The sequence below is a fragment of the Stenella coeruleoalba genome (assembly GCF_951394435.1).
Source record: "Stenella coeruleoalba genome assembly, chromosome: 16".
Taxonomy (NCBI): Eukaryota; Metazoa; Chordata; class Mammalia; order Artiodactyla; family Delphinidae; genus Stenella; species Stenella coeruleoalba.
Window position 1 is genome coordinate 14,245,115 of NC_137162.1, and position 72,089 is coordinate 14,317,203.

At 36.1% G+C, this 72,089-nt stretch overlaps 1 protein-coding gene across 6 annotated transcripts; it reads right to left on the reverse strand.

The window, feature by feature from the left end:
- Window positions 1-3,208: 3,208 nt before the first annotated feature.
- On the reverse strand, window positions 3,209-49,440 carry CCDC172 (coiled-coil domain containing 172). Of its 6 annotated transcripts, XR_013824237.1 has the most exons (10): window positions 49,378-49,440; window positions 48,787-48,907; window positions 48,517-48,602; window positions 31,667-31,783; window positions 30,308-30,473; window positions 17,074-17,175; window positions 16,609-16,711; window positions 8,429-8,516; window positions 7,023-7,218; window positions 3,209-3,978 (listed from the first exon to the last, which is right to left on the reverse strand). XR_013824237.1 is itself a non-coding variant. In XM_079899887.1 (9 exons), the coding sequence occupies exons 2-9, from the start codon at window positions 48,863-48,865 to the stop codon at window positions 7,177-7,179; spliced, it is 747 nt and encodes a 248-aa protein (XP_079756013.1). In that variant the 5' UTR covers window positions 48,866-48,907; window positions 49,378-49,440; the 3' UTR covers window positions 3,209-7,176. The 6 variants fall into 6 exon arrangements, 5 of the variants coding, with proteins under 5 accessions (XP_079756013.1, XP_079756010.1, XP_079756012.1 ...); XM_079899887.1 differs by having other exon boundaries at window positions 3,209-7,218; window positions 31,667-31,747; XM_079899884.1 differs by having other exon boundaries at window positions 3,209-7,218.
- Window positions 49,441-72,089: the final 22,649 nt, after the last annotated feature.

Here is a 72,089-nt window from a genome sequence, read left to right on the forward strand (position 1 = left end):
GTCCCTACTAATATAATTTATAAAATATTTTGAGAAAGAGGAAAATAACTCAAAGCAAATCCGTTTGTGTAAGAAATATGCTATATGAGTACATACTATGTGTCAGGCATTGTCTGAGGCACTGGGGAGATTGCAGTGAACAAGAGACAAAAATCCCCTACATTCTAGTTGGAACGATAGATGGTGAATATGACAGAATTCATAAATAAGTAAAATATATCAGATAAGTGCTAAGACATAAATAAAGCAGAAAAGAAAGACAGGAAGTATCAGGGAGCCTACACCAGGGCAGTAGCCATGGTATAATGAGGAGAGGTTCCAGATTCTGCATATATTTTGAAGGTACAAACAACAGGATTTGCTGATGGATTGGACACATGAAGTATTGTAAAATATTCAACTATTAGGATATTCTTGGAGTCAACAGACATTCAGTCCAATTTCCCTTCATCAACAGCACTGCACTAGGAAATACTCCAATCACTTAATTCATGAAACAACATGAATTCTGACATCATGAATTCTATAGATGTTAAATGATAAGGAGATAGGAATTTTTAAGTAAAGCTTTAAAGGAAACACATACCTGGTGATAAAGCTGATTGGCAGGTCAATTACCAAAGATCCTAAGTAGAATGACTTCACTTTATTTGATGGACCAATAATTCATGAATGAATATTTGAAGACTAAAGACAAAGACTAAATAATCAAGATTAACACACCCAGAAGTTATATAAATAATCAACAACTTAAACTAACATCAACTTTTCATGTGGTCTCAGGGTGAAAGTCTGTTACTTATATTTTTTAATTCAAAAATAAAGAAAATGTGTTGATTAACCAATAAGGCTCTTTTAAGTTTAGCAAAAGTAAAAACAGTACTGTAATGTTACTGAAATTTCACTTTTATGTCCCTTAAACTTTATATTTTCTCAAGGGTACACGTGACACTAATTTGAAAATAAGCATCAAATACATGGTATTTGAAAATTATGTATGGAGCAATTGGAAAATATAGAGAGAGAGAAATTTTAAATTTATACTTACATAAATGGGGAAGGAAGGAGGGAAGAAGGAAAGGGAGGAAGGGTCACTCTTACAATTTTATCATCTTGTTCAAGGTGGTACCAGAGAAATCCAGCAGATGGCACTCATACATTTTTCTAAATATGATGCTGAATTAAAAACAGAATTGTTTAAACTTTGTATTTCAGACAAGAAAGACCGAATAAATCACAGTTGAAAGCAAACACATTTCAAAATTTTCTATTACCATGGAGAAATAATGCTTTTAAGCTACTCTAATGCACATTCATGGCTTGCAAGCAACTTACAATTTTCACTTCCTATTCTAGCAGCTGGTGGAAAGTAAGCATTCATAATCATTACCTGCCAATCAAAAGCTTGATAATAGAAAGCTGTAAGTTGCCATTGAGAGACTCACAAACTTTTCCCATGATGGAATATGGGATCATTATTTTCTTCCAGTCTCTTTTGAATGCTTTTATTCGTTATTCTATATAGATGGGTTCTGAAATTACTACCATTTTCAACTAAGTAAACAGAGGCTCAGAAAGAGTAAGAAAATTAGGGGATATGGTAACTCAACCAAGAAAGAGAATCAAAAATAAATGAACCCAGTTTCTTTAACTGGATAATCAATAAATCCTCAATTAATAAATATGGGTTAAATGAACAAGTTAATTCAAGTCATACTTCAACGCACATTTATTGAACACTTCCTGTATGCTGACACTGTTCCAGGCTCTGCAAAAAAGTGGTGCGTAAGACAAATAATATCCCTGCTCTCATGGAACTCGTGGTTTAGTAGTGATAAATAGAAACAAACAAACAAGAAAGAGATCAGAAATCACAAACAGTATGAAGAGAATTAAACTAGAGTGTGCGATAATGTGATGATGTGAATACTTTAGACTGACTGTTTAAAGGAAGGCTTCTCCCAGGAGGTGACATTTCAGCTGACACCTGGACTACAGGAACAGACAGCCATACAAAGATCAGGAGGAGGAGCGTCCCAGGCAGAGGGAACACAGCTTCCAAAATGATCTCAAGGCCAGAGTGAGTCGGGCCTATTTGGGGAGCAGAAAGAACGGCAGTGCGGCTAGAGAGGAAAGTGCAAGGAGGAGAGTGTATGGCGTGAGTTCCAAGAGGTAGCTAGGAGCCAGGATGAATGGATGCAAGAATGGATAGAAGGAACAACAGATAGGGAAAAGAAAGAAATAAGAAGAGGGCTACTTTTACGTTAATCAGAGATTCTGTTACATGTTGATCTTTCTGGAAGTTCTCCATTAGTCCATATTCCTGCCTTATATTATTTGATATTTTAAGAAGATGCCATCCCTCAGGTTACCACCTTAAATTATCAATGACCACAGGGTAGCACTGAAAAAAAAATCTGCAGAAAATGTAAAGTAGGGTGAATACGTATTAATTTCCAGAGATACCCAGACGGTGAATTTTCAATAGTACTTGATTTGAGTCTGTTTTGTACTGATTTGCCTCTTTCTTCTCATGGAGTGTAAAGGATATTCTTAATTAATTCAAGATTCATTCACTGATTCTGATTAATCCATGTTTTCTGGTACCAAAAGAGTGATTTAAATAATTCTCAAGTTTCTCTTATCTTCTAATATTTACCTGCTGTCTAAAAGTTTATTGTAAGCATATTTTCAAAAGCAATGTATTTTTAAGATTTTTGGAACTGAAGCCCAAGCAATTAAACAGTAAATAAAGAGGGCCACTGCCCTCTGTGACCTCACACGAACCAGATCATTAATCAAAATCTCAGTTCTTCCTGAAAAAAACTGGGATATATGCTTGGTCTCCAACTAGAATCTCAATAGAGATCTTTGATTTTATTGGATAAAAATATTTTTATAAATATAACCTTCATTTTATAAATTTTAATTGGCACCAGATTTTAGAGGTGACGTTACGCTGACTCTATGATTGCTCTCATGTCACCCATGCCCAACCAGGAGCTTCTTTGTCTAAAGTCACGAAAGCTGCCCACATCATGTCATGGTGGTTTGAATTTACACCTTCTCTCAGCAATCACAAAGCCCTATCCAGAAATATTTATTAGTAATTGTATTTGTATCTATTAAACGTAGATTGAGAGGATTTTATTTTAACAAGATTTTATTTACCAACTAATTAGAATGACAATTTATTACAAGTATGACAATAATTAACCTAGAATTAACAGAATAGTACAGCTTTTCTGGTTGTAAGAAAAAAATAAAATCATTTTTCTCCCCCGCTATGGGCCTCATTTTGCACAGCTACTTATATCAGTCATTGTTATTAATTTCACATTTTTATTTACTCTTTATTTTCCTAGACATTTGAATTCTGCTGCTGTCAATTTCACAAAGGTCTTTTAAAGATAAATTCGCTATGTACCAAAAGCAGTTGTTTAAATGAGCATTCAGTTCTGACAGCTTTGCTCTTGATACTTTTCATAGCAGCAGCTAGGAGACCATTTTACCATCGGTCATGGTTTTCTTTGTTATGCTTTCTTTTTTTCCTCCAATCAAAGTAAATATGTTCTTACAAACAGCATTACCCTAAAAAATTTTCCTCATGTTTAATGAATGTGACCCTCAGTACAATGAATAACAACAAAGCAATGAAATCCCGATTTTCCCTAAGAGACAAGACAGTTATCACATTATTTCATTCATATATTAGTCAATGCTGTCTCAGTATTATTCTTTTGTCAAACGTCAAGTTAATAAGAAAATAAAGCTTCTTCACTGGTATGATGATTTTATCATTAACAGGCCAAGCAAAAACTTATTTAAACTTGAAAATACAATGTTTAGAAAGCACAAATGCAACTAATTATTCATTTCCTACCTCCAACATTTTCAAAGATAACTTCATTCTTCCCATTCTTCCATTAAAAGAAAAATTTGTTCTTAAAAACTCCAAGACCTAATCCCTGCTTCAGGCTAACGACAAAAAATATTTTTCATTTTTAGTTCACATCTTGAAAAAAATTCCCTTGACAGAAAATGCTCTGAACTAGACTCTGAAAGGCAAATGTATCTGCTTCATTTAAGTTTTTCAGGATGACAAAGGAGAGAAGAGGAGTCAAGAAGAAACATGAAAGTTGAACTAAAATAATCTGCTTCAAATACTAAAATATTTTTTAGTATAATGAACAACTTTAAATATCAAATTTCATACTATAAATAAATATTTGAATGACAGAACACCTTACCCTTCTATACCCAGCATTAAAAACTATATCATATTTATTTCTAATCATGTCACTGAACTGCTACTGTTTTCTGGACTGCAAATAAATGACATATTCATAACAATGTGACACAGTTAGGTATGATTGATTGGTATGAAATAGAAAGGGACTTTGTCCTCAACATAGATTAGAACAGGGCCTGTCTAGTGCATGCTGTCTGTATATCTGCAGCTACTGATTGCCCTTCTGGTAAAAGACTCAATAGATTTTTCTTAGCATAATTTCTACTCTACAATAAATTACCAAATCTCAATTGACTCTGTTTTAGAGTCATTTCTAGATTCCAATTCATTACAATACAATGACTTCAAACTTATCTTGGACTTTAAGAATCTCATCATGGTTTTACACGTTTCAAGAGAAAAAAGATAGGCAGACAATGTGCTCCTCAATTTTTGTTTCTTTTACAGAAGAAAACACTACTATTGATAAAACAATGAGTACTTTAGAAATCTTCCTGACTGTACACACTTTAAAACTTTTCCTTTTCTTTGCTTTTTCCTCCCATTTCAATAATTAGGCCAGGGAATAAAGAAAGGAATTTCCAGTCCAGTGGTCATGCTCTACATCCTATCATTTTGTTGCTGTCTTTCCCCTGGGCAAATAGCTCCATTAATCAGCAGGAAAAATACGCAGCAAACTATCTATACATCCTAGTATTATCCCCAGTGGAAGGCTGATAATTAGGAAGTTGCTTCTGAAAGAACTTCCATTAGAGTATAGAACTATGGTGGCATGCCAGGAACCTCAGAGATGTATCAGTGTTACTCTGGGTTAGTTAGGCTTTGGTTATAATTAAGTATAGGGAAAATTTAGTGAATTTATTTAATGAATGAGCATTAATTTAAAAATTGCCTTTTTATATAGACAAAGTCTTACTTCCAGAGTAAAGTCAGTCTGAGACACACTTTTACTTAGATAATTTCAGTTATTTTTCCTACTTAAGAGTTGTATGAATTACGAATTCTTAAAAAAACTAAAAGCAGACCTAATCTGCTGGTGTACTGACAGTGTAGGTTCGTACACTGCAATTTCTATTGATTGTTGTATTTCCTTTTTTCAGTGAACTTGTGCCTTTGATTACATTGATTCTAATAGTCCCAGTTATTTTGGTTGGTATTACACGGGCAGTGCACTGTATTACTCTACCATGCAGTGCCAAAACAATCATTCGATTGTTTGAAAAAAATAGTTTAAATCCTAAAATACGCATTTTAAGCATTTTGAAATAATGAAAATACTTTATGAACCTCCCATTTTGTCTCAAATTCAATTCATATGAATTCTGATTCATTACTGAATATTAATCTAGATATTCTATATGATGTGAAGACATGACAAGACTGTTATATCAGTAAGAGTTTATTCTGCATATATGCCATTGTGTGTTAGTTGTGCAAATAGCTGGCAGATCTCTAATTCACATTGATATTTTAGCTACAAAACCAATAATGAACAAAAATTACTGTGAAAAAGGCTTTACAGGTAAACTTAGCCTGCGTATTAATGATGTGATACACATTTAATAATAAATATTCCGAAGACTTAGAACTTAGAATGTGGTTAGATAAATGGACTAAAATAAGACAGAACTGAAGTCATGACTAATTCCAGTAACCATTTCCCACTCTGCATTTGCATATAAAACAGACTGCAATTCTCTGGTACCATTCATTGTTTTTCTTCTTAAGCAAAAGTAATTTACTCTTAAATATTTAAAGAATCAAAATAAAAATAACTTTTGAAAATACAAATTATTTAAACAGATGGCAATTGGTACACATCTCAAAGGAGAGTTTTAACTTTGCTACTTTTTAAAAAAAATAAGGATGTAAAGCAACCTATACAAAAAGCTATGCCCTAATAAGACTTGATTTGAAACAAGACTACCTTAACATTAATAGATCTAAGACATTTGTAAACATCTCATATTTGATATTAAACTAATTCAACTAGAATCATAAAAGAAAACATTTGCACTCAGAACTTTAAGTTATATCCTTAAAGTAGCTTTTGTTTCCCTCCCCCGCCTACCACACTTTAGGGCCTTGTTGAATAGTTTCAATATACTTTTTTAGGAAACAGGTGAAAATACACCTTTCTTCCTAGTTAGGACTGCTAACAGCAGAAAGAGATGTGATTTTGGAAATTTGGTGGCAATATCATGATTGATCCAAACATAAGTACACTGTTTTCAGTTGCAATATTTTAGGCCACCAGCAAAAATGAATCCTGATGGCCATAAGGAGACTATGTACCTCCCCGAGTAGATGACTTATTTCATTCTAACCAACACTGGCATTAGGAAGAAAACTGGCAGGCACAAAGTGCTGGAAAGTGGCTGCAGGTGTCCCAGACTTAAATCTGTAGACACATTTAGAGAAAAGTGGAGAAAACTGGCTTCTGTAGATGAAAGGCCTCAGAAGGCCTCTGTCAAAAGACATCTTATGATTACAGAAGGATTAAAATGAAAGTAAGCATCTTTGTTGGTGCAAATGGCACTGACAAAATTGGGTCAATAATCTGAGCTTTTCTTCCTACACTTGATTGGATCTGAGGTAGACTGCAACAAAGAATGAACAACATCAGAAAGTATAGATCAGCTTAAGGGTCGGGGGGGAATAACGAGCCTGAGAACACAGTATCTGTTTCTCCTTTTTTCTTCCTTTAGAAATAAAATCAAACCACATAAAAACCCTTAAGTTTCAGCAGGTAACAAGACCAAAAACTTACTTTTTTTAAGTGCTAATATATCAATTCTAGATATCAACAACTTTGAACATTTTAAACCTCACGTTTTCCGCAAGAAATGGGTATCATTCATGTATCTACCACAAAGATTTGATACTAAGATGCTTGATCAAATCTTAGATAGCTGATCACTTCTCTACAAGTTTTTAGTTTCCTGAAGATCTTTCTGTGCCAATGTCTGAAATGAAAACATACAATTATTCATGAGAGAAATGAAATTCTTAATAAAAGAATTACATAAAATTCATGTAAATTTAGCACAACAATAACTGGGCATTTCTAAATTTTACTATTGAAAGTTTTTCTAAATATATAAATCCTATAAAATATAAATCCTAACATACCTATTGGATAATCTTAAATAAGAAAATATTTCCAGAAAATAAATATGGAAGAAAATGTAGTGTATTAAATTAAAACTATATTTTAACATACTTTAAAGCTAGCTATATATGTCTTCTATTAAAATAGAGCATGACAAATACTGTGTTCATTTTATAAACAACCAAAGTAAGAGGTTAAAAGCAATCTGAAGTGCTCCCACACAATCTGAAAATAAGTTTCCAATAATTGAATCCAAAGTTCTGGAAATCATAAAAATTTGTAATAAGAAAGTTTTAGGATCAAATATAATCAAAGTATAATTTATGGCTATCAAAAACAAAAAGCTTTTAAGCATTATGATAGTTAAACTTCTTCAGTGCATTAATCCTCTAATAACAGTTTCAGTCAAGGGGATGTTGTGAGGTCAGGTTTGATTTTTTTTAACTTAGTTTGAAATTGTACATATTCTCTTTATATATTGATATAACTTGCCTTATGCAGCATCTAAATCTCCAAGACTCAAAACATTTCACAGATTTATATCATGACCTTAGTTTTGTTTGTTGTTGCTGTTTTGGTTTTTTTTTTATTTATTTATTTTTGGCTGCATTGGGTCTTTGTTGCTGTGCGTGGGCTTTCTCTAGTTGTGGCGAGCGGGGGCTACTCTTCCTTGCGGTGAGCGAGCTTCTCATTGCTGTGGCTTCTCTTGTTGCAGAGCATGGGCTCTAGGTGCAAGAGCTTTAGTAGTTGTGGCACGTGGGCTCAATAGTTGTGGCTCGCGGGCTCTAGAGCGGAGGCTCAGTAGTTGTGGCGCACGGGCTTAGCTGCTCTGCGGAATGGGGGAATCTTCCCAGACCAGGGCTCAAACCCGTGTCCCCTGCATTGGCAGGTGGATTCTTAACCACTGCGCCACCAGGGAAGCCCTGTTTTGTTCTTTTGTATCTAGTGCAAATCCATGTGAAGGGCACAATACTAATTCAGTGAGATGTATTCCAGTAAAACCATTCTTACCAGTAAGTAAAAAGAAGTGCTGAACAAAAGTTAAACAATCAATTATGGCTTACCAACTGCAAAAATTCTATTTCTGTCTGGAGAGCATCATAAACACTTTGCATGTCATCTTCCTTATAAAGTTCTAATTCTTTTTTAAGTCTGTTTTAAAGGAAAAATTCACTCTATTAATTAGTTCATTAGTAAACTTTTATAATAATTCTTTATTACATGAATAGTGCCAGATTTGCAGCTTCTATTATCGGAATTTCAAGTTAACACTATAGAATTTGGAAAGAAATTTTAATTCTCTATAATTCTGTAAGGAACCAGCCATTAAAATTAGTCTAGGAAAGATAACTGGAGGAACAAGAATTTGAAAGAAGAAATAAAGCTATCTCGTTTTTCAGGTAATTTGAAAACATACTTGGAAAACCCATGAATCAGTGTTAAAACCAACTCAAACAATAAAATAATTCAGTAGGGTGACAAGATACAAAATTAGCAAACAAAAATAAGTAGCCTTCATTGTCACCAGCAATAATTAACATGACTTTTTCATGGATAGGACATCATAAAAATGTTAACTATCCCCAGTTAAATGAAACTTAATTTGACCCTAATAAAAATACTAACACTTTTTTCCGCTGGTGCTAGGCGAATTTGATTCTGAAGTTCATATGAAAAAAGAAAAAGAACATTCTAGAAAAGCCCTTGAATTTTTTTTTTCCAAGAAAGCCCTGAAAAAAGAGAAAACAAAGAAAGGTGACTAGCCCTGTGAGATATTAAATCATACCATTAATCCTTTACAATTAAAAGAGTGCAGTAGTGGCATATAAATAGAGCAGTGGAACACAGAAGACAGACATAGCTTAAAAGGGACAAGTGGACATTTAGCATATGCTCAAGGAGCTTCCTCAAACCACTGTAAAAGACTGACTTTTTAATAAGCTGTGTTAGAAAAACCGGATAGCTATGTGCTATGTGGCTATAGATGGATTGTCAAAGCTAAAATTGGCTCTGTATCTCATAGCATACACCAAAATATACTCTAACTGGATCAAAGATTTAAGTGTAAAAAATGAAACTATCTAAGGACAAAGTGAAAGAATAGGGAAATTCCTTTATAAGCTGGTTGTGGCCAAGAACTTTCTCACTATGGCTCAAAATATAAATGAGTACTCAATTCAATTACATTTAAAAAATTGCATAGCAAAACACATGAGTAAAGTCAAAAGATGACAATCTGAGAGAAAATACTTGCCACATACATCACAGATAAAAGTGTAATCTCTCTAATATGTAAAGGGACTTTATAATCAAGGGGAAAAAAGACCAAAACTCTGATTAAAAAATGGGGGAAAGTCATAAACAGTCACTTCACAGAAAAAAGTATAAAAATCATCCCTAAACATTTGAAAAGTGCTTAATATCACTCGTGATAAAAATATGGTCAATTTCACTCATAATAAAGACTTGAAAATTTACTACACAGGTATATAATTTCTCATCTATCAGATTGGTAAAACTCCAAAAACTTGATAACACACTTTCTTCATAAGGTTGTGGATAAACAGCTGTACTCAGACATTGATGGGGGAATTTAAAATGGTTAAACTTCAAAGGAGGAGAATTTGGCAGTATATAACAAAACTACATTTATATTTTCCTCTTGACTTTGCCATTCCACATCAGTAATACACCCTGTAAAAACAAACAACATATGCACGAAGTTATTGTTGCATTATTATTTGTAATCACAAAATATTGTCAACAACCTGTGTCCATTCTTCTGCGATCGCCGAATAAACTATAGCACATCCATATAATGGAGTATTATACAGTATAAAAAGAATGAAGATAAAGATGAAAAGAAACACAGAAAGGATAAACCAGTAACTAGTGAAAATGGTCACCTACAGCATGAGTGAAAATGGGGTGGAATAGATATGGAAGGAAATGAAACTCATCTGGGTATATCTTTTTTATATACTTCTGACTTTTGAATCTTGATGATTATTTACATATTTGACAAATAAAATTAAATAAATAAAGTTGAGGAAAAGACCATAAAGTTTAACACAAAATAACAGTTGAGTTAAACACAAACAGAAACAAATAAACCTGTTTTTCAAATTTATAATCACAGATTAAAAAAAAAAGAATTAACTCAAGTAATTTTCAAACATAGTAGTCTATAACCCTCAGTGGGATATGTTGTAAGGCAATAAGAATTATAAAGGAATCTTAAATTTTATTTACTACTTTTATTGTTAGTGAAGGTACACTGCTAGTAATTCTAAAATTATTTTACAAGATTGTAAGAAATGGATAATTACATTGATGTTGTTAAGAACCAGAGTTTTCACTAGAAGAAAGAAGATATACATAGAAAATGGAGGGAAGAGGAAAAAAAAAACCTGTCATTTTGGATGTGAATGGAAGGGATCAGTATAAAAAAAAAATCATGATTTAAAAAAATGGTATTTTTATTTCTGTCCGTTTAAAGTATTCAGAAGCAATGACACCCAGTAGTAACGAGCACATCTAGCATGCTAATTTTAGTTTCTAAAACCAGTACCAACTAAAAGATACCAGGACTCCTTGAAATAATTGGTCCCAGGGCTGAGGTAGGTATTATAATATACAAGATGAGCCTAGAATATTCTGTTGCACAAGAAGGAAGGAAAGTGACCAAAAACTGATGGGAAAATGTCAAAAGACACAAAAATTTAGTTCAAGTGACTGCCTCCAGCCAAATCTGGGACAATTTGAGCATCAAAAATAGTGACAATAATGTATTATAACACATGAAATAAAAAAGAAATCCATGAATCCATAGAAAATCTTAAAAAGGAGAAATTAAAAGGATGGGGTAAGAGGAAGGGGAACTTCTGTCTTTTTTTCCCCCAGAATTTTACTAGCTAATAAAACACCATCAATGTGACATCTATGACTAACTTAACTGGATGACCTTTTCACTGAAGAGGCAACAGCACTGATTTACTACTTCATATAAATGCATTTAGAGTCTCTCAGTAGCAGGTGTATATTAACTTTTGTGCTGTTTCCATTGCAAACATGCTGTTCACAAATGTTCAGAAAGAAAATCCCATGCTACTGACTTTGTAGCTTCATTTCTGAAACAAACTTCCTGCTGTATTAAACAAGCATAAACATTGGTTATAAAAAGTGTAAAACCATTCTAAGAAGAAGTGTTGTAGGTAAAAAAATGCCTGAAATGTTTCAAGTTGTCTGGTATGTTACTATTGCAGTAAATAAAAAGTCATGATGAAGAACTGTATTTTGGTGACCCTGGTGTTGAGTAATAATAAAAAATAATAGGTGTTGGGAGTTTGAAGTGGTCCAGTATATACTGCTATTCTTGCCTACCTGAATTCTGCCCATCTGAGAAATAAGGAAGGTCAAGATGTCAAGTTTGCTACTAATATAGCAGTGACTGGAGAATGTGGCTTATATCTGCATGCAAAGGATTTACTAACACTGAACCCCAGAATTAGACTAATGTAACTCACACCATTAGAGACAGAATTGGATGCCACAAGCTTTCTTTCATGGAGTCCTATCACTGTAAAACTTAAGGGATAGAGGAGCAGAGTGGAATATACACTCTGAGGCAGGCCATACTCCAGAGAGATAAGGAAAAGAAAGCTGGGCTTCGGTTTATCCTTCCAAACTCACCAATCAGACTGAATCACTCCTCTCCACCATAGAATAAGAAAGAAGGAGTTCTGGGGGGGACAACAAGGCGGGTTAAACCAGTAAAGCTTTTTCTTCATGGAAGAAAAAAACCAGGAGTGGAAAGAAGAATTCCATGGGGCTATCTCAGGGGTTAATATATACCATGTCTTTGCAAATAACACTGAAAAAAGATGAGGAACTTTTATCTTCTTTGCAGTAAAAATAAAATATGTAGACTCAATCACTGGAACAAATATTTATTAAACACTAAGTACCCTGGACTATGTTAGATTCAGACACTGATAGAAAAATGAAGAAGAGGTAGAGGGAGTTCCCAGTTAAGTGGGAGAGACTGATACACATAAATATCATAGAATATGATCAATGATATGACAGAATTATAAACATATTCTCTATGGACACAGAGAAAGGAACAGTAGAGGAACGCTTTCATAATTTATTATGTTTATTCCTTCATTTATTTATTCAATACCTACTATATGCCAACCTCTGTACCAAGTATTAGACCATGAGTATACAATGGTAAACAAAGTAGACAAGATCGTTCCCCTAACTGAGCACATGATGACATAGACATAAATAAAATGAAGCACATAAATATGTAATTACAAAATGGAATCTGTGCCATCAAGGAAAAAACACAGTGTGTTATTAGGAAAAACAACAGGTTATAAAATTTAGATCACAGGGATCCTTCTCTGAGGAAGTATTTCAACTGAGATCTAAAGGATAGGGCATGTCCCACCAGGTAGGAGACAAGCAGGCAAGGGGCAAACAGATAACTTGAGGGAAAGCAAGGCATAGATAAAGGTCTTAGGTGGAAGAAAGCTCGGAGTGCTTTAAGGAGCAGAGTGAGAAGGGGACCATGGTTGAAAATAACATCAGGGAGGTGGTCATATACCATATTGTGACGAGTCTTGGACTTTCGGTTTTATTATGTTCATTATGAAGCCACTGATGATTTTAATAAGGGGGCTGACACGATTCAATTTATAATGCAATGAAGGTTGCAAGAGTGGATGACAGGAAAGCAGAGAGAGATTGTTACTGTGATCCAGGTGAGAGAGAGTAGTGGCTAGAACTAGGATGGTAGCCATGGAGAGAGAAGTGGAAGGATTCAAGAAATATTTTGGAGGTAAAAGCAACAAAACTTGGTGATGGACGGGGGTAGGGTGAGAATGATGAGATTTCTGAACACATCAAACATGCCTGCTACATTTTGGGTTTACTCAGGAAAAATTACATGTGAGCTAGGCCTTGAAGACTAAATCAGATTTTTAACTAATAGAGAAAAAAGAGAAAGATACAGAGGTGTGAAGTCCTGTGGCATATTTGGAATTCCACAAATAGTATTCTGATGTGCTAGTAGAATAGAGTATGTGATAGAAATGCAGGGAGATAGCACAGATTACGTTTTTGTTTGTTTAATCAGGACAGCATCACTTCAGATCTATTTCTACGTTTATATTAAATTCTTGGGAATTCAGAACTGGAGCTTAGGAAGGAGGCATTACTGACAAAGATTTGGAAATTATCTATGGATGATAACTAAAACTTTAGACCAGATGAGATAGCCCATGGAGAGTACAAAGTAAGAAAACAATCAATGACTAACCTTTAGGGAGCCTCTGCACTTAAAGGACAGGCAGGAGAAAAAAATGAGAAAGAAGCCTGAAAGGCATGAAATTCACATGGATAATATGAAATAAAAATGAAATCATAAGTAATTATACAATTATAATTATGTCTAATAATTATAGAGCATTTACTGTGTACCAAGCACTGTTGTAAGGGCTTTATATATATTAAGACATTTAATTTTTGCTATAGTCTTGTGAGGTAGGGCCATTATTAACCTCATTTTATAGATGTAGAGAATGAGGCATAGACAAGTTAAATTGCTTGTCCAAGGTCACTAACCTAGTAAATAGCAGAGGTGGAATTCAAAGGTGTTTGTAATCTTAACCTCTATGCTTTCTGCCTCTCGAGACCCTGAGATTTCTGTCCTCCCTGGACTACATGAAAAAACTAGCTTGGTATGTTATACAACCCTCAGGGACGCTTCTTAGAAATTAACACAACCTCTGGTTTAGGTATTAATCATAGCAATATTCTATAAGTTAGTTGCTTTAACATGTGTTAATTAATGAGCCCACACTCTTCACATTAGAATCTTTCAAATAAACAAACATCTTGTAATTTATAAATAGGGGAAGATTACTTAAAGCAGAGACCATTAAACTGTTGTGAATATAAAGTACTGGTTCTAAGATGTAAAACAGATAGCTAGTGGGAAGCAGCCGCATAGCACAGGGAAATCAGCTCCGTGCTCTGTGACCACCTAGAGGAGTGGGACAGAGAGTGTGGGAGAGAGATGTAAGAGGGAGGAGATATGGTGATACATGTATATGTAGAGCTGATTCACTTTGTTATAAAGCAGAAACTAACACACCATTGTAAAGCAGTTATACTCTAATAAAGGTGTTAAAAAAATAAAGTACTAGTTCTCTCCATTAATGGATGGCATTAAGTTAGAGTCCAACAAGCAACCTGGACATGACAGATTAACTTTATAAAAACATAATCATTACAAAAGAATTTCAATAATATAGACAGAATAAAATATGCATCAAAATTTTCTAATTACAAAAAGTAGAAACAGTAAGTTCATAGAGATGAAGTTTTAATTTTTTGTAATTAATTTTTTGTAACTTTTTGTAACCCAGTAATTGCTTTCTTACTGGTTAAAGTTTAATAAAAGTAGAAGTACAATTTTAATAACTTTAAAATAAAACTGGTTCTGAACTGGGGACAATTTTGCCCACCCGTCTCTGCCCAGGGGGCACTGAGCAATATCTGGAGTCATTGTTGGTTTGTCACAACTGGGGGTGGGTGGCGCTACTGGCATCTGGTTGGTAGAGGCCAGGAATGCTGATAAACATCTTATCCTGCATAGGACAGCTCTCCCACAACAAAGAATATCCTGACCCAAAATCTCAACAGTGCCAAGGCTGAGAAACCCTGCTTAAAAATAGCATCTATACCAAGAGTAGTTAAACTTGAAAATTTAAGATAAAGGCAATTACTATAGAATTCAGTATACATTTGAACACACAGATGGAAAAGATTATTCTATTCCAAAAGTTAGGGATTAAACCAACTTAAGTTTGGCCTTAATGATGTTCAGTAAATGTCATATCATTTTTTGCCATCATTAGCTCCTTGTTATTGCGCTAATTATAAGACTGATGGCCCTCTTTTCAAAAATCTTTACACTTAGTATTTTGACTCTGCTCTTCACACTTGAAATAACTTTTATGGAACATACCAGAAGGGAAACTAAGCTACACATATTAAAGAATTTAAAGTGGGAATTGATAAATATTGGCATTTCATTCAATAACTGCTAAGATGCAAAGAACGGACTAGGTATATTGATTGATGTTTCTTTCTATCCAAATTTCCTTTGTCACCATCTGTGAAGGAAAAGCTCTGTCTAACAAACTTTGTGTGCTTAATTTTAATCCAGGGCAAATTTTTATGATTGAGTGATAAACAAAACTGGAGTTCATATTGGAAGCCCCTTTACTACTAACTATAATGATACCAGTGGGCATTACCATTTTTAAAAGTGTAAAAAAAATCAATGAGCAGACTGTCACTACAGAAACTCATTCTGCATCAAACATAGCACCCAAGAGATTGATATTTCATGCTTATAAAACTTAACATAAAATTAAATTGCAGATATTTTCTCACAATCTACTAAAATTATGGCCTAAGGCAATACACTGCTAATATGAAGCATTTGTTCAGCTCTAGTGGACTTATTTCCTATATGATTTATGTGAAAGAAGTCTTCATTTGCCTCTTTGTAGATCTGGCAATGAGGTTTCTGTTTCTTACATTAAATGTAGAAAGTTCTTTAAAATTAAGCCAGCAAATATAACACTGAATTATTAATAAATAACAGTGAAATTAATAAACTGGGGGGGGTCCTCCTTTGGTATATAATTATGTCATTTCAAACCTCAGCCATTCTTTCATTATCCAAATGCATTAAAAAAATCTAAATATTCCGTACAGAAAATACATTTTCAATCTTTAGGCCCCAAACCAGAGTGACAGATTTCAAGTAAAACAGTAGACTGTGGTTTTTTCCCCTGAAATCTAGAAGGACCAAAAATAATTTCACTCCAGAAAGTTAGGGATAATAAAAAAGAGAGTTGTGGAAACAATACTATATCTTAATCTGTTAGGATATGAATAACTCTGAGACCATGAGGTATATGAAAAGATAAAATTGATTTCAACCTTATCAACCTGATGCATCGTGAAACTTATGTGTAGCACTTTCTAGCCAGTAAAGTGTTTGCTTATTAGTATGTTTCAGAATACACATAGAAGGAAATAACTTCTTAAACAAACTTTAAAAAAAAAAGCAACTGTGTGTTTAGTTTTATGCTGCAATCTACTTGACAACTTGGAAAATTATCAGATTTTATACCAAAGTATAATAGGCAATTCTTACCTTAAGCACTCAGCATCATTTTGAGGCTTTTCACTGATTTTTATTTTTTCTGCCTCTAGGTACTTGGTAGTACAAACGGCTTCCTTTTTTTTATCTTCAAAACCTAAACAATTTAAGAAAATTCTTACAATCTTTAAAAAATTAAACATAAAGGTTATCTTTATGCATTCATAAGAACAATACTCAATTTTGGTGCTTCATGTAAAATATATGTACTAGTGATTTTTATTTTTCTACTTTAATATAGCAATTAAAGGCACACACAAAAAAGATCTTAACAAAGTTTGTGACATTAAAAATACCAGATCTAACACTGATCAGTTCAGTGCTTTACCTATTCATTTTTTACATCAATAGCAGCACTACATCCCAATAGGTGAATACATTTTGAAAGGATAATACTACCCTATAGTAGATATATAACAATATTCATCAGCAAAATAAACTAACTCATAAAGGTAATACCTTTAAGCTCTCTCTGCAAAGTAAATAATTCTTGTATCAATTCACTCTTTTGTTTTTGAAGTTCATTTAACTGGCCACTATCATGTTCCGCTGACTTCATTTCTAGAAACAAATAGACAAAAACCAAAAAACATATTTTAACTATTTTAAGTTTTGCTTTATGTATGTCAGGAATGATTAAGTTCTTCTTGTGTAGTAAAAATTTAAGCAGTATATGGTCAATTTTCAGTCCCAACAGCTTCCCTTGGCCACATAGGAACTGTTTCTTAATAAACTGACCAGGATTATTTAAGCAACAACTGGATACAAAAGAACAAGTTAGTTGAAGGTTAGACTGCTGAATGAGAATTCAAAATAGTGTCATATTACTAAGTAAAACGAGCTTCCCAATGAAGTTAGAAAACTCTACTCACTTTTTGGTTACCATGAACAATGCTGCTATGAACATTCCTGTACAAGTTCTTACGTGGACATATGGTTTCAATTATCTTGAAATACCAGGGAGTGGAATTGTGGGTCATAGGGTAACTCTAGGTGTAACATTTTGAGAAACTGTCAAACTGTTTTCCAAAGTAGTTGTATATTTGTACATTTCTACCAGCAATGTATGAGGTTTCCAATTTCTCCACAGCCTATCCAACACTCTTATCTACTCGTTTATTATAGCCAGGCTAGTGGCATCTCATTGTGGTTTTGATTTGCATTTTCCTAATTATTTTGAACGTCTTTCATGTGTGGCTATTTGTATGCCTTTTTTGGATAAATGCCTTTTTAAATACTTTGTCCATTAAAAAAACTGGGTTATTTTTCTTTTTACTGTTTAGTTGTAAGAGTTCTTTATATATTCTGGATGCTAGTCCCTTATTAGATACATGATTTGCCAATATTTTCTACAATTCTGTGGGTTGTCTTTTCACTTTTTTGATAGTGTCCTTTGAAACTCGAGTTTTAATTTTGATGAAGTCCAATTTATCTATTCTTTTGTTGCTTGTGAATACCTAGAAAACCATTTCCTAATCCTAAGTTATGAAGATTTACAACTGTGTTTTATTCTAAGAGTTTTATATTTTTAGCTCTTACATTTAGGTCTGTGATCTGTTTTTTTTTTTTTTTTTTTTTCCTGTGATCTGTTTTGATTTAGTTTTTGTGTACAGTATGAGGTAGATGTCCACATTCATTCTTTTGCATGGGGATATCCAGTTATCCTAGCACCTTTATTTAAAAAGACTATTCTTTTGCAAATGGTCTTGGCATATGTGTAAAAATCAAGTGACCATAAATGTATGGGTTTATTTTTGGATTCTCAATTATATCCCCTTGATCTATATGCCCATACTCATACCAGCACCTCACTGTCTTGATTACAGCAGCTCTGTTCTAAGTTTGAAATCAGAAGTGTGAGTCTTCCAATTCTGTTCTTTTTCAAGTTTGTTTTGACTCTTATTGGTCCTTTGCATTTCTATGAATTTTAGGGTCAGATTGCAAAAAGCCAGCTAGAATATTTGATAGGGGTTGTATTGAATCTGTAGATCACATTTAGGAGTATTGCCATCTTAACAATATTAGATCTTCCAATCCATCAACTTGGGATGACTTTCCATTTATTTAGGTCTTCTTTAATTTCCTTCAACAATGATTTTTGTAGTCTTGAACTTTTTTTAAGTGTATTCCTAAGTATTTTACTTTTTGATTGTAAATTGAATGTTCTTTAATTCAACTTACAAATTGTTCATGTTAGTATATAGAAATATAATTGATTTGTATATATTAATCTAATATCCTGCAACCTTGAACTTGTTTATTAGCTCAAATAGTTTTCTGGTGGGTTCCTTAGGATTTCTATACACAAGATCATGTTATCTTCAAATAGAGATAGCTTTACTTCTTCCTTTCCAGCCTAGATGTCTTTTATTTCTTTTTCTTGCCTGATTGCCCAGGCTAAAATCTCTAGCAAAATGTTGAACAGAAGTAGTAGGAGTGGATATTTGTATTTTCCCAATCTTAGGTGAGGAATTTTCATTCTTTCATCATTAATAGCATTCACCATGGGTTTTTCATAGATACACTTTATCAGGTTGAGAATGGTCCCTTCAATGTCTACTGTATTGAATTTTTTTTTAAAACCATGGAAGGGTGTTGAATATTGTCAAATGATTTTTCTGAATCTTTGATTATTTTTATCTCTTTTTTCTCTTCATTATATTCATGGTCTTGAGTATATTTATAAGAACAATTTAAAAAGTCTTTCTCTGCTAATTGCATTATCTCTATGATTTCTAGAGATGTTTCTATTGACCTTATTTCCTCCTTGCTATGAGTTATAATTGGCTTTTTCACATGTATAGTGATTTTTGATTGGATACTAGACATTGTGTTCACTATTTTCTTGAATGTTTGAATTTTGATCTCTTCCTTTAAAGCATGCTGATGCTTGTTATTTAGCAGGCAGTTAGGTAACATGATTAGGTCCAAACCTTGCTTTTAAGATTTTTTTTAAAAGAGTGTGTCCAGAAGAGCCTTAAGTCTAAGGCTAATTTAATCTTGCTATTAAGGCAGGACTCTTCTGTTTAATGAGATCTTTCTATTCTGACAGGATGGAACATGAATGTCTCCCAGTCCTGTGTGAGCTCTTAGAATTGTCGACCTTATGACTCCTCAGCAGTTTTTCTTCACTCAGCCTAGTGGTTTTCCTGTACGTATGCACAGAGTAATATATAGCCAAAGGCTCAAAGCAACCTCTATGAAGATTTCTGGAGGTTTTTGTCTGTGTAGTTCTTTCCTCTCAAGTACATTGTCCCGAAAATTTCAGCTAACTCAGCCTCCCTGAACTCCAATCTTTGTATCCTCAACTCAATCAGACCACTCTGCTTTGCTTAAGTTCCCCCTCTCAGTCCTGCTGTCAAAGAATTGCATCCAGGTAAAAAGCTAGGGTAATCATACCTCATGTGTTTCCCTTCTCTCAGTAATCATAGTCTTGAACAGTCTCTTTTCCTCAATATGTAAAAATAGTTTTTAATATATTTTCTTCAGTTCTAGCTGTTTGTGTTGTGCTCCTTCCTGATTATAAGTGAAAGTTCTCCACATACTATTTAAATTATCCTTTTACTTGTCTATCTCCCATAGTAGACCATAAGCTCCTTAAAAACAGGAGCTTTCGGGCTTCCCTGTGGCGCAGGGGTTGAGAGTCCGCCTGCTGATGCAGGGGACACGGGTTCGTTCCCCCGTCCGGGAAGATCCCACATGCCGCGGAGCAGCTAGGCCTGTGAGCCATGGCCGCTGAGCCTGTGTGTCCGGAGCCTGTGCTCTGCAACGGGAGAGGCCACGACAGTGAGAGGCCCGCGTACCGCAAAAAAAAAAAAAAAAAAACAGGAGCTTTCATTTATCTTTAAACTCCAATTCTTGTACAGTGCTTGTCATATATATACAGAACACATAGCATGTGCTCAAGAGAGTGTGCTGAACTGAACTCAAATAAATCATATAATTGAATTAAAAATTTTTATTATCCATGTTTTTGTCAATTAATTTAAAATGAACAGTTCTTTGAAAAAAATTAATAAACTCACATTTATGCTTCTGCTCCTTTAATAAATGAATATTTAAAATATAAACATAACTACATGCTAATAATTAAGAGAAGTATTCCAGGATACCATTACAATCTTTAAGAGATTTAAAAAGTGAAACTATATTTTATTCATTATTAACTGATTTATCAGACATTCTATGATATGATTTATGATTTAAAATATCTTTGTAAAACTTGGCCAAGAGTGATAGAGAAATTTTGGACTTAAACATTCTTGAGGTAGAGAATGTATTATTTTTCTTAGTCCTAACTCTCTAGGCTAAATGGAGAAGGCATGGTTCCAAGACCGTTTCTTCCCTCCCAAAAAATAAGACAAGTGCATCAATTCCTATGACACTTACACAACAGAAAGAATAAACACAATGTTTGTGGTAATAACTTTTTTCCCACTTTTCTACTGCCTAATTTTTTTTTTTTTTTTTTTTTTTGCGGTACGCGGGCCTCTCACTGTTGTGGCCTCTCCCGTTGCGGAGCACAGGTTCCGGACGCGCAGGCTCAGCGGCCATGGCTCACGGGCCCAGCCGCTCTGCGGCATGTGGGATCTTCCCGGACCGGGGAACGAACCCGTGTCCTCCGCATCAGCAGGCGGACTCTCAAACACTGCGCCACCAGGGAAGTCCTCTACTGCCTCATTTTAATTTTGTTATTACTTTTATTTTATAGCTTTATTGAGGTATAACTGATGTGGTGATAACTTTTTACTTCCTTCCACTGCTTAAAATCCAAGAAGTTCTAATCAAGCTAGGTTTTATGGCTATGAATATTAAACCAAAGTAAGACAATGAAAATTCATTCCCATCGTTTGACATGTGAGTTTTTCTCATATAACTGCACATACATTGCCTATCTTTAAAGAATACTAGCAAGCAAGGTGTGTCATATGCTTCCTCTTATCTAACATCCAAGAAAAACTGATTCACGAACTGAAAGAAAGAAATAAGGGGGACATTTTGAGAAAAATGTTGTGACAATCATTATAGTCATTATTTTGAAGCCAAAAGTGATGGACCCTTTTATCTATGAATTATCAGATGTTCAAAATAAATAAACATTTACTAATTTCACAAATATATATTGAATACCAAATACCAATGCTTCTAGTTGCTCAGGCCAAAAAAACTTGGAGTCAACTGTTAATGCCTCTCTTTCTCTCACACCCCACATCTAATCCATCATGAAATCCTACTTGTCCATCTTCAAAATTTATCCAGAATCCAAACACCTCTCACCATTTCAATTGCTTACAGTCTTAAACTAAGCCATCATTATCTCTGGTCTGGATTACTGCCACTTTTCCCTAGGTTTCTGTTTCTGTTTTTACCTCCATTAAGTGTATTTTCAACTGAGGCCAAAGAAATCCTATTAACATATGTGAGACCCTTCACTCCTGTGCTCAAAATTCTCCAATGACTTCTGATCTCACTTGAGTAGAAGCCAAAGTTTTCTGAATGGCCCACAGGTTTTAAACGATCTGAGTTCTTATTTTTAAATTAATTTTTATTGGAGTATAGTTGCTTTACAATGTTGTGTTAGTTTCTACTCTACAGCAAAATGAATCAGCTATACATATATCCCCTCTTTTTTGGATTCCCTTCCCATTTAGGTCACCACAGTGCATTAAGCAGAGTTCCTTGTGCTATACAGTATGTTCTCATTATTTGTCTATTTTATACACAGTATCAATAGTGTTTATGTGTCAATCCCAATCTCCCAATTCCTCCCACTCCCCCTTTCCCCCTTGGTATTCATACATTTGTCTCTATTTCTGCTATGCAAATAAGATCATCTATACCATTTTTATAGATTCCATATATATGCATTAACATAAGATATTTGTTTTTCTCTTTCCAACTTACTTCACTATGTGTGACACTCTCTAGGTCCATCCACAACTCTACAAATGACCCAACTTCATTCCTTTTAATGGCTGAGTAATATTCCACTGTATATATATGTACCACATCTTCTTTATCCATTCATCTGTCAATGGACACTTAGGTTGCTTCCATGTCCTGGCTATTGTAAATAGTGCTGCAATGAACACTGGGGTACATGTGTCTTTTTGAATTATGGTTTTCTCAGGGTATATGTCCAGTAGTGCGATTGCTGGGTCATATGGTAGTCCTATTTTTAGTTTTTTAAGGAACCCCCGTACTGTTTTCCATAGTGGCTGTATCTTGTCACCTCTCTGACCTCACGACCTCTCCTTCTACTCTAAAGACATTAGGCTCTTGGGACTTCTCTGGTGGCGCAGTAGTTAAGAATCCACCTGCCAATGCAAGGGACTCAGGTTCAAGCCCTGGTCCGGGAAGATCCCACATGCCGCAGAGCAACTAAGTCCATGCACCACAACTCCTGAGCCTGCGCTCTAGAGCCCTCAAGCCACAACTACTGAAGCCTGCGCACTTAGAGCCTGTGCTCTGCAACAAGAGAAGCCACCGCAATGAGAAGCCTACGCACTGCAACGAAGAGTAGCCCCTGCTCACTGCAACTAGAGAAAGCCTGCACGCAGCAATGAAGACCCAATGTAGCCAAAAATAAATAAATAAAAAATAAATAAATTTAAAACAACAACAACAACATTAGGCTCTTTGTTTTCCCTCAAAATCAGATTAGGCACAATCTCCCTTTGTAGGCTTTATATCAGCTAGCCTGCTGTCTGAAATGCTCTTCCCCTAGATATTCATTTGGCTCATTCTCTTACTTCTTTCAGGCTTTATTCAAAACACACCTCATCAGTGAGGCCTTCCCAGGACATCTATGTAATATTATAACACATACACATGCACGTGTGTGCACACACACACACGCATACACATAACGTATCCCTAGAAGGTGGAGAACCACTAGGTTGTGTAGGGCTGGCAAAACAAGTTGAGGAACTTGGTTTGCTATGTTTATCATGATATTTTAAAACATAATGTAACTAAATTAAGAGGCTCACAGTAACAGTCCAGAACTAGTAATTCCTTCTAAAAATATATGGGTGTTAATATTTTGGCAACTTCAAGGGGTAAGAATAGCATCCACATCTGAAGTTAAAAACTAATAAATCAAGGAAGATATCAGACAGTGGAAAGAAAACTCTAAGTAGCAGAAAATAATAAAATAGCTATGGAGAGATGAAGATGAAGATTATTCAAAACCCAGTGTAACTGGCTGACTAACCATAGTTATGGTCTAAAAGCTCAATGGGAAAGGTCAGAGGGGACAGCCAGCAGAAGAAGGAAGAGAGAAGAGAAAAATCAAGTATCAGGAAATAACAGATATGGTGGTACAAATTAGAAAAGGGAATGGAAGAGCAACCACTGACGGTACAGAAGACAAATGGAAACTAAAACTGCTCTGAGAAGAAAATGGCTCTAGTATGCTTAAAATTTGAGTAACTCCTTTCTCCACCAGCACCAACAGGGAGAAATAGTCACCAGAAACAGTTTCACAGGTGAATTCTTTTGAACCTTGAAGGAGTTGATAATTCTAGTATTTACATTTTTTCCAGCTGAAGAAAGAAGAAAGCTTTTACATTCTTTCTGTTAAGTCAATATAACACACACAAAAAGATTAATCTCACTTATAAATACTGATGCAAAAATCTTAAAGAAAACATTAGAGACCACAGCTAAGTAAGGTTAATAATAGGATATTTATTAACAAAGTTCACTATGTTAATAGATTAAAGTGGGAAAAGCATATATGATCATCTCAAAAGGGAGAGGGTAGGGAGGGAAAGAAAAAAGAGGGGAGAGAGAGAGAAGGAGAAGAAAGAGAGAAAGTTTCAATCTGGTGTCATGATTAACAGTAAAACTCTTTCTAAGATGGAGACAAAAATCCAGAAGCCGTAATGGAAAAGATTGATGAAGATGACTGCAAAAGTTTAAACTTTCTATATGGCATTCAGACATATGCAGACACACACAGAGACACATACACACATACTACAAGTATAGTCAAAGGTAAACAATAAACTAGGACACAAATTTATAACACATGACACAGGGCTAACTTCATTAATTTACAAAAAGCTCATATAAATCAGTAAGAATAAAAATACATAAAGATGAACAAAGAATATTAACAGATTGTTCACAGAAAAAGAAAAATATAAATGGTCAATAAATTCAGATAAATTCAACATAGTGAATAATCAAAGAAATGCTAATTAAACCAACAATGAAAATAACATCTTGACTTGTCAGATTGGCAAAGATTAAAGTCATTGATAATGCCCAGATTGGTAATGGTAGGAGATAATAATTTAGGAAAACAGGCACTTTCCTATGCAGTTGGTAAGAAAATTAATTCAGTGCTATAAGGAGTGTAATTTAGTATTAAGTCTCTTAATATTTCCCTTTGATTTAGCAATTTCATTAGTAGATTTTTACCACACAAATACATTCATAAAAGTACAGATAACATACTCAGATTATTAGAGGCCCTTGTCGTTGTTCATGTAGGTTGTTTCTTAACTTTTATTTTTATTTTATTTTGTTTTCTTCTTGAATCACCACCAGTCCCACCACCTGTGTACTGTTACCCATCTTCACTGGGAATTTAGCTTTTCTGTAATTTTCAACTCTACCTCCGTACTAGCTCCAATCCATCAATATTTAAATATGTTCAAATATCTCCCATTTCAAAAAAGAAAAATGAAAAAAGGACAATCCCACTTTCCCACTAAAATCCCTCCCCTGACCTCACATCCTCCTGGGTTACTGGACTTTCTATCTTATCTGCAGAGAAACTTCTTCGAAGACTTATCTATGCTCATGGTCACAAATTCCTCTTCCTCACTGCTCAACTCATTACAACCCGGCTTCTGCCCTTCTTCTCTAATTATCTCAATCTGTTGCTTTTCCTAAAGATCACCAGGGACATCCAACTGCTGCTTCTTAGTCCTTATGGTTGACAGTTTGGCAGCTTTGCCAAATATTCTCAAATACAACCTCAAATACTCTCTCCCCTAGGTGATCCCAACTTCACAGAGCAATGTATCCTTTCTTGAATGTGCCTAAGTTTCTCGAAGCTCTTTCTCACACTCTGCTGACTTTCTTCTTCTTGAAAGTCATGGTGTTACTCAGAGTTCTAGTATTTTCTTTCAATACATTCTCCCTGGGTGATTCCCCAAATTTAATAGCTCTAGCCCAAACCTCTCTCTGAGCTCTTAAGTTAAATATCTAACTATCTGACATCTAGACCCAAACCTCTCATTTAGCTAATCCCTATGACACTTCAGATCTCAGTCTGAAAGTCACTTGCTCAGGTAGTCCTTCCTTAACTACCTAGTCCAGGTTAGGTTCCCTTACATGTTCTCATATCAGTTTGTACTTCTCCTTTTGAAGCAGTCATCAATTTATAATTATCTAATTTATACTGTTCGAGATAGAGCATTAAACAAAACGAAGTACCTGCCATTATGGAGATTAAATTTAATATGGAAACCCTAGAGACATTTTGAAAGCATAAAGAACCAACAGTATCAAGCACCAGGAAAGCAAATCTGTTAAAATAAATTCATATCTCTGAAAGAAAGAACACAAAATAGGGGGCTCCTACATTATTTGTGGCATCAAGGACCTTTTTTCTCTGTCATTTTTATAGAGGAGTTCCCTTCTATTCCTGGTTTTCTGAATGTTATACAGAACTGTACAGATACACTTACCAGGCCCCCTTTCCATTTCTTTATGTTATAGTTGTCATATATGCATATGACATACATGTATACAAATTGCCTCTACATTCGTTATAAACTCCACAAGACAATATATTTTTTGCTTTAAGAAATCATATGTATTTTTTAAAATTAAGAGAAAACATAGGTACTTGTATTTTATTTGCCATTTCTGATTATTTTAATTAAGATATGAGTTTGTCTCTGGTGTCATTTTTACTTCTACTTGGAGAGCTTCCTTTAACATTTCTTGTTGTTCAGTCATGGTTGTTCAGTCATGGTGGCAAAGAATTCTCTTAATTTTCCTTTACTTGAAAATGTCTTTATTTTACCTTTTGAAGGATTTTTCACTGGATATAGAGATTTACTTTTCTTTCAACACTTTCATTATTCCACTATCTTCTTGACTTCATGGTTTCTAGTGACAAGTACATGGTCATTTGATTAATTGTTCCCTGTTTTCAAGATTTTTTTATCTTTGGCTTTTCAACAATTTCACTATTATTATGTCCCTAGGCATGAATTTCTTTGAATTTATCTTGTTTGGATTTGCTGAGCTTCTTGAATCTATGAATTAATATTTTTCAGCAAATTTAAGACATCTTCTGCCATGATTTCTTCAAATATATTTTCTGCCCCACTCTGTCTCCTCTCTCCTTCAGAAACTCTAATTATTTGCATGTTAGACCTTTCGAAATTGTCCCACAGGTCCCTGAGTTTCTATTTTATGTTTCAATTTTTTCTCTCTTCTTCAGATTGGGCAATTTCTATTAATCCAGCTTCATGTTCATTGGCTCCTCTGTCAGCTCCATTCTGCTATTAAGTGACATTTTAATTTCAGATATTGTATTTTTCAGTTCTAAAATGTTCATTCGATTCTTTTTTACATTTTATATTTTTCTGCTGAGATTACCTATCTTTTCATCTATTACAAGTGCATTTTTCTTAACTCATTGAGCATAGAGTTATTATAAATAACTCATTGAGTTATTATAAAGCTGCTATCAAGTTTTTAACTCCAATATCTAGATCACTGTGGTTCTGGCATCTCATTATTTTCTTTTGACATTAGGGCATGTTTCACTGATACTTCACAGGTCAAGGAATTTTGGATTGCATCCTGAACAGTGTGAATATCACGTTGTGGAGATTTTGACTTTTTTTAAAATAACAGCCATCCTAAATGGGTGTTAAGCAATATCTCATTGTGGTTTTGATTTCCATTTCCCTAATGACTATTTAGGTTGAACATCTTTTCATGAGCTTACTGGACATTTCTTTGGAAAAATGGTCTATTCAAATCCTTTGCCCATTTTTTAACTGGGTTTTTTTTGGTTTGGTTCGGTTTTTTTAGTGTTGAGTTATGGGTTTTTTTTTAATATTCTGGGTATTAATCCCTTATCAAAGATATGATTTGAAAATATTTTCTCTCATTCTGTGGGTTGTGTTTTTACTCTCTTGATAGTGTCCTTTGATGTACAAAAGATTTTAATTTTGACCAAGTACAGTATATCTATTTTTTCTTTTATTGTCTGTGTTTTCAGTATCCAAGAAATCATCACCAAATGCAATGTCATGAGGTGTTTCCCATATGTTTTCTTCTAAGAGCTTCACTATTTTTTTAAGTTTATGACTTTGATCCATTTTTAGTTAATTTTCATACATAGTGTAAGGTAAGGGCCCAACTTCATTCTTTTGCATGTGGTATCCAGTCTTCCCAGCAGCATTTGTTGAAAAGATGGTCCTTTCCCATTGAATGGTCTTGGCACCCTTATCAAAAATCATTTGACACAAGGGTTTATATTTGAGCTCTCTATTCTATTCCATTGTTCTATATGTCTGTCTTTATTCCAGTATCACACTGTTTTGATTACCACAGCATTTTACTAAATTTTGAAATCAAGAATTTTGAGTCCTCCAACTTTGCTCTTGTTTTGGCCATTTGGGATCCTTTGGGATTCCATACAAATTTTAGGATGGGTTTTTCTATTCATGAAAAAAATGCTGTTGGGATTTTGACAGAGATTGCATTGAATCTATAGATTATTTTGCATAATAATACCATAGTAGCAATATTAAGTTTTCCAACCCATGAACATGGGATATCTTTCCATTTATTTAGGTCTTCTCTAATTTCTTTGAGTAATGTTTTATAGTTCTCAGTGTACAAGTCTTTAATCTCCTTGGTTATTTTTTTTCTAAGTACTTTATTCCTTTTGATGCTATTATAAGTGGAATCTTGAAAGACTGCTCTTTGCTAGTACATAGAAATGCAACTAATTTGCAACTTTGCTGTATTTATTAGCTTAAGCTGTTTGTTTTGCTAGTTTGTTTGTTTTGTTTTTTTTGTGGAATTGTTAGGTGGTCTACCTATAAGATTATGCCATCTGGGAACAGAGATAATTTTACTTCTTCCTTTCCAATTTGCATGTCTTTTGTTTCTTTTTTCTGCCTAAATGACCTGATCAGAATTTCCAATACTATCGTGAATAGAAGTGGTCATATCCATGACCTTTTAAAGAAAGGTAGTTTTAGAGTATCTCCTAAGGTTAATACCTATTTAAACTTGTGTTCTACACCTGTGATCATTAAATAGCAGCAAACATGAATATTATCTAAGGGACTAAAAAAATTATGTTCCATATCCTGATTCAGTAAATCTGACATGAGACTCAAGCATTTAATATATTTTTTAAAAATTCCCAGATGTGTGCCTATAGTTAAGAACTTCTGTCCTACAATCTCTACCCAAAGCAATTTATCTCTGAGAACCTCATTTCCTTCATCTATAAAATTAAACTAATTAAAAACTATAATCCCTATATTTTTAAGGATTTAATTATGTTCCCGGTAGCATTCTATGTACTTAAATATTATTTCATTGAATCCTCACAACAACCTTGTTAAGGTCATTATTATTATCCTCTGTCTTTACAGATGAGGAAACTGAGGCAAAGAAAACTTAAGCATCTTGCCCCAAATCACATACTACTCTCTGCTGGTTCTCCCCTTGCCTTCTTTGACATCTCTGTCTCATTCTTCTTCTCCTCCTTTCCTTAAATGCTATGCTTTCCCAGTTTCTGCCTTTGGTCTTTGGTCCTCCTCTATGTTCCCTCTACATGTTCCCTTTGAATTATGTCACCAACTCCTCTGTATTCCCAAACCCAATACTCTAGCTCTGATCTCTCTTATCAGCTTCACGACCAAATTTCCACCTGCTACCTGGGCATTTCCACCTGTTTATCCCATAGACATCTCTAACTAAAACTACCTGAAATAAAACTTAATCTTTTTGTCCAGAAAAGGCTATAGTTCACTTCCACCTCTGCTCTTCCTCCTGGTACCATATTCTACCCAATCTCTTAAGTTTGAAAACTGTGATTCATGCTTGACTTTCTATATATCTGTTTACATTAATCAGTGATACAGCCCTATCATTCTTCCTAAACATCTCTTTAATTCATTGTCTCCTCTCTTTGGTAACTTCTTTAGTTCAGGATCTTATCACAAACTGCAATAACCTGCATACTACTGTTTCTGAAATGAAATTCTCCCCACCTCGCTGTGTAACCGTGTTTCCTAGTTTAAACTGGATTGATGGTAAAATGAGGATCACAGCAACAGTATTACCCTTATTATAGCTTCTATCACATTTTACTATAAACATTTGCTTATGGATTTGATCCCTTCACTTTTTAGTTTTACATCTCCAGGACCTAAAAGAGTAGCTAACACACAACAGATAGTAAACAGATTTGATTGCTAAATAAATGACCAATGCTCATGTCACATCTACTTCTAAAGAATTTGAGACTGCTCACAATAAAAGATACATACCATTAAGATAAAAGCAAAAGAATAGCTATGCAATAACCCAATTTACTTATGAAAAAGTTAGATTTCTGGAAAAACCATTAATTCAAAATAAGTTACTTTCAATAATATTAGATAAATGAGGTGGTACTATGTATTCATACCCATTTTCAGAATGTTTGCCTCGTTTTCTAAGTCAGATATTTGAATCTTGACATTTTCTTTCATCAAAAGCTCTCGTTTCTTTGTTATTTCATACTCATTATTGAAGTCTGTAATTTCCTTAATAAATTTTTCTTCCTCCTCTGTCACTTTTCTCTTTGTAGCTTCCTGAAAAATGGAAACAAAGGAACAAATATAGGTGTTAATTGCAACAATATTTTTCCTTAGTGATTTAAAATGCAATCATTTGGAAATATTAACAACAAAATAGAAAATTATACTTCCTGGGATTAAAATGCTTTACTACTCCAGCAATATTAATTAAAAAACTGAAGTTATTACATAGTAACAACCAACTATATTCATGTGAAAGATTTACCCTTAATGTTTTAGGACAATTATTGAGGTAGAAATTCTACCACCCATCATTATGTTTGCGTTTGTTTGTGAATTAAACTTACAGCCATGTATGCCATTTTTTCATTGCAAAATGGGTGGTAAAATAATTAAATGACCAAAGTTGAAAATGAAAGTCTACACGCAAAGGAATTACTGTCTTACAGGATAAAAAAGAAAAACAAAAAAGGAAATCCAAGAAAACCTTTTAAAATTTAGACAATAAAGGTAAAATTATATATTCATTTCAAATTCAGTTCTAAATAATAGCTACATTTCATGCAATGTCAATATGGAGTAGAAATAAGAATTTACAAAAACTTTAAACAATGCTAGTACCTAAACATTTTGACAATGGTAGAACCTAAACATAACTACATTTTCCTATTTTTTTTCTAAGAAATGTAACTAATTATAAGCTACATTTGGAAACTGGCCATGTCATTCATAACCATTTGGTGGTTGATTCTGACTTTAGATATATATTTTTAATATTTTAAAATGCATTTTTTTCAAAATGTCAGTTAGTTACAAATCATATTCCTAAACTGTCCTTATCATTTAAAACTACTGAGTCTGTTGGCTCTGACTTATGATAAAAAGATAAACAAAATCTATCTTTTCACCCACATCCATTAATATGCCTAAAGTGTGAACCTCTCTGCCTTTCAAAAGCATTAAAACCAAGGTCTTGAAGCCTGAGCAATTCAAATCAATTTCACTATTTCTTTTATGCTTATTACAATTGCAAATAATTTCTATACGGCATGCTGCCAATAAAATTCTTTCAAACTATATTACTCTACCAACTGGTTTAAAATAGCACTTAATAATTTTCCATATCTGAACAGGACTATCTGCCAATATGCATACGGATAATTTTTTCTAAAAGTACACCTAAGTATATTTTAATACTTTTTGATAGAGTTAGTGAAATAAATTTTTCTAAGTGGCTGGAGACTTACAAACGTTTGGAGAAGCATATTCCTTTGGCTTGTAATTTCACTGCACTGTCTTTCTAAGGCATTTTCATGAGTTTTCAAAAGCTGTAAGAGGAAGGCTTTTTCAGAAAACTGCTGAATCTTTAAAGTAAAAAAGACAGAAATCAGAATGAAACAATTAGACATCTTAGGGTACCTCAGTTAATAGAACAGATCTGTATAGTATAAAATTTTTACATTAATCTTTAAAATGCAAAATAAAATTCACATTAAACCTCTTACTTTATATGCTCTATCTTAAATTATTTTATAAATGCTTTATAATTATAGTTTTTATAATCTCTTCCCCTAATAAGACTATAGGCGCCTCAAGGGCAGAGAATATGTTTACTTTTTCCTTTCTAATACCTAGCACATTTTGTACCTTAGGTACTAAAGCTTTTTGATGACACACATTGAAATCTGCTTTAAGACAGCTTGTTTTAAAGAACAAATTTCTATTCTCATCACTTACATGAAAGATATGGATGAATAAATCATGAATAATCAAATTATGAGATAAAATCTAAAAACCACAGGCAAAAACCTAGTCCCATGACTATAGTTATACCAAATAAAACACAAATCTGCTAAAGTCTTCAAATGGGTTTTGAGAACTCATTTTTTATTTTAGTACCTCATTTGGTTCTAACTAGCAAAGGATAAAATAAACATTAATATTAGATATGTAACTGTTATTTCATTTGGGCTGTAAAGAATAGCATCTCTTGAGACCATGAACATTGAAATGAAAGTCAGGAAGCTTCAATATATAAAAGCTAAAAATGATGCCAGACTGGAAATAATCTTTCCACTACATTCAGTACTGGCCCTCATAAGAAACCATCACTTCAAATCTGGGCTGTTCCCATCTCCACAGAGAAAAGGAAAAGGAAATAAATTCAACTGAAATTGCAGAAAGCATGATTTATGTTAGCTGTTAAGAACTTCCTCAAGGTTAGAGACAGGTTGTGAAATCTCTGTCCCAGAAGATATTGAATAATAAAGAGCTTAGGAATAGTTTAGTCCAGAGGCAAAGGGTTGGCCTAAAAGACATTTTGAAATGGTATGGCTAAAAAGCCCTAGAAATACTGGCATTAAAAAGAAAGCAGCTGAAATAAAACAGAAAATATGATCTTAAATTTATTTAATATCATAGCCCATCTGCCCATACCTTCAGCACTTGGTGCTGATTTCATCAACTTTATCTTAAGAAAGACATCAACAAAGATTAGAAAGGTGCAATTTACATGACCAAAGGAATTCAGAAAATACTTTCAAAATTGGGGGAAGGGAGAATGGGCAGTTAGTATTTTACTGTCTGAGAAGACAGAAATTAGAAAACATATGGTCTGATCTATAAAATTATATAGAAACTGGTAACAATGGTGAACAAGAGTATGATCATGAATTTTATCACATTTATTTTGAATAAGAAAATACTTCCGTGCTATTTAGTATATATTATATAAATGAGAATAAAATGAGTTCTAGAGAAGTAATACCTTAAGAAAGGTTATATAATTAATTAGGGGCAAACCCAGGACTAAAATTCAGGTCTTCTGACTTTATTGCTTCTAAATCATGATACTAATATGTAAATATTAGAACTATTTCAAAGTAGTAAAAAGATACTTTTGGTACTAAAAAGGGACTTCAGTCTCTGACAACAGCATAAATTGAAAGTATATAAGTTTAAGAGACAGAAAAATTACCAAATACTAGGTCCATCAGAATTTATTGAGAAAAGGTTGCTTGCAGTATATTCCTAGCTCTGAGTTGCAATTATGAACAATACCATGAATGTTTACAAAAATGCTTTGAGACCAAATATCAGGCTGGATAAATTTTGGTTTAATCCAATTAGGTATTTCATGTAATATGCCTTTCAGAATCAAAATTCCTAAATTCTGATTCTGTTTCTACCACTGATCTGTAGCCAAACCTGCATTGAAAACCAAAAATGGAGAAAATATTATTTATCAAACTAAGGAATTTTAAAATAACACAAGCAAATTTATCACTCGAATTCACAAAAGCCTTATGTTAAGGACTCAGAAATTAAGGTGCTCTGTTTCCAGCTATCACTAAGACCTATAATTATCACTGAGCTCATGTCTTCTTTCTTAAAAGGAAAAATAACAATTATTAAGGAGAGATATTAGACATATTGGCATTTAATTGGAATGTTTTACCATAACCTGAAAAGATGAAACCTATATACCCCAAATGAAAATCAGACTGCTGTTCAAAAGATCTATAAGAAGGGTAGAGCTATAATTTTCCTCCTCCCTAAAATTCTATGTAAATTATCCATTTTGAGGTCTTTTCTACTTTTTTTGTTTTCATTCTTATTATTGGTGTACTCTTCATTCTTACTGTTTTACACTCTGTCTTTATCTTTTACTCACACATTTTCCTCTTTTAATCAAGACCTAAAAAGCCCCAGAGAATCAATAACTACAGAAAGATTACAGTAACATTAATTTTTAAATTTACTTAGGATCTGTGATGAAAACATTTAATGCATAATGGAATTGGCAAGTAGGGAAAAGAGAGTAATAGAGAAAGAAGCAGGACTTTGGAAAAGCTCAAGTTAGGAAGGCCAAGAAAGAAGAGATTGCCTACGCTGACTCACAAGTTGAGGAAGGCAGTTAAGTTATGGTTGCAGAAACTACATGGGGTCTAATATTATTAGACCTTCTATTTTAATGGAACTAATGGGACAAACGCCTTAGGATTTATCCAGTTCCACTCTACTATAAGTTATTAACTCTCACTACTAAAAAAAGCTTTTCAAGACCACCTATTTGCAGAATGTGTTTCTCATTGTTCCTTTTGTTCTTCCTGTTATCACAACTCGTTTCTTAAATTATTTTTCACATTCTTGCTTTTGAAAACCAGACCTACTGATGTATAAATATTCCAAATATAACCTGAAGATGTTGATAGGATCACAAGATGAGGTCATTTCACAGAATAAATTATCATCAGAAATCTCTCTCACCTTTGTTTTGTCTCAAAAGTGATGGGTAGGAATCAGAACTGGGAAGATACTAGAAGAGATGTAAAATTGTGATTTAAAAAGATATTTTTGAACTTATCTGAGTCAGGTTTGAATTGAGGCACTATCTTATATCCATGGTAGCCTGGACATCCATGATAAATAAAAACTTAAGAAACTACTGGCTGTATCTGCTAAATTACCCAGGGATCTCAAGGGGCTACAAATGATAAAAAGAAAAGGATGGAAGGTTCAAATTTCTCTTTCCAATCTCTTTCCTTCCTCTGACTACAAATGAAATGAAAATATTTGCACGCAGCCTTAAAGTTATATGCTAGAATCAAATAGCCAAGCGTTGTCAGAAAATATTGCTGTTTTGGAAAACTTTAACTATAACAGTGCCAACACTCTGGTTAATTTTACTTCTCTCAGAAATAAACATTTCTTTTTCCCTTTCCCTGTCCTATTTTTCCTGGGATATTTGATTTTTCAAAAGAGCTTATAGTTTCCCCAGTCAGCTGACTTATCTGGTCAACTAGGTCAGTTTTCAGCATAGCCGTGATTTGTGACTGCACCACTCTTGCTGCTTGGGCACCCTTAGGTATTTTTCTACCAGAATAACTTGAAAGTTGAGAATGACTGAGGATTTGAAATTAATGTTTGGGTCCAAGTAAGCACAGTACAATCTACACTTTGTTGTGGCTGCTGTTGCTTAAAATAATTTCAGGCTTTAGGAACTGGTATTTTGCCGACTAAATGCTCTGCCCAAGAGTAAAACAGGCAACACTACATAAGAAAACATCATGAAAGTTAGGCAGAAGATTTCACATTCGTAATCACAGCAACTGGGGAAAGAATGCGTTTGTTATGACTGTGATAAAGATGTTTCAACACTAGAGTACATCAATGAATACTGTATCAATTGCAGATATTAACTTTTTAAAAAATAGATCTATTTTTTATAAATACATTTCTTAACCACAGATGCAATGCTTAAAGAATAACTCACTATGACACAGTAATCCTAATATAGTAAGCAAGGAAGGTTCAATATTAGTAAATATTAGTCCTTTTAATGGCTTATAAGGCTTTACATGATTGCACTCTTATTCCCTCTCTAATCTAATCTTCTACCAGTTTCCTCCTCAATCACTCCTCTCTAGCCACACTGGCCTCCTTGTTATTCCCCGAACATCCAGCCTCACTCTCTCCTCAAGGCCTTTGCACTGGATGTTCTATGCCTGGAAATCTCTTTCCCCAGATTCCTCATGGTTCATTCCTTCATCTCAGTCAAGTCTTGGCTCATCTCTCATCTTTTCATTAAGGATTATCAGGATGCCTGATAAGACCACTGCTATTTACGTCTGTTCTGGCAGTTCTTACTAATGCAATATGTCAAGAATAGGAACAAGAGATAACAATTATTTAAAAAGCTGGCACACAATTCTCACTCTTGTTTGTTTGGGCAAATGTGATTACTGTGTACCTAATAAAGCCAAGAAAATCTACTGAGAAACTTAGAAATAGAGAAGAGTTCAGTAAAAAGGTTAGTAACAAAATAAATACCAAAAATTAGTATTTTTTCTATTTACCAACAATAAATAGAAAAAAGCATGGAAAAGATCCCATTTACAACACCAAAAACTAAACAAAACACAAATAAACTTAACATGAAGTATGTGGGACCTATATGAAAAAGCCTGCATTGAGGAACATAAAAGAAGGTATAAATAAATAGAAAGATATGCTATATTCTTGTTTTTTAAATAAATTTACTTATTTATTGGCTACGTTGGGTCTTTGTTGCTGCACGTGGGCTTTCTCTAGTTGCAGCGAGTGGAGGCTACTCTTTGTTGCAGTGCGCGGGCTTCTCATTGCAGTGGCTCCTCTCGTTGTGGAGCACGGGCTTTAGGTGTGCGGGCTTCAGTAGTTGTGGCATGTGGGCTCAGTAGTTGTGGCTCACGGGCTCTAGCACACAGGCTCAGTAGTTGTGGTGCACGGGCTTAGTTGCTCCGTGGCATGCGGGATCTTCCCAGACCAGGGATCGAACCTGTGTCCCCTGCACTGGCAGGCAGCTTCTCAACCACTGTGCCACCAGGGAAGCCCTTATGCTATATTCTTGAATGTGAAGATTCAGAGTTGTAAATATATCAGTTCTCCCCAAATGAACTTAGTATAATCTTAATTATAACCCCAATACTTTTATTTTGTTGGAACTTGAAAAAATGATCTCAAATTCATCTAGGAAAACAAAACAAAACAAAAAAAAGAATCAGGAAATTCCTGAAAAAAAAATTGTCACTCCACAGGGTCAAAGATATTTTAAAGTTAATGTGATTAAGTGAATATGATACTGGTGCCAAAACAAATAGATTAACAGAATAATATAGAATATCTAAAAACACACAAAAATATACAGTTTCACATATATATATATATATATATATATATATTGCACACACACACACATATATATCATAGTCAATGAGAAACATGTGACATTTACCCAGGCAAAAATGGAGAATCATTTTAATTTAAAATATTAAAGAAAAAAAACTGTAAAAGTACTGGAAAAAGACATTGTTTAAACAATGAATTTCAGAAACAAACAAAAGGATTAAAAATTCTAGCAACATAAACATTCTAAATTTTGATTTAAAAAATCATAAAAAAACAAGCTACAAATAATAAAATTTGCAACAAATGACAAAGAAAGGGTAATATCTATAGCACATAAAAAGCTAGAATTCAGGGCTTCCCTGGTGGCACAGTGGTTGGGAGTCCGCCTGCCGATGCAGGGGACACCGGTTCGTGCCCCGGTCCGGGAGGATCCCATGTGCTGCGGAGCGGCTGGGCCTGTGAGCCATGGCCGCTGAGCCTGCGCGTCCGGAGCCTGTGCTCCGCAACGGGAGGGGCCGCAGCGGTGAGAGGCCCGCGTACCGCAAAAAAAAAAAAAAAAAAAAAGAAGCTGAGGTAGGCAACCTTTCAACTTATCTTGAAGTATTAATTCAGGCAATAACAATTCATAAGACCACACAAGTACCAAAGGCTATATGAGAAATTTTTCCTGCAGCATCGAGATCACAGGCACAGCTGTGAATAGCCAGTTTGCCTTTGACTGTTTCCATACACCTTTGCTGAACCCATCTGGTGTTCCAAAGTCTACAGATAACCTACATCTACCCTTCTCAAAGTAACCCTCCATCTCCAAAATTTTTCTTCGCCTTTTCCTCAAAAAAACCCCTCCCATTTCTAGAGAACTGCTGATTCAGCTAGATATTAATCTGATTAGGGAAAGAAGGGTAAAGTACAAATACTGATAGGCCAAGAACATTCTGTAATGATACTTGTTTTTTTATTTTTGTTTTTTTTTTTTGCGGTACGCGGGCCTCTCACTGTTGTGCCCTCTCCCGTTGTGGAGCAAAGGCTCCGGACACGCAGGCTCAGCGGCCATGGCTCACGGGCCCAGCCACTCCGCGGCATGTGGGATCTTCCCGGACCAGGGCACGAACCCGTGTCCCCTGCATCGGCAGGCGGACTCTCAACCACTGCGCCACCAGAGAAGCCCATGTAATGATACTTCTTAATCTGAAAGACTCTCGCTGGGGAGCTACTTTGAAATAAGGTGACTTCCGTGCAATTTGGCAACTTAGGAGGCAGGACCTCACCTTACCTATTACTACATCTTCCTGTTCTGTCGGGATATAAAACAATGTAATGCTGAGGGTAGTGATTTTTCATGTACTGCTTTTAATGGAAGATCTATAAAACGTCACAGATTCTTTAAAACATATATTTTCCTCCTCATAATAAGAAAACTTGGCACACGAGCAAGAAAAGATCACACCTCAGTCCAGTATTCCATAATAACACTAGAAATTGGGTTGGGGATATTCACATCAACCTGTCAAACAGTTTTAGTTTTAAGAAGACAGTTCATTCTTCAAGAACTCAAGAAAACAAGAATGGGACAAAGAACAATTTATATATTATGACTGTCGGCAAAACCTAAGTCTGAACAGTTCTCACAGAATAACAACATACACTCTACAAAAATACCGTCACAGAAGAGAAAAAGAGAAGTGTCTGACAGATTATGGAGAAAGAGTATTAATACACCTATAATAATGTTTCTACAAAGTACAAAAATTTTTTTTGTTAATCAACTACTTGATGTCAAGAGGATGCAAACAAAGATAAGTCCACTAAAAAACAAGAGCAAGCAAGGACATAAGAGAATAAGAAAAAAATACAAGCTGAGATAAAAAGATAGAAAATTTTTAAAAATGTAAAAAAGACAGCAACACAGAACTTAAATTTGCAGAGAGAATTAAATAATAGAACTAACACTGCAAAAGATGGAATCGGTGATATAAAGTATAAAAAACTGTCCAATACTGCTGAAACTAGCAAATAACAGAAGATAATAGATTCAGAGAACAGAGAACAAAGATCCAAGCTATAAGAAATAAGCGTACTTGAAAAATAAACCAGAATATAACATCTACAGTTAAAATGGGAGACTTATCCCTGGACTAGACAAAATTGACAGATACACAAATTTGTTTATCTGTGCACACATTTGGAATCATGAGGATAAAAAAACAATTTCTACAGCAACCAGGGAAGAAAAAAGAAACAAAACAGGTTCATGCACATATTCTTCCTGAAAAATTACTTGAACAATTACATAGATTGACCAAAAGATAAATAAAATATAGGAACTCAAGAATGAGGAAGTTGAAGCACTAAGGTATTTTACAGTGAAGAATTCTGGTTAATGTGACAATCCAGACAAATATGGGAAAGACCAACTCTCTATTCAAAGACAGAGAAATGCTGGATAAAACATAACTAACTTAAAATATATGTCATTTACATAGGTAAGCCAAAAAGCAAGAGACAGAAATAATCATGCCAGAAATCATCACGCTAGAATTCAAGTCCAAGGGGTATCTTTGAGATTGGATACAGGCAACGGAGGCTAGGGTTTTAAAAATGCCCAAATAATACTCAAAGTCAAAGCCAAAGGGAAATACTGGGCTCATTCGATAAAGTTAGGAATAAAATAAACAAATGGGACCTAATTAAACTTATAAGCTTTTGCACAGCCAAGGAAACCATAAACAAAATGAAAAGACAACCTAGGGGCTGGGAGAAAATACTTGGCAAATGATGTTACCGATAAGGGATTAATTTCCAAAATATACAAACAGCTCATACAGCTTAATATCAGAAAACCACCCAATCAAAAAATGGGCAGAAGACCTAAATAGACATTTTACCAAAGAAGACATACAGATGGCTAACAGGCACATGAAAAGATGCTCAAAATTTCTAATTATTAGAGAAATGCAAATTAAAACTACAATGAGGTATCACCTCACACCAGTCAAAATGGCCATCATTGAAAAGTCTACAAATAATAAATGCTGGAAAGGGTGTGGAGAAAAAGGAACCCTCCTACACTGTTGGTGGGAATGTTAATTTGTGCAGCCACTATGGAAAACAGTATGGAGGTTCCTTAAAAAACTAGAGTTACCATATGATCCTGCAATCCCACTCCTGGTCATATATCTGGAGAAAACTATAATTTGAAAATATACATGCACCCCAGTGCTCATAGCAGCACTATTTACAATAGCCAAGACATGGAAGCATGTCAAGAATGAGATTGATAGTTATGGTTACCAAAGGAGATAGTGGGGAAGAGGGGAGAGATAAATTAAGAGTTTGGTATTAACATATACACACTACTATATATAAAATAGGTAAACAACAAGGACCTACTGTATAGCACAGGGAACTATACTCAATATCTTACAATAACCAATAATGGAAAAGAATCTGAAAAATAATATATATATATACACACACACACACACACACACTTGAAACTAACACAACACTGTAAATTAACCATACCTCAATAAAAAAAAAAAATATGCCTGGAAGGAAACTGCTGGCAGGGATTACCTCTCAGCCTGGAAATGTGGCAGGGGAAGGAGTATAAAGACTTCAACGACTATCACTCTTTCAAGCTAAACTGTTGCTTTTGTTTTCTGCAAGAAAAAAAAAGTGCCCATGCTGGCTATGCAAGCAGAGTAACAAAACTCCATCCACTGGCTTGGAGATGCAGCATAAAAGTGAGCTGCCTCCATTGATCCATACGTGGAAGAAGAATCATACCCAAGAAACCCCAAACCCAAGCTTGAATTGTTCATGGATGTGACAGTCAAATGTCTCCCAGCCATGCAGTTCAGAAATCCTGAGCTCAAAAATTAACATGAAAACTGGTCCTGAACAAATGAAATCTGCAAGGTTCTGGCAGCTGCAGTGAAACTGCTCCTTAGGAACATCTTTTTTATCAAGAGATTATGTAGGACTCCCAAGAAAGAAAAGCCCTGCTAAAGATAAGTTCAAAATAAAAAATTTTAAAGCTCATATGCAAATGTACCACCATGTGAGAAGGCCATCAGATGAAACAAGCAGAATTCACAGAAAAGGAAAACAGAAAACAGAGAATTCTAAGAGAAAAAAATTAATTTATTCACTCAATAATATTTATTTAACACCTACTGTGATTCAGGCACTGTTCTAGATACTGGGAGTAACGGTAGTGAATAAAATAGATGAATATGTATTCCTTGTGAAGTTTACATTCCACTGGGCAGAGACAAACAGTAAACAGATCAATACAAATATATCAAGAGAAATTAAGTGCCACAAAGAAAAATAAAGCAGAATAAAGGATAGAGATACTGATGGCATGAGGTCATATTATTTTATATATGGAGCTAAGGGAGGGTCCTCTACAGCTGCCGTTCTCAAACTTTCTGATCTTATGACTTTTGGTCTTTATGACTTTATGGTCTTAAAAAATTATTGAGGACTTTTATTTGATGATTTTTGAGTTATATCTATAAATATTTTCAGTATCAAAGATTAAAACTGAGAAATTTTGAAAACACTTAATTCATTTAAGAATAACAATAAATCCATTGTATGTTAAAATATATTTTTATGAAAAAATATTTTCCAAAACAAACAAAAAAAAGAAGAGTTGCATTTACATTTTTTGCAGATCTCTTCTAACAAAAGACAGTTGGGTTCTCATATCTGCTTCTTTATTCAACCTTTTGCAATATGTTTCTTGGTTGAAGTATATGAAGAAAACCTGACCTCACATAGATGTATAGTTGGAAATGGGGGGGTTATTTTAATAATGCCCCTTCCAAACAATTACGCATATTCTTAAGGAACTTTATAAGTGTTAGTTCCTGAAAGGTTGGTTGCAATGTGGAATCTGAAACCACTTCAATAAATTTTTCATACTCTGTTACAATAAAAACAATTGGTCTATTTTGTGCTTTGAGTGGATCTTTTATCCATGCACAGTTCTGTAAAATTATGTGCTGGTTATTTGGAAAATATTCCTTCACTGAACTATTCAGATTCTCCAAATGTTGATACACTTCTTAATACAATACTAAAAAATAACACTTATTAATATCACCAACAAACTCATTAGAAAAGTCTTTCAGTACTGGGAAACTGTCAAGCTTACAATGACAAATCTGAGTCTTCCAAAACTCTAATTTTTGTTTGAAAGGTTGAATATTATCATTGGCAAAATAATAATATCAGTCTTTTGCCTTGAAATGTCAGGGTCATTTCATTCAGTTTTGAGAAAATTTTGCCAAATACTCAAGTTTAAATAACTACACTTATCTGTCAACTATTCAAGTAAAAATGGTATTCCAGAAAAAGAATAGCTAGTTCATATACTGCAACTCAGACAATCATACAAACACTCTCCCTTGAGACCATCACTGTACTTTGGAATATAGTACTTTATGTGAACTTTCCATTTCAACACACAATATTAAAATCACATACACACCATGGTCAGTTTCAAAACAATATTTTTTACACTTTAATCAAGGGCATACAGTGAAACTGGTGGGTTTTGCTTTTTTAGTGTGAGTGTGTGGCAATGAAGGATACAATGACTACTAGTAGTTTGTTTCCACTGCCTTAATTTGTGCTAAGGTGCCAACAGTTTTACTCACCATTGCCACTGCACCATCAACGTACATATCAGCACAGTGAAAATGGCAAAATAATAGCTTTGTATTATTAAGAAAATAGCTTGACCTCACAAAACTCGTATAAGAGTCTTGGGGACGCCCGTGGATCACAGATCACACTTTAAGAACTACAGCTCTAAAGTGGCAATTGAGCCTAGATGTAAGGTAACCAACCATCAAAATTTGCATGGGACTGTCCCAGTGTTAGAAATGAAAGTCTCACGTTCTACTAGAATGGTTGGCCACCCTGCTGGGAGAGAGCTAAAAGAAGTGAGTGTGTATAAAACACTAACAGCTGAGGGAAGAAACATTTCAGGCAGAGGAAAGAGCAACTGCAAAGGCCCTGAGGTCAAATAATGGTTGGTATATTCAAGAATAAAAGAACCCACTGCAAAGGTACACACCCTAGAAAATCAGATTATCCCCAGTCAGGTGGGCTACTAGAAAATGCCCAGTGCTACACTCAGAAAATATATGATGAACTCATCTATTTCCACATTTTAGATAATTATTCATGACAAATGTGATAAGGCTTTCTTTGTAGAATTACATAGAGGAAGTTTAAAGTAATTACACAATTTAAAAAAAATGAGAACATCAAGAATTTTGAGTTCACAGTTAGGTTTATATAGTTGAAGTTGCTTGATGTCAACTCTCTAAGGCAGAAACTTGTTATATAATTTATTTGCCAATTACTCTTGGTGTTGTTTAGGAGTTGCTCAATGAATGTTTGTTGAGTGAATGAATAGGAGAAGAGAACATAGCTAACTGATTTTCCAAGAAATCACAAATCAAAAGGTAAACTTTTAAAAAGGCATTCTTCTGTGCTGCATATTCTTACGAGGCTAGCAAACTAAATGTTAATCTCATGCTTTCTGCATACTGAGCTGCAAACTTACTGTCCTTAATTAGAAGACCATTCTCTCAGTTCCTGGAAAGGAAGCTTTTTTTTTTCCTGTTCAAAACTTTTCTAACATTTTAGGGTAAACAATTTATTTACAGTAGCTCTTTTAAAAAAAGGAATAGAGGCAAACTAGTAGATTTAACAATTAGAAACAGTGCAGTAGATTTTCCACTGTGTGGATCCAAGCCAGGAAGTGTGCAACTTTTGTGATTTATAAGCACTCGCATATAGAAAGCCTATCTGGCATAGTTACACAGTTTGCTCTAAACGCTATTACCATGAAATGTTCTTCAGATTTATTTTCTTAAGATCATAAAAACAAATTTGAGAAAAAGGAGTCCAACAAATGCTATATGTAATAATTTTTTACTTAATTTGGAAATACAATAATTTCAGTTCTACTAATATGAAGAGAGATTACTACTTCTCAGAGACAAAGCCCCACCGTAAAAGAATTGCAACCAATTATATGACCAATAATTAAGTAGCTCATGTTAAGAATAGATGTGCCAAATGGCCAATAAGCATCTAAAAAGGTGTTCAACATTAATCTCATTGGGGAATTGGAAATATAAACCACAACGAGATACCACCTCCCATCCACTAAGATGGCTATCAAAAGAACAAACCAACCAACCAAAACCCCCAAGAAAATAAGTGTTGGTAAGGATATAGAGAAACTGGAATCCTTGTATATTGCTGGTGGGAATGTAAAACGCTGCTGCTGTTATAGAAAGAGTCTGGTATTTCCTCAAAAAGTTAAACCTGGAATTAACCATATGACCAAGAAATTCTACTCCTAGGTGGAATACCCAAGAGAATTGAAACATATGTTCTACAAAAACTTGTACACAAATGTTCACAGCAGTATTACTCATAATAGCTCCGGATGCGCAGGCTCAGCAGCCATGGCTCAGAGGCCCAGCCGCTCCGCAGCATGTGGGATCTTCCCGGACCGGGGTACAAACCCATGTCCCCTGCATCGGCAGGCGGACTCTCAACCACCGCGCCACCAGAGAAGCCGAAAAATGCCTTTCTTTTATCTATGTTTTTATGTAACTTTTAATCAACAGTAAAATTAAACTCAAGTAGGACATAAATTTTTCTTTGATTAAACTTTAAAAAAAGGAAAAAAATCTCAATTACAAAGCTCTATTTCAATATTAAAATGATAATAATTTGTGATTTTGTTCTTTCCCGAATTGGGTAATAGAGTACTAACGGATATGACTTTGCCTGCTGTTCTGGGAGGGTTCCTAACTTTTATTAATTAAAAAAGAAATGAATGAGTATATTTTGAAGTAAAGAAGTAAATGAAGCCACCTTAAGTTACTTATTTATTTCAATATCACTTTCCTTTAAAAATTCATGGAATATGATTTCATTAGTGTTATGATGTTTATGCAATAGTTTAAAACTGGAGAAGAAAAAAAATAAAACAGCCTCAGACTTTCCTCCATTTACTTCTTCTTGTGGGAGTACGGCTTTATGTTAGGTTTTATGTTTATAAAGATTAAATGCCCCAATTTTAACTATATGCTACTGTTTTTAAAAAGAAAAAACCCGGGCTTCCCTGGTGGCACAGTGGTTGAGAGTCCGCCTGCCGATGAAGGGGACACGGGTTCGTGCCCCGGTCCGGGAAGATCCCACATGCCGCGGAGCGGCTGGGCCTGTGGGCCATGGCCGCTGAGCCTGCGTGTCCCGAGCGGGAGAGGCCACAGCAGTGAGAGGCCCGCGTATGGGAAAAAAAAAAAAAGGAAAAAACTCTTTTAGATGCTAAAAAGAAACAACAAATGTTCCGTGAGTCCTTAATTTTGATTTTCTCTGTCACTGATACTATAAAACCTTTCCTTGATGATCAGAAGCTTTAGGTATATTGGTAAGCATTAACGTAAATCCTGAGCATGTTCTTGTCTTTCTGTTTTCATATTACCAAACCTAACCAGGTATACTATAGCTCTCTAATTCACAAAGTACTCATACTGTATAATCTGAGACTTTTGCAACCATATATTTTAAAGGGCTCATTGAGCCCTGAAAGGCAAATGCTATCATTTAAGTTCTAATTACATGCTACCTGGGTTTTACAGAACAGAAAAAAATACTGTACTTCCTGAATACATTTTTTGACCATGAGCCACTTCCAAAATAAATGCCCCAAATTATTTTCTGAATGTATCATTGTGCAAATAGCTCAAGCACTGGCCTATTCAAATTATGTTCTAGTTTCTCCTTATGCTGCTTCTACTTGATAAATTGGTCAATAAATGCCAAGTCAAATATTCCAGTAAATATATTTTCATTGTTATTGGCAGACATATAATTAACTCTGAGAATAAAAGAAACAAGAAATCAATTTATGATTACTTCTTCAGTTCTTCTCATTAGTCAGTTACACTGTAATTGTGGCTCCACTTTAAAAATCTTTATACACACACACACACACACACACACACACACACACACACACCCCATGTTGACTATATTATAAATCAAATTATTTCAATTACAAATTAGTACTGTATGAACTGTGAACCTCCACATGTAAATTTTATTAGTAGAAAGCAATTGTATTACTAACCACATATATGAGCTGATTAAATGCACAAATATGCACATATATGTGCATTTTATGAGCCTATATTAATTAGTAATTTCAGCAAATGTTTTAAACAATGCTAGGGATTTGTTCTGTCTTCTCTTAAGTATAACTATTTGAATCAGCTTTTTTATGTATATGTATATATCAACAGACTACATTTCCATTTTCAGGAAGACAGACTGTTAACTGAGAAAATATTACAAAGAGTAAAGCTACTTTTTTCCAAAGAAGATATTCGGAAGAGTAAACCTTTTTTTTTTTTAACATTTGTTATCTATCAGGTCAGTATCTTCATCAATCTGGGGAAAATACATTTGCACAAAAACTTACATAACTGCACTTTTAGAAATACTGCCCTTGACTAGAGGCAAAAGCTTCAGAGACACTATTATATGTGAATTTCATGAAGAAAAAAGTTTAAGATGAGCCCCCAAAATCTGTTTTAATAAAATATGCTGTCGTTACTCAACTGTTACTTTCATTACTGCCGTCTGTTTTTAGATTATAATACCATGGACAAGTCATTTAACCTCTCATTTTCCTCCCCCAAAAAGGGGGATTAACAATGGTGCCTCATCACAGGATCCCTGGCAGGATTAAAAGAGTTAATACAAATGAAGCACTCAGAACAGTGCCCAGCACACAGTAAGTGTTCAGTAAGTGTTAGCTATGCATTACCTAACTGCCTATGTTTTGCCTATTACTTATATTAACTTCTAGTTACCAATCCCGAAAGTATCTTAATTCTTTTTAAAGAAAAATTTAAGCTACATCATGACATTCTTAATGCTTTGCCCATGCCATCAGCTTTTAGCATTGTTTTTACCAGCTAGTTTATCTGCTACTCACAGGCAAAACAAGACCCAAGGTCTCACTGAATATTTCCAAATTCTATTGATATTTTAAAAGACAGCGCTCTCCCTATTATTTCCCTATTAGTACTCATTAATTCATTCAAAACACTAATGTATACTGTGTGTTAGGCATGGAATACAGGCTGTGGGAATAAAAGATGGTTAAGAAAAGAATTCCAAATACATTGCTCACAAAATAGTGAGGGATACAAACACAAACACAAGCACGTACTGTTGTTTAATTGTAAGGTGGTATCCAAATGCTATGATAAAACAAATTTTCCAAGATGTACAAGGGAGGGCTCACAGGTCATGTTTGAACAAGACTTGGAAGGAAGAACAGAAGAAGCTTGCAAGGTGGAGAAAGAATCTATGATTATTTTATCCAAAAAGAGAACTGCAAATTTCTCACAGTGGTAAGTCTATTTGACTTATTTTAGCAAAGAGACTTCCTCAAACAGATTTCCCACTGTACACTGCTCGCATCGTTTATCTTTAGGAGTTGAATAAATATTTTTGTATGGCTGTCTGCTGCCACCCATAGCTAGACCTTCATTGTGACATACCTGGATGACGTTCTTAGCTCCCATCCTCCCACAGCTCAGAGAGATTTTCCTAAACCCCTTTTATCACACCATTCCATTGTCAAAAACCTGCAATGGTTTCCTCCTATTAATACCTAGGTATCAGCCCTCTGCTTTGGGAGCTTTCTCTTCCCAATATGCCTTGGCTACGCCTCCCTTTTGTTCATATTCTCCCGGTGCCCCAAATACTTTTCTCCTACTACTTCTTTTTGCTTCTCAAAAAATTCTACCTACACTTCAAAATCCTCCTTCAAGAAGCCATCAGATTCCCTTATTTCTACGTAAAATAACAGAACTTTACAAATGCTGCATAAAAAGTGAAGTACTAGTGGAAAAACGATCCTTTTGGACGAAGGCCACGTCCAAAATGTGGTAGAAGACTGAAAAACAGATGGCAGAGACTCGTTTGAAAGTTACATTCAACTGTTATATCAACACAGAACACTTCTTAAATTATTTATTATTCAAAATTTATTTCCCGCACCAACTACTTAATTGAATAATTCTTTTTCCAATGGCATTGCGCTCTTTTGAAACGTTAACCATCCCACAACACGGTCAATGAATTCTTCATTACTTAAACTGGTTTCTTTAGGACAAATTCATGTTAGGATGGAAGGCGTCACCAGATTCAGAGCTTTAAATATTACCAGACAACATGGAACTACACTCACTAACACAATAGCGTGCTTCGTAACTGACGGACAACTAGTTAAATATCAATAGCAACGCATCCTCCAAAAGTCAAGCGAAAACACTTTTTCAAGTGATAATGAGCATGCTCTACATGTCAATACCTTCGATTCCAACTTGATTTTCTCTTCATTCAGCTCCTCTGCTGCTTTCTTAATGTTTTCACGACATCTGTTTATTTCCGACCTGACTGTAAGACAAATTAAATGCTTAAACACGTCCATCTTTCTGGAGTCCCCGTTTCTGGGGCCTGTGATAAGACACCTTTCAGCTGTCCTTCCGTCCACGTGGAAAGCCGCCTGCCCTCCCCGCTCGGCCCACTGCCTCCTGATTCCCTCCGCCTCCAAGCCCAGAGGCCCCCGCGAGCGCCCGACCTTGTCGCATCAAGCGGCGATTCTCCTCCGCCAGGTGCTCGGAGAAGAGGATGTGCTGAAACAGGGACTCCAGACTCATCTCGGGCTGGGCTTAAATATTTTATAACGGAGTCTGAGGATCCTGAAACGCACAATAAAGGCTTATTCCAGGACCACTCCTAGCTCGGCCTCCAGCGGCCTGTCCCCCGCCCACACCAAGGACTGGGCCCACGCGGGGTGAGGTGAGGCCCCGAGGCTCCGGGCGCCGCGAGCCGCGATCCGGGCCTCCGTGGCTTCCGTTACGAAGGGCAAACCCGCTTTGTTCTCCCCGGCGCCCTCGTTTCTCCTGTGACCTGTCTCAGACTGCCTTTTTCCCCTGGCTGAGCGCAGCTCCCCTTAGACGAGGCCTTGGCCCCTATGCGGGTTCTTTTTCGTTTTGGTGGCAGGGGAAAAAAAATGGAGGCCCTGAGGCCTCCGCTTGGGAGCGGTTTCATAAGGGCAGCAACCCTGCCCTTTCTGCGGTCGGCCTTTTCCTCTCATTCCACCCCCGCCATGCCCCCCTGTTCGAGGAGAAGGTCCTCAAAGTGCACTTTATCTCTGCAGAACATGTACTTGAAACAATTCTGTGGGCTGCAGAGCTTGCGGAAAGCCGCAGCCACCGCCTCGGTCGCCGGGTGTGGGTCTGGTGGGAAGTGACACTACGGCGTCTCCTTGGGTCCATTCTGCGCTCGGGGGTTTTGCTTTGTTTTGCTCTGGCCATGTGGCCCCCAAAGGTCTTTAGGTCGTGCTTGGAGCTGGGCGGGAATCTATCGCCAAGGCATGAACGCAGTGTTATAATAAAGTACAAAGTACCCGTGATCCTAAATATAAACTTTTGCAAAGTCTTATCCTTTGACGATGGGAAAGACTGCTATAAATGTGCAATGTCTGACATTCGCCTTAATCATTTCTTTGTAATCAGGGCATATCTTTTTTGTCTGCTTTAAAATTAATCATTGCCTTTTGTAATCAAGCTGCAGTAATAGTAACACTTCAGTATCTGCACAGGATGTGTCAGAGACCAAACTGGTTGCTAATTAAAGCTTAAACATGAAAGGCACCTTTGGGACTTTGGTATGGGATTTTTTTAATTAAAAAATAAAATATTTTTAATTTTTAGCAGGTCAAAATATTAAGATTATAATAAACATTTGACTATATATCTGAATGTTAAATTGAAATTGGCTAAACTTTAAAAATACATTTAGTATTAAGTAAAATAAATAGTAAATGTAAATTCTGTTACATCATCTGTATAATAAACTTAATTAATATTTCATTAATGCTGTAGTATAGTCGGTTATAAATGCTAACCTTTTCCAAATTTCCACCTAAATTTCCATCAAGCCATGTATGCATAAAACTTAATTTTTAAACTTTATTATAGAAGAATGCATACTGAAAAGTGTAATGAAGTAGAAAAGAGTTGCCCATAAATATATCATTCAGAAGCAAATAGTAATAACATTTTGGTTGTTGCCTTCAGGTAATTCTCCTCATCTTGCATTTTTTCTTTACAAATATATTGTGAACATATTGCAAATAAATAATAACGGTAGTTATTTTATTTGCCAGGTACTATTCTGAACACTGTAAGCCCTTTTGAGATGATTTTTACTATAACCTTCATAGCATAGTTGAGGAAACTGAGGCACAGAAGTTAAGTATCTTGCCAAGGTTGCCTAGTATCTAGTATGTGGCAGAACAGGATTTGAAATCAAGAAATCTGAGATCAGAGGCCATGGATTTGATTTTGGATTCTGCTCTTTTTCACTCTTAATATATCACAAGCGTTTTACCATCTCATTGAAAACTCTTCATTAATACATTTTTGTAACTTCATAATCCTCCATCATATGGATGCATATGTAAAATTCAGATATGTTGAAATAAATTTGACTCTTTTATCCGTTCAGGATTGGGAAACAAAGCTGAAATTGTGGTGTGAACCTTTTTCTTTGAGCACTCGTTTGGAGGCTTATGAACTGTGCCACAGCAGCCATCAAAGGAAACAGCTTCCAGAAGATAAATTATATTACTAATTAATATTACTCCTTTCAGAATTATTTCCCGTGGACTTGCACAGGGAGCATCCTCACAAGGAGGCTGGTTTTCAAAAGCATGCAGCTCTTTAACATTCCAATTTTATTAGTTACGCTCAAACTCACATTTATTATTTAGCATGCTCTTTCTGTACTGAAACTTGGCAGAGTGAAATTTGGGCAGCCTTTAGGGAGCCCGGTTGCCTCACTCACACAGGAGTATGGAAGAGAGTGCTGCTGGGAATTCTGGGAACGGGGCATGGGAAAAATGGCTTCTTCATCTTCCGTAGTCTTCTTCACGTCCCACAATATTTCGGTGCTTTTAAATCCCAAGTTTGAGTCTTCTTAGAGGTACCACAACTATAGGCATTAGCAGGATTTTTTATTTTATTTATAGAAGCAAACATGTTTATGCAAGGTCACAATTCAAATTTTATAAGTGTTTCATAATAGTAAAAGTAACGTATTAATATATTAAGATGTTGCTATCATATATCTAGCTTTATGCATACATTTTCTGTAGTGTTAAGATATTTTTTTCTTATAAATATACATGCTGATTATATTCTATAATGTTCAGAGCAAGAGTAACATTACTTAAATTTATGCCAAATAAAAGTGCTACAAGACATGGTAAAACTAGGGCATTCTATTTTTTGAAAATGTATCTTATAAGCCTCAAAAAAGATGCTTCATTCAACAACTGTTTAACGAGTGTCTGCTATTCATTCAACAAATATTATTGAGCATCTCCTATGTGCCATATTAGAGAAACAACAACAGGATTTAATAAAAACAAAACTACACAAAAAGTATTTTTCTTCCTCCAGATATTTCTAACCTCATTGGAGAATTATTATATTTTTCAGCATTTTGGCAGCAGTATAAACAACTGCTTTCAGAGTTTCAACAGATGTTCTTTAGAAAGAAAGCCAATTATTTGCATTATGATACCCACATGATTCTCAGATCGAAACTTTCCGTCTGTACATGTTTCACTGAACTGTGTACCCATGGAATATAAAAGTTGAGATCATTCACTGTCTCTCAACCTCGTATTTTTGTTCATAATAACACTAGCACCTGGGTTATTGAGCCGTCGATAATTGCTTTGCTAGAAGGCCTTATATAAGGCTATATTGCTCTTGTGATTTAAAATGCATTTCCTTTCCTTTCTTAGATTGATGACTTCCCTAAATTCTAAACCAGGCTTACAAATACCCACTAGCCCAGGGCATATATATTGCAATGAAAAGAAGAAAAGTAATTCATTTATTTTATGATTTTCTTAGGGCATCTGCCAAAAAGAAAAAAAAAAATGTGGGTTCAACCAGGTTAACAACCACTTATTGAGTAGCTACTAAGCGTAAAATCTCTGGTACGTACTATGGAGGATACAAAATTGAAAGATACAGGTCCTGCCCTCCCGGAGGTCATAATCTACCAAATGAGACAGAGCATGCACGACTCCTAGTGGGCTGTGTATAAGAGCTTTACGCTGGTGCTATGGAGATATGGCAGGGGGAGAAAGAGCTAGTTTGATGTAGGTAATCTGGGAAGGCTTTTCAGGAGGGGATAAAACATGAGCTGGATTTTAAAGGAGAGTGAAACTTCAGTATAGCAAGTAAGGGAGAAAAAAAGCAGAAAGTCAGATGACGCCAATTTTTGGAGTGTTTAACATTTTTATGCATATGATGGGGATTCATGTAATGTTTGCTAGCTGGTGAGTGGCATGTCAGAATTGCTTTATGCAGTCGTCTGGCAATGGGTTAGAAACACTAGAAACAAAGAGACTAACAGCTAACATCTGTTAATAACTATGTTCCAACCACTGCCTGAGACCTTGACATGTCTTCATTATTTTAATCAATCCAACAGTCCAATAAGATCAATGTTTTTATTATTTCCACGTTACAATTAGAGAACCGAGGCAGAGGGAGCTCAGTAACTTGTCCAAGGTCACATATACTAGCTAAGAAGTGGCAGAATCAGGATTTGAACCCTGATAGTCTCTTAAGGCAAACCCTTAACCACTTCATCTACTGCCTCCGAAAGCAAGAGGCTGGAGAAAATGAGACTATTTCAGCAGCTGTGTTATATTTCAAGACAGATACATTTCCTAAAAAAGTTTATTACCAACACATTAAGGTCTTTTTTAAAGACATTTTCAGATTTCTAGAATTTGGATTAGTAACAATGTATCTTTAACAAATTAAAATCAAGTGTGATATAAAGAAAAATAATTGAAAATGGATCATGCCTTGTTGTAAATGCTTATTTAACCAGCTACATATTAGTATACAAAGTACCGTATTAGTTTCTTATTATTTTTATTAGATTCCTAGGGCTGCTATAACAAAGTACTACAACTGGATCGTTTAAAAACCACAGAAATTTATCCATTCCCGGTTCTGGAGGCCAGAAGGTCTGAAATCAGCGTCAGCAGAGTTGGTTCCTTCTGGGCCCTCTGCCGGAGCATCTTTTCTGTGCCTCTTCTTAGCTTATTGTCCTTACTGGTAATCTTTGGCATTCCAAAACCTTTGACAGAGGCATCGCTCCTATCCCTGCCTCTATTTTTCCTTGGCATTCTTGCTGTGTCTCTGCCTCTGTGTCTGTTCTCCTCTCCTTATAAGGATACCAGTCATATTTGACAAAGGGCCTACCCTACTTCAGTATGACCTTATCTTAGCTAATTCCATCTCTAACGACCCTATTTTCAAATAAGGTCACATTCTAAGTTACTGGGGGGTTAGGACTTCACGTATCTTATTGGGGATCACAATTCAAACTGTAACAAACCTTAAAAGTTAAGTCGTGGGAAAGAGTTATGATTTTTTTTAATTTTAAGATTTATTTCTATTGATATTACAATCAAAGCATTTTTAGTGGTTTAATGGACTTTAGAAAATATCTTGCACAGTTCTTTTATTTTTTAGACGTTAACACTGAGGCCTGGAGGATGATGGATTTCCCCAACATTGCACAGACAGTTAATGTCAGAGCTAATTCTAGAACTCCCTCCTAATTCCTTCTGCTGCAACAAAAGATCTTTTTTGTTCACCAGTGGCTTTCAACTACTTCAGTTAAAACAACTCCTCTTTTATCTTTTTTCTGTATTGAACTTTCTAGTAAGAATTTGAAGAAAAGATATAACAACTAGGGTACAGAGCAGGCCTCAGGCAATTTAACTACTGCAAGAGTTCCACTCCATTAAGGAGATTAGATAGATAGATAGATAGATATAGGGAAAGAGACAGAGAGACAGAGACAGACACACACAGAGATAGGTAGATAGATGTAGAGAAAACACATATGCAGACATACATACATATATAGATATTCACATATATATGATAAAATCATATACATATAATATAAATGCTTAAAGGTGTGAATTTTATTTTCAGACACTTCTACAATAGAAATGAAAGTAAACTGTCAATTCTTAATTACTGATTAAGAAAAGCAAACTTTTTTCTTTGGTTGTAAAATATATTGCATGAAAAAATTCCATTAACACATTAGGAGTCATTCAATACCAAAGTCTTTGGAAGAAGAAAGCTGTAGTTTAGCCAGTGAACTTGATTTTCACATTGTCAGAGCCCAGAGCCCAGCACAAGGCCCAGGAGGGCTACTCCATGTGCCCTACCCAAGAGATTAGACTGTCAGGCCCAGGAAATGAAAATAAAACAAAAGTTAGAAACCACTGTTCTCCACCTTGTACAATTCATTTCTTTAATAAATATTTACTGGGTATACACGTGAGGCAAGTAAGAATTTGGGATTGCAAAGAAGAATAAACAAGGGGCTTGAAATCTGGTTTTATCAAGTTGTAGTTTCCATGACAATAAATTTAAGTGGCCAGGGATTACGTAGGAAGAATTAAAAGATAAATGTAAGACTTTTTGTTTGCTTGCTTGTTAGTTTTCTTACCAGTTACTTTAGTCATTAATGTATTCTTTGCCTACCTACTAAATGCATGGCTACTTAGTAAGTAATTGACTCTTTAGTTATTAAGCCGAAATTTAAACCAACAATCAATATATTCTACTCTAATCTCTTTTTACAATTTTTATGAAAATTTCTATTAATTTCAGTGAGTTAATCATAGTGACTATTTGGAAATGTGGCATAAATTTCAATATTTCTACTACTTTTTATGAATTATTCACAGTGACTCTTTGGAAAGTTTGGAAAAAATGTACATATATACATATATTGTACATGTGTAGGTAGAGTGAACCATAAACCCTATATCTTCTTAAAATAATTTGAAAAACTGCTCATTTATCAGGATAAAATTACTTGATGTTTCCAATGTTTAAAATGAATTTAGTGGCCTTAGTGCAATAATATTACATTTTAAAAGCCAAACACTGCCATTATTTTCCCTTCAGGATGCCACAGACAGTTCGGAAAGTTTTATCATTGTTAACACGGCTCAGAAACCTTATCTTTTGTTTGACATTGCAGGTGCGTCGATGATAGGATTCGGAAACTGTGTAAGATGGTTAAAGGAAACAATTAATTAGCATTTAAATAAAAGAGCTCCCTAAGAAACATTTTAAACAGAGAATAAGCTGATGATGTAACAGGTGATAGTAAGCAGTTCTGGAATAGAATTGAAGGAGATGAATAAAGAGAGTGAAAGGAATTTAAATATCTGAAAACAAATAAGGAAATATTGCAAAATATTAGAATTACTGAAGTTGTGTATATATCCTCATTTGAAATTTGACAGTCTTGTAATTCTGTACTTGTTATATCTCATTATTCTACTTATAAAACGTGTACATGCACGGGTCTCCTAAACCGTTGGATAATCTACCTTTACCATTTTCTTTCTGAAGGTGTTAACACAGAGAAAAGCAGGAAACAGCCGAGCTCCTGCACTCTGTTGTGCCTTAGCCTCAAGGGAATAAATGCAGGCATTGTGCACACAGGATCCAAACACTCAGAAAACAGATTCCTGGGGATATTCTTAGAAGAAATCAATAAAGCCTAAGAGAACTTGTGAGAAGCATGTCCTAAAGATGATTTTATTTTGGTAATTGTTGTATTTTAAATGCTTTCATTTTCTTCTTTTGATGTCTTTTATCTTACTTACAGATGCTATTACTCATAAAATATGCTATTTCAGTCCACAAGGCTGTAGCTGTGAATGAAACCTAATATTCTCATCTAGAAGTAGATAAGGGGATGCAAATCTCCTACTTCACAGTGTAAACTGATTACCGCAGGGGTCAGAAAGCTAGTTTCCACTTCCTTTCAGTACGAGCTATGATATTTTCTATAACTGACCAGACATCTTGTCTTTCCTTTATTCAGTCCAGGTGTCTGATTGGCAGCCTGTCTCAGTGGTTTACATGGTGGACTAGGAATTCTGTGGCTTGCGCGTGGTGGCAGGACTTTAGGATGAGGCCATGAGGAGTGACCACAAACGTCATTCACTAAGTGTTCACTGAATAACTACTATGTACGAGGCTCTGCCACAAACAGTGAGAGGACGAATGAGCTCTCTGCACGCATGCGCCCATAGGGGCCACAGGAAGCAAAGGACACACATTCATTAGCTCCATACCCACAGAGTGAGCGATGGTGTAAAACCTATCAGTGTGGGACTGTGGGACACAGACCCTCTACAGGCTGTGGACAGAACATTTATGCTTCATCAAGTCCCTCAGGCTGGACAGAGCTGGCATCTGGAGAACAGAGAGGAAGCCAGTGGGATCACATCACAGATGGGGTTGGTGAAATGGTCAGGGCGCAATCCTGCCGGGCCTTCAAGGCAATGGAAGGAGTTCAGATTTTATTCAAAATGCGGTGGACGGCCATTAAAGGGCTCTGCAGGGGAATGATTGCATTTTATGAATAAGAAGATGACCATTAAGCACTGTTGCCTTGGTGGAGGAGTGACTAAACATCACTGGATGGAAATGGAGACTGCTGACCCGGGTGCAGGGCCCATTTGGCTGATAACACACATCAGTAGTGATGTGACCTTGAGAAAGTCACTGACTCTCTTTCCCCCTTATTCACTTGTTTTCAAATGGGGATAGAGAGGCAGAGTAAAAGAGAGAAGGAAACAGGAGAGATTAAAAAAAGAAAACCTCAATGCTTACAGATGAAAATTTCAGACAGTGAATTGAAATAACAAACAACTGAGAATTCAGTAATAAAAGCCTTAAAGCAAGACTTAAAGCATCTCAGTCCACACTCAGGAAAAACCCCACGGAGGATACATAGAAAAGAATCTAGAAATCTGTTAGAATCATTGCCTTGGTTCCTTTGGTTAAGGGTTAATATCAGGGCCCTAGGGAAGAAAAATTCAAGAATGATGCTAGAATCTACTCTATGTCCTTTAGATTTAGTTGTACGTAAGTGTATGCACAGCAAAAATTCACTGGCACACATGTTCCAACTGCAAAAACATTGAAATACTCCCACAGTGGCTGGTAAATAACCATGACCCCAGCCCTCCAGTGTCAACTCCCACCACAAGGACCATGCATGTCTTCCACAATCTGGCAACTAAAGGTTGACACCTGGCTTAGCAAAGTGTCTCAAGGAACCTGCTCAGTGTCATTTCTGATTTTTTAGTGCCTGGACCTATAGGCGTATTGTCCTATTGCTGTTATAACAGATCACCACAAACTCAGTGGTGTAAAATACAAATTTGTTATCTTACAGTTCTGGAGATCAGAAGTCCAAAGCCGGTCTTAATGGGCTAAAACACACAAACAAACAAACAAAGGAATACTCAGCAATCCTTCTGGAGGCTCTAGAAGGAAATTTGTTTCCTTGCCTTTTCCAGCTTGTAGAAGTTGCCTGCATCTTACGGCTCCTGGCCCCTTCCTCCATATGCAAGGCAGTAATGCATCCTCAAATCTCTCTCCTTCTCTGACCTCCCTGCTGTTCTCTTACAAGGACACTTGTAATTCCCTTGGGCCTACCTGAAAAGTTAAGATGATCTCACTATCTCAAAATCTTTAACTTAAATCACATCTTCCAAGTCCCTCTTGCCATGTAAAATGACATAGAGGTTTCAGGGGTTAGATGCAGATATCCTCGGAGGCCATTATTCTGACTATCACAGTGGTTAGATATTTAAAATATCATATAATAATAAGTTACCTTAGAATGCTCATAAAATAAAACTGAGTGTGTCATAGTCAAAAACTGAGATACGAGTGGAGAGAATCTATCATATAGGAAAAATGGAACGTGGGTCCATATCTCAAGAACTTTCTGAAATACTGCAGACCTTTAATTTTCCTATCTGGTTTAGTAGTTCTCAGTATCAAAGAGATGAAATAGTTAAAAGGAAAAGAAGAGTTGAGGGCAATATAGAAAGATGGAGTAAGGAAGAGGGAGAAAGAATACAAATATTGCTTGTGTGTCCAAATCTCCTGTAAGGACTGAGGAGGGGAAGAGTAAGGACCCCCAAGTGAATGGATCCCAGCGAGGGCAAGAGGAGACCCCAGAAACCGATGGTGGGATTGCACCAGGTAATTGCCAATCCGTCCAGGGTCAATTGTCTCTCCATCTTGCATACTCAGGCACAAAGCAAGTGAAAAAATGACAATTTAAATTTCCCCTGTGATTTAATGTCCATGGAACTACATGGGATTGGTTTGATGAGGTTTGGGGAAATTTGAAGACGGGTAAGGGACAACTGATCTTAGAGGGCAGAACCATATCTGGTGGGTCTTTGTATATCGAAATGCCTTGTATGCGGTGAGAGCAAGCATCCTGAAATAAAATCCAGGAGCCACAACAGACCGTTAGCTCCATGAAGAAGCACCTGTTGGTCTTGTCACCACCGATTCCCAGATTTTGGAACAGTGCCAGGCAAAGAGCAGGTACCCAGTAACTCTGTGTTAGATGAATAAAAGAAAAATGAATGTATGAAAAGTTTTGGTGTAAACAACAGGTTTTCTTTTTTTTTTTGCATAGGCAATGAACATGTAAACATTCTTTTTAATAACCAGAAAATGCTGGAAACCAATACTCAATTCAATGTATTGACATTTTGATGCATTGTATCAGAACCTAAGTGATCAAATGAATGACAGGCCTATATTCCTGTCTATAAATACGGTTGCCAGATTTAGCAAATAAAAATACCAGGTGCCCAGTTAAATGTGAATGTCTGATAAACAATGAATAATTTTTTAGCATAATTGTATGACATATTATAGATATGTATATGATATAGATTTATAGATAAATCTAGCTACAAAGTCACATTGTATCATATTTTAGATACATTGTAATTTTGTAAAGACGTTATGCTCTTAATGGCGGTATTATTAAGGAAGGAAAAGGAAGTGCTTTCACTAGATTGTGTTCAAAATGGGGATAGAAGGCTGTGTTGCACTGTAGTGTTTTAAAAGCATGCTTGTCTGTGAGCACGTGCCCGTGGAGGAGGGCTGAAATTCAGCTTCTCATAAATTCTGCAGAGCTACCAGGGAACAGTAATCAACACGGATAAAATCTAGAGGGAAGGTCAGTGAGGCAGGTAAGAGCTGCTGCATCCATATTACCTAAAGCACACACAGCTCCACAAAGCAGGACCAAGCGGGGCCGGGAAAGAGCAAGAGAGAAAAACGGAATCACCCTGTGCGGGTTTCATTAGATTGCCTTTAGGAAAAACACCCTCATCAGCCCCAACAGCAACTTTAATTTTATGTGCATGTTGTGCTTGCTTATACTATGCGATAGAGTTGAGCATGTCCTATGTACTAAGTGGTCTGTTTTCATAATGCTCAGCTGCCGGTGAAGTAATTCACTGTTTTTCTTAAAAAGGTCATGGTGTTGCTGTGTTCATTTGTGCCAGATCTGAGGAATCTCTATCGAAGCCTTTCTTTTTTCCACTAGGCATTTTAGATGCTACCTGGCTGTTAGGCCTGAAAATACCAGATGGAGCTTGGGAGCAGAGCAGGCACTGTTGTCATAGAAACGAGATGCTATCCCAGCTCTATGCAGCCGCCATTTTTTTTTCTTTCACTGTGTGGAGTTCTGATAGGAACAAGTACTGATAAAATATAGAGATTCCCCCTCCCCCGACACACTCACCTACCTTGGAAAATAGACCCACATTTCAAATGTTGCACAGATAATTCATTAATACATCCCGCAGTGGACCAACTATGGAAAACTGGAAAACTATGGAAAACTTTAACTATGGAAAACTGACTTGATTTCCAGGTCTTCTAATCAGAGTACATCTGGGAAGCCCACGCTTTGACATCATCTTTTTTCCTCTAAATGTGATGCATTTGTCCTAACCCCAAATGAGACAATATCCTTTGTAGCCAGGGGAGCCCAGCTTTGAGATTCCTGGAAAATGCAACCTAAGTGTTCGTAATCATTCTGCAATGTCTCTACTCAGCAGGAGAATGGGGAGTAACCTCTCGTGATTCTCTGCATTCCCCATGGTGGCCAGCAGAATGCTGAGCACACAGGAGGGGTGTGATGGATCCTTGTGGCTTGATGTCCAAGCTTGAGGGATACAGTTATTGGCCAGGGTCCCACACTGCTGCCTTTTCTCTTGGGCAGCCATGGCATCCTCAAGGGAATGTGACTGTGAGCAAAGTGCTCAACGCAGATGGGGCAGTAGTATTTTCTAGAGACAAGGCTGCTTTTGTGTCCGTCTACCCTTGGGAACAGGGTAAATCCTAGGGCCTTGAAGCTGTGGCTCAAAGAGTTGTGTTTAGCAACAAAGGACTATTAAAATTGATATGGTTCGGGGCAGTGGTTTCTCCTGTATTCGTTTCCTATAGCTACTGTAACAAATTACCACACATAGTGACTTAAAACAACACAAATTTATTCTTTTACAGTTTTTAAGGTCAAAAGTTTAAAATCTGTTTCACTGGGCTGAAGTCAAGATGCCAGCAGGGCTTGCTCCTTCTGGAGGCTGTCGGGGAGAATCTCTTTCCTTGTCCTTTCCCATTTCCAGTGCCCACCTGCATGCATTGGCCCTCGGCCCCTTTCTCCATCTTCAAAGCCAGAGGCCTGGCATCTTGCCTCTATCATCATTTTCTCTCTTTCTTCTCTAGTCAAATCTCCCTGTCTCCCTCTTCTAAGGACACTTGCGATTACATTCACAGCCTACCCAGATAATCCAGGCTAATCTCCCCATTTCAAGAATCTTAATTTAATTATATCTGTAACCTCCCTTTTGCAACATTCACAGGTTCCAACGATTAGGACATTTAGGTCCACTATTCAGTCTACCACAGTTCCCAAACCAAGATGATCATTAGAATTACCCGAGAAGCTTTTCAAAAATGGAGATTCTTGATGCAACTAGAGATTATCATACTAAGTGAAGTAAGTCAGAAAGAGAAAGACAAATACCATGTGATATCACTTATATGTGGAATCTAAAATGTGACACAAATGAACCTATCTATGAAACAGAAACAGAATCACGGACATAGTGAGCAGATTAGAGGGGTTGCCAAGGGAGAGGGGCTTGGAAGAGGTATAGAGAGGTTGGTGTTAGCAGATGTAAGCTATTATATATAGAATGAATAAACAGCAAGGTCCTACTGTACAGCACAGAGAACTATATTCAATATTCTATGATAAACTGTAACAGAAAATAATGTTTAAAAAAAAAGAATGTATATACATGTGTAACTGAATCACTCTGTCGTACAGCAGTAATTAACACAACATTGCAAATCGACTATACTTCAATACAAAAGAAAAAAAAAAAAAAAGAAATTCTTGGGCCCTACACTAGAGTGATCCTACCAGAATTTCTTAGGTTGGGTGGGCCTGAAAAGTTCTTTGGAAGACTCAGGTGATCCTGTTGGAAACCTCCGTTAGAGATTCTTCAGGGTCTTTCCTAAACACATGCAGTGGGGTGTAATGACATTGTGATTGGCTTCTTCAGGGTCATGGAGTATGTGGGAGAGGTTTTAAAGATGTATGCGTTTGGAAGCGTGGAAGGCCCAACCATCCTCTGAGGTTCACAACACTCCCACAGAATGGCTTTGGCAAATGATTGCGTCATGTGACCTGGGCCTAGCAACTCTTCAATTTAGTGGTAAAAATACCAAAATTGTTTGCTAATTCCTCCCTAGACCTTTAACCATATGAAATATGTCTTTTTTTTTTTTGTCTCTCAATTCTTTTTCTTTTTTTAATAGATCTTTATTGGAGTATAATTGCTTCACAATACTGTGTTAGTTTCTGCTGTACAACAAAATGAATCAGCCATACGCATACATATGTCCCCATATCCCCTCCCTCTTGCATCTCCCTCCCACCCTCCCTATCCCACCCCTCTAGGTTGTAGCAAAGCACCGAGCTGATCTCCCTGTGCTATGCTGCTGTTTCCCACTAGCTAACTATTTTACATTCGGTAGTGTATATACGTCGATGCTACTCTCACTTTGCCCCAGCTTCCCCCTCACCCCTCCATGTCCTCAAGTCCATTCTCTATGTCTACGTCTTTATTCCTGCCCTGCCACTAGGTTCATCAGAGCCTTTTTTTTTTTTTAAGATTTAGTACATATGTGTTACCATACTTTGTTTTTCTCTTTGTGACTTATTCACTCTGTATGACAGACTCTAGGTCCATCCACCTCACTACAAATAACTCAATTTCGTTTCTTTTTATGGCTGAGTAGTATTCCATTGTATATATGTGCCACATCTTTATCCATTCATCTGTCGATGGACATTTAGGTTGCTTCCATGTTCTGGCTGCAATGAATATTGTGATACATGTCTCTTTTTGAATTATGGTTTTCTTAGGGTATATGCTCAGTAGTGGGATTGCTGGTTCCTTAAAAAACTGAAATATATATCTTGATATCTGGGATCTACTGTTGTTTCTTTTCCTTATAGAGACTTTTCCATTTACTGCCTCAGAATATTCTCTTCCTTCAAAGATGCTTTCATGCTGTCCTCAGAGCTCTTAAAGTTGCCTATTTTGCCTGCTTCAAGAATGGCTATGGTAGACAAAAAAGCCCATGTAGTATCTTTAGAAAAACTCTAAATATTTCATCGTTTCTTACTAAACATACATTATTTACTTTGTAATGTAAATATTTTATGGCCTGCAACTGGCAATTTTGGAATATATTGGTATGTTTGGAGAATTACAGTTCAGTTAAAAAAAATTCTACACTGCACACCTAGCTCATGTTTAACTTACACAATTGTTTAAAAGGCATTTAACACTCAGAATTAAGGGAGTAATAGACTCTAATTTTTAAAAGGGGCCTTGAGGACCAAACTCAAAACCTGAGACAACACATTTGTGTGAAAAGAGAAAGTTGGAAACTGTATGACAGCTTCAGACTTGCCTCCGTTGCAGGATGACAGCATGATACAGTTACCTGTGCCGAGTGGGTCCAATTTCACCCAGTGGATCAAAGGGGTAGCCAGACCACAGTCAGCTCATTAGAATGTTCACAATCTGGCTACGAGTGGAATCTGAGAGGAAGCATTTTACCACACACAAAAAGGCAGAAAATCTCCAGCTTTAGTACTTGGAGCTGTGGCTATAGGATAAGAAAATCCTTTCATTAAATAAAATGGCTCCATGTCAGACATTTAAGCCAGATTTTCAAATATAAACCTAAACTGTTTGGAGAATTTTGTTTTTAATTCCAGTGACTCTCCAATATAGAGGTCATAGGAGCTGCCATCATTCTAAATTACAGCCCATTTCAGAGGTTGGCTGTAATCCAGGAGGTTGCATTATTCCAAATTGCCTGTCAAAAACTGTCAAAACACTGCCATTATCAAAAAGTAGTTCTTTAAAATAATTTTCTCACTGTTTTCCCTGAAACTTTACTGGCATTGAGCCTTAATATCATAGCTTATAGGCATAGTAAGTGAAAGCCATTCAAATGAGAAGTGGGGAAAAAAAAACATTCTAGGCATACAACAACATACAAAATTCTAGGCAGAAAAATGAGTCAAGTTTGGAAATGTTGTATCCCTCAAAGCAATAACCAGCGCTAATTTACATGTGAAATGGTAACCAAAGAATCCAGAATTATGAATCCTAGTAGTATGACTTTTTTCCCACATTTAACACATGGGGAAAGAATTCTAGAGTTAGTTGATAGACTCCATATTTTTCCTTTTTTTTTTCTCTCCTTCCATATCATCCTTCTAATGAAAAATGTTATATCTTCTAGATTACTGATGTCTATTCCTTTCATTTCATAAATGTAGAAATTGACACCCAGACAGCTGCCTGATTACCTAAGGTTTCATGACAGATCTAGACCTGAGCCCTGCATTCTTTTTAATACACCTTCCAACTCTCATTTTGATTTGGAAGTCCGTCTCCTTTATCTTCTCCTTTTTACTTTAGACTTGACCCTACAGAATTCCCCTGCTTGGAGTAGAGAAACCTACCCCCAAAAGAGCAATACCTGCCACCTACATTCTCTCTGATACAGACCCTGATGTTAAAACTTCAATTCTAACAAAGAACTCCAGCAACTATTCTGTCTAAGACCATTTATCTTTCAAACAGTGTAAGATGACAAAATATTTTAGAGGCACGGCTCTTATTTTGGGTCATTACAATTCAGGCAACGAATTAGGAAATCAACAGGTAATTCAGTCTTACAATCATTGTGACAGTAGTATTTGTCAACAACTAGTTTTCAGAAGAAACGGAACTCAAAGAAAATGCATAGCTTCCAGATTCAGACAAAGAGATGCACAGAAATATGTCTCTAAACTATCAGTAGTATATTGTAGAGAAAAGTTAATGTGCAGGTGAATTTGTTTAATAGAAAGACAATGCTTTGAACAAGTGTAGAATAAAGGTATTTCAAAATAGATCTGCAGTTTCTGGGGATGCCAGTAATACGTGTAATGGTTCTGGGTCTCATTAACAAGCAGCTCAAACTCTTCAGCTACCATAAAATACAAATCATCAGCAGCACATCCTCAGGAGCAGTATGTCTGTCTGACCCGACTTCTGCTCTACAGTTAACAATTTTGTTTTAATCCATAAAAAAGAAATTTTCATCACCTCTAAATTGTGCAAATGATCACACTTAGGTCTAGTTTTCATGGTGTTCCACAGCAATCTCTAGGGCTGGGCGAAAATGTTCTTTTTAAAATCACTGAAAAGCCATAATTAATTCATTACTTACAAAGACAACCCTAAGACCTTCCAGTGGAGGACTGTATGAAACCCCCCCACCCAAAAGAGCATTTTGCTTGAGTAGTTTTGGTTCTTTATCCTGTTATTAAAAATCTACCAGCCTAAAATATCTGAGCTTGAGAAAACTTACATAAAAATGTATTTTCCAAGCGGTGCCTTAAGGAGCCCTTACTATTCCTCAAGGTTTTCATAGGCTTTCTTTAAAAAACAAGAGCAGTGATTCTATGTGAAATTAATTTGGGAATGGCATTCTATAGTCCCCTGGAGACTCACAATGCACATTAGTTTATTAAAGGTTCTGAGACATCCTGCAATCAAGAAACCTGATTTGTACAGTTTAAAGAAATGATCCCAAAGATATTTGGCCGTGACCCTTGTTTCATGTAGCTTACTTAAGCATGTTAGGGCCAATGATGTCCTACAATATACAATATGGCTCAAAGCCTGGTACAGAGTTCTGTCCTAGGCAGCTACCAAGGCCTTGGTCACAAGCTACTCTCTGCCAGGCATTCCAAAAGTTGTGTTCCTGATCTAGGCTATTATTTCCAGTAAACTGGTCTTCACCAGGGGAACAGGACATGACTGTATGTTTTGAATAGAGCAAATCACCACTGATAATTTTGCTGCTAAAAGATTTTCTTGATGATAAAAATAATGAACATTTATTAGGCACTTACAACATGTAGAAACACCATTCTTAGTATTTTGGCTATAAGCTCATTTAATCCACGTGAACATACCTATATATTTTTCTTTTCCAGATAAGGAAACTGAGACACAACAAGATTAAGATTAAGTTGTTTATTGGGATTACTAGCAAATAAGTAGGATTCAAACTTAAGCCATCTGGTTCCACAATCCCTGCTCTTCACACATGTGCACACACACACACACACACACACACACACACACACACACATTCACCTTTACAAATGAATATTTGGGCTTCTCCATACACATTAATTCTCATGATACCTAAGTATTACCAGTATTTCCTTATGGCCCCTTAGCCTGGAAATAAAAATAAGATTACAAAATAAATAGCACAATGATATCTCACTTTTAAGACAATAGCTACCTTTGAAAATAATGTACTGTCACCCTGCTTCCACACAAGACTATATCTAAGGTATCTAACAAGAAATAATCGCTGTAATTCGCTTTTAATTAATTGATTTTTCAGATACTAATAATGGCAGCTCACATCTGTTATCTCATTTGATCCTCACAACCATTCTGTGGGAAAGCAGAACAAGTATTATCATTGTCTCTGTTTTATAGATCAAGAAACTGAGGTTCTGATTTACTCAGATGTGCAAGCAACGGAGCTGGTTCTAGACACAAAAGCCCCCACTTTGGCTTGACTTTTTCTGAACTGAGAAGCCTTAAAGTCTACAGCTTCTTTGTCTAATCTTAAAAATTCTCTCACTTCACACTTTTTTTAAGGAAGGCCGGAAGTCAGTGTAGATACAGCCAAAGGCCATTATAATATCACTTGAAAAATTGACCTAAGAAACCAGGATTTAATTATGGAATTTTTGTTTTTACCCATTCTGCAAAGTCATGTTTATCTGAGTTTGCAAAATCTAACATACCTATTATGATTTTCCTGTTAAATATTTTTTCTCAAATTTCATTATGAATACAAACCATGGTGTGGCCCAGTTCTGTTATCCCAACTTTATGTCACACTTTTTTCTAAATTGTATCTCCCTTTTGTATTTAATCATCATTCGGAATGATGGATGACCACAAGGAGCCATATCTTGCAACCGTTCAGCTGTTTCAATAAATCACAAACAGTCAACACATCCCTTTGGTGTACATATCCAGCTAAAAGTCAATTTAAATGGCAGCTATGTGAATAAAGTCATGGGAAATTCTGCCCACAAAGTGTGTAACCCTAAGCACTCTCTTCCATGAGTTTCTTTTCAATTTGATATCTGCAATCAGTCACACTTTATTCCTTATGTATTAAATGAGGTGAATTACAATGTTTCGAAGCAATTCAAAAAGGTCTATTTACAATGCAACTCACTGAAAAGTTTGCCATGACTTCTATTTTCACACAAATTCATATTTCAGTTCCTTAGTAGGAAATCAATCCCAAGTCAAGAGCCCAACAGGCAAATACATTTTAAAGACATGCAGCCTTGAATTATGTATCTGCTTCTTGTGTATAACATAAACAGAATGTGCATAGTCATTTTTGATCCATAGACGACTCCACTGTTACCCACACTACACTTCAGTTAGAAGCTTATGCTTCCTTCTGTCTTATAAAGAGAATATACAGCTCAAGCCAAAGATTAAACATAAGCAAATTCTGAGACTTAATGCTCATGAAGGGACATGTTTTTGAAGTGTATTTTCAGATAACATGAGGAAGGTCTGTCTTTGGGGATGGAAAAAACTTTGTGTCATGGCCTTTGGGCCCAATATTAACATTAACATTAGCACTCCTTCTTTCTCTCTCTGCAGCCAAACTCTTGTGATGCCAAATGGCCAAGGTTTCCAGCAAAAGGAGTCCAATGCCCTTCTCTTTCCTCTTTGCAAATAACAAAAGGGTAAAAAGCACTGAAGGTCATTGCTTGGCCCTCTGATGATATTCAACATGTATCAATGTCATAATGACAGTTCCTAAATCTTGTTAATGTGACACCTTAGGGAAGGGACCAACAGATAAGATAGATGGTACCAGATCAGAATCTTGAAGTAATGTCTGCTTCTTGGTTAGTACCAGTTCTTGAGCAATTTCCTGTAATTTCACTGCTCTGTTGATTTGAAGATAATACTGTGTACCAGGCACTATGTAAAACATTTTTTTCATGGATTGTCCCTTTTAATACCCAAAATAACTCTACCCTATAGGTACTGCCGTTATTCCAATTTTAAAACTGAGGTCTAGATAGGTTAAGAAACATGTCCAAAGTCAGTTAATAATGGTGGTGCTAAAACTCAAACTGAAGTCCATTTAGTTTCTGTTCATTTGTGGTGTATTTTGTGGACTTTAAGCCAGAATTTCTTCCCTCTTCAGATTTCTATAGACGTTTCTACCAAAGACTTGTTTTCACATAAATTCATAATCTCTTTCCTTGCAAGGCAAAAATTTAATGCTATTTAATCTTCAAAGGACGTGTTGAATGCTAACAAGCTACCCAGACATTTGGGGAGATGGAATAACGGAGGAGAGGGCATGGGAGTCAATTCCTGGAGTTCTACTTTAGTTTGATTTTTTTTTTTTTTTTGCGGTACGCGGGCCTCTCACTGTTGTGGCCTCTCCCGTTGCGGAGCACAGGCTCCGGACGGGCAGGCTCAGCGGCCATGGCTCACGGGCCCAGCCGCTCCGCGGCATGTGGGATCTTCCTGGACCGGGGCACGAACCCGTGTCCCCTGCATCGGCAGGCGGGCTCTCAACCACTGCGCCACCAGGGAAGCCCTTTAGTTTGATTCTGATGTTAGTAAATTCTTGAAAAAGTATTTGAATGATTACCATCATCCTACTACAACTACTTATGAAGCTTTCACAAGACATCGATTGCATATAAATACATGATTTTTGCTCAGGGGATTTGCTCTCTGAGGTGAAACCCTTCCTCCCCACTCCCACTCCCAGCACCCCCCCCCCCAAAAAAAAGAGGAGGAAAAAGTGGAAAGAGACAGAGAAGAAAGGTTTTCGTTTCCCTTTCTTGTAAAGTCTACTTTTCCCCAGTTGAATTCAGGTGTTCTGGTTTTTCTCTGTTCCGTCTATAAAATAATTTTTCCATCACTTAACATTGTGTGGTCTCTGGAATCAAGACTTTTTCTCTTACAAAAATGCAGCAATGGCCAAATTTTTACAGCCAGGAGAAAAGGAAAGATTGAGACAGTTTTCTCAATAATTGCCTCAATCCTCCCCCTTGTGCTGGCAGTGGAAACTTGGCCAGTGACTAGTAGAGAGATGCTGGATTGGTCTCCTCCTCCCTCCTGTTACTCTTTCCTCTGCCTAAGATGCTGTTCTGCTTCTAAGTTATCACACTCCCTCTAATTCTGCAGGTCAGATGTCACCTTCCCTGGGAAACCTCTACTGACATCCCTCTCTCCCCACTTCCCTGATTCCTGCTCGTTTCCTTCATCTCCAGCAAAATTCATCACCTCTTCCTCTTTGTTCCTGTAACACTTCGTTATACCATTCTCATGCTTTTCTGTGTTCCCCTAAAAGCTGTGAATTTTCTAAAGGCAGGGCATTTTAAAAAATATTCCCCAATGTGTCCCCATGATGTCTGATATGTAAGAGATGTACAGTCCATTTTTCTTTGACCAGGTTTGCACCAGAAATGGCACAAAGCCTCCTTAGCCAAATTCCAAGGGAAGAGAACTTTCCCATGTCAATGCCTCCCCTCATTCACTGCAGTAAACAACAGCTTACTCCATGGCCTGGTACCTTGTCCACATTTTGAAGCCTGGGTACATGTGTACAAGTTTTGAGCAACACATTTTTTGGTGAGGATGGGTCCGATGCCACAGCAGGAGGTAGAAACGAGCCTTCCTTTCCTCATTTACCTATCAGTGACAGATCTCCATACTGGAATTATTTCAACTGGCTTTATGGGTCTCCACTGGATCAGAAAACTGAGATCAGGGAAAAATCACATAAAACAACAAATCCTGATTCTTCACGGTGGTTTCAGTAGTTGAGGTGGAGTCTGTTTCTTACTTACGCGTGGTAGAACACTTACTTCTGGGGACTGCTTCCCTCACCCCATTTGCACATGTAGTTGGTGGGGCTGTTCATTAAGATATGCTTCAATTGAAGGGCTTCCCTGTGGCGCAGTGGTTGAGAGTCCGCCTGCTGATGCAGGGGACGCAGGTTCGTGCCCCGGTCCGGGAAGATCCCACATGCCGCGGAGCAGCTGGGCCCGTGAGCCATGGCTGCTGAGCCTGCGCGTCCGGAGCCTGTGCTCCGCAACGGGAGAGGCCACAACAGTGAGAGGCCCGCGTACCACACACACACACACAAAAAGATATGTTTCAATTCCCATGGGGATGGGCACACTCTAGGCACATCAGAATACTCCACCCCACCGGGCATAGTGATTGTCAGGGTTGAGGGATTTGGTTACCTTAGCAGGACCAATTAGTGCCCTGTTTCAAAATTTGATATGGATTGGGAGGGGCATGGAGGGGAGGAAGAGAGAATGAGAAACAAAGACAGAGCAAGGCAGATAGATAGACTCTTACCTTGTGAAATTATCATGGAAGCCCTTGAGTGGACCCATGAGAGGAGACAGAGTTGGGAGTGTGTGTGTTGAGGGCTGAAGATGTAAAACAATTTAACCTTGGTGGAGAACCTGAAAAAAAAAAAATGTCCTTCAGGCCGCACCAGCTCTCAGAATCACTGTCAGGGGCCTTCTACATGGTTACAGCCAGTTTGGGGACGAGTCCATTACAGAGAAAGCACAGCTGAGAAATGCAGAGAAAAAGACATACTCCTGATGACATCATCCCTACCCCTGCATCCAGCCTTACCTGAACTCTCCAATAACATGTGGCAATAGATTATCTTTTGGCCTAAGCTAGCTGGAGTTTGGTTTCTGTCGCTTGCAGCTGAAAGAGTTCTGACCAATAGACTTTTCTAATGCATAAATCTGCTTCCCATTTCCAGGTTATGGGAAGAGTACTTCAAGGGCAATGATGCAAGGCCATTGACTTAAGTTTGATGCTATACTTGGCTGTTATTTTTGGGAAGATGTTACCTAAGGGTGATTTTAAAGGAGTGAGCAGACTGAGAGAGTTCAGATTCAGACTCTATTAGAGCACTTGTCCTACCTATACATCAGAAGTTAGTTCCTGAAAAAATTTCTTGCCTACATAAATACATTCTGGGTCCTTCAAGAGTGATTGCTTTGGCCTGCTAGGGTTTCCATTAAAAGATGTCACTGCCTATGGCTTCTGCCCAACTGTGCACTTATTGCAACATAAAGTGAGTTTATAGTCTAACTGAATATCCTGGAACTTTTCAAACTCTCATAAAGGTGCTTGGTAAGAAAGGTTTGACGTTAATGAGATTCCTCTTAGTTTGCATTGTTTTTTCTATAACCTAGAAACAAAACAAAACCCCACACCTTAATAATTTAAAATGATCATACCAGTCAAATAGTCCTCGCATTTTCAACTTTCCTGTAATATATCATGTTTCCATTGAAGTGGACTATTGTAACTGCCTGAAAAAGTATCGTCTGATGTCTGTAAGCACAGTCAGCAATCAATAATTTGAAATTTGTACAATTTGTACCTTTAAGTTCTGGCACGTCATTTTTTTATTTCATTCAATCTGCTTTTACTGTTGAAGAAAAAGCATTTTGAACCATTGCCACAGAGCACATTTCTGTGTGAAACAGGGTTCATTTATATGGTGGGAAGTATATCATTTTGACGTTTATTTGCAATATTAATTGTATATATTGATTCCATTTTTTTCAGAAATTGTAAATTTATTATAAATACTACCACTGGTGTCCTTATTTTGGTGAGAATGTTCTTCTACAGAACTTGAAAACATTTTGGAGTCAAGTCATGGATTTTTAAATTCAGAAAGACAACATATGCTGTAATATTAAATTAAAATTCCATAATCAGTTGTTAGTTCAAGGACAAACTCGAACAGGAAATTCTTTTTTTTTTAATGTTGTCTCTTAACTCTTAGGTTAAGAACGAATGATCTTCTGTGATCATTAGCTCTTCTTTACTCATTTCTTGTGTTTGATCTTAAGCCCAAATATAAATGTAGCGTGGAAAGTTATCTTTAGCCATTTTTAAGTGTCCCCAGTGTTTTCAGTTAATAATCATAAGAGCAGTCTATCTCAAAATCTTTCTCTGCCCTCTCTGAATATACCACCCCACACAAACACACAGGGATAGGTCTGGATTTGGAAATAGCTGAGTCATGACCCTTACAAGGAACACCTGAATTCAGCACATGTGGCAAGAAAAGTCAGAGAGCTGCCACCCAAGAATCCTGGGAGCATTTCAGACTGAGAAGATTTCAGACTCCTCACTAGGTATGAGATGCTCTCAAGCTGTTAAAAGGGTTACGGGATATAGGC

Excerpts from the sequence above, each read along its gene's own strand:
- CCDC172 (XM_079899884.1), bottom strand. The coding sequence starts at position 48,865 with ATGAGTCTGGAGTCCCTGTTTCAGCACATCCTCTTCTCCGAGCACCTG. Across the intron at positions 31,784-48,516 it reads AAATCAAGTTGGAATCGAAG|ATTCAGCAGTTTTCTGAAAA; the intron begins GTATTGACATGT and ends TTTACTTTAAAG. Across the intron at positions 30,474-31,666 it reads ATATGCTTCTCCAAACGTTT|GAAGCTACAAAGAGAAAAGT; the intron begins GTAAGTCTCCAG and ends TCCATTTTTCAG.